This window comes from Ochotona princeps, chromosome 13 (genome assembly GCF_030435755.1).
Source record: "Ochotona princeps isolate mOchPri1 chromosome 13, mOchPri1.hap1, whole genome shotgun sequence".
Lineage (NCBI taxonomy): Eukaryota > Metazoa > Chordata > Mammalia > Lagomorpha > Ochotonidae > Ochotona > Ochotona princeps.
The window spans coordinates 531,697-603,785 of record NC_080844.1 but is presented as its reverse complement, the minus strand read 5'-3'; the positions used below and the strand labels follow the sequence as shown (position 1 = coordinate 603,785).

The 72,089-nt window shown below is 41.1% G+C and overlaps 1 non-coding gene and 1 pseudogene across 1 annotated transcript; one reads left to right on the top strand and one right to left on the bottom strand.

Annotated features, from left to right (window-relative positions):
• Positions 1-9,784: 9,784 nt before the first annotated feature.
• LOC131481812 (U6 spliceosomal RNA) lies at positions 9,785-9,891 on the top strand. Its single transcript, XR_009246581.1, has one exon. It is a non-coding gene; the product is annotated as a U6 spliceosomal RNA (small nuclear RNA).
• Positions 9,892-17,318: 7,427 nt separating this feature from the next.
• Positions 17,319-37,670, bottom strand: LOC131481725 (probable G-protein coupled receptor 27; annotated as a pseudogene).
• Positions 37,671-72,089: the final 34,419 nt, after the last annotated feature.

The window sequence follows — 72,089 nt, the reverse complement described above, 5'->3', positions numbered from 1 at the left end:
GACAACTGGATGCAGACCTCTAGAGAGAGCTTTGCTGATGGCTCAGTTGTGGGCTTCAAATCCAGTCTCCCAGCTCCAACTGGGTTCTACATTCCATAAGTTTGATCCTCTCTGATGACCCTTCTGCATTTCACACAATTAGGGAGGGAGGCCTGGGGCACACTGAGGGACAGGACAGGACCCCAAGGTCAAGGCTACAGGCCCACCGCGCCAGCTAGTGTCAGATTGTGGCCGAACACACCCACCCTTCCCAGCTTCCTCAGGAGGATTCTGCAGCTGTAGGAACTGAGTTCAGAAAAGGCAACAGAGGGACAACGGGACTCTCTCACACCAGCAGAACCAGGAAAGTGTGCATGGCAGCCTGGCACAGGAGAAGACCCCAAGGGATTCTGGATCTTGTGTGCCTGAATGGACAATTTGCACAAATTGTGACTGCATGCAGTGTCCAATCCCAATCACACCAGGTCTGGGTTGGGGTTTTGGCAGGAGGGCAGTGAAGGGCAGGACTCCACCTCAGGTCCCAAGTCACTTTTTCTTGGGTAGTCAAGTCTCTCCATAGCAGGGGCCACTCTCATCTCCCACAGAATCCTACTCCCCTGTTTCTTTCCTTCCCTTGTCCATGATCATGTTAAAGTCTTGAAACTCACAAACTTGTGGTCATCCACAGAGTTGCAATGTATTGAATCCTTGCTGGATTCCGGGACTTTATTTTCTACTGGATTTTTTTTTTTCAGTTTGGTCAACTGGCTTTTTAAAATATCAACTTGAGGGTCCTTGCATAGCATACACTAATCCTCTGGCTGCTGTGGTGGTTTACCATAGGTACCATAGGGATGCTAGTTCAAGTCCTGGTTGCTCCACTTCTGATCCAGCTCCCAACTAATGCTCTGAGAAAGCATCAGAGGATGGCCCAAGGTCTTGGGACTCAGACCCATTTAGAAGACATGAAAGGATTCCCTGGCTCCTGGTTTTGGACTGCCTCAGTTCTGGCCATTGCAGCCATTAGGGTGGAGAATCAGCAAATAGAATCACTCTCTGTCTCTCTCTCTGGAGCTCTGCATTTAAAAAAAAAAAAAACAGACTTGAAGACTACTTGAGAATGGTGTATCTCATTTATCTTACTGATGTTTCCTAGTCTGTCCTTTATTCCTTAATATTTTCTATATGTTTCTCATTAGTTTATAGTTACCCACTTGATTGTATATATAGATCTTCAAGCCATTATTTTTGCTTGATTCTCTAATCAGTTTGTGTTTGCTTTTGTATTGTGCTGGATCAACTCTATACATGAGGATATTATTAATATAGATTTTTAACTCTGTTGCTTCAAAGTTGATCATTAAGCATACATTTGCATTAGACATTAGTTAACCATAATTTTTGGCATCTAATTTATTTAATGGCACATGTAACATAATGTTTAAGCGAGAAACTGTGAAAAGGAATTCCTTTAGTGTGGTGTGTTAGCAATGCGGATTCCTTAGGTTCAATACAACCAAACTTAATTGTAAGATTTGTTCACTGATTATTATTTTCTTTTCAAATTCAGATTCAGATTTTATATTTGAATTTTCTAAAAGACATTCATGTTTCAGTAAATTGAATTCCAAAATGTGTTAACTTTTGTTTTCTATATTAAAATATCTTACTCCTGGGCCCGTCACAGTATCCGAGCAAAGACCTTGCCTTGAATGCATCATGATCCCAAAGGAAGACTGTTCTAATTCTGGAAGCCTCAACTCACTTCCCATCCAGCTCAACTCACTTCCCATCCAGCTGCACATGTTTGCCTTAATCTGAGATGAAAAGATGACAACTTGGAAGACAGTACTTGTATATTGTAATATTAGTGCAATCTCTAACAACCTGTATCCAATGCAATAAGATAACACGATATAATGTATAAACCAACAATTAATGTCAGACTATTTAAGATCTACATCGTAAAACTGTAAAACCCACTATACCCTCAATACGCTATGTTAATCGGTAATGGGGAGGGAGTGCAGGGAAATCTTTCAGGACCATAAAAAGAGTGAGAAAAAAGTACAATATAGCCTATCAAGATCAAATCTGGTAATTCATAGACAACAGACTCAAAGCGGCACTAAACAACAATAAAACTACTATGCCAATGCATGAGGGGGGAATCGGGTGCGATCCTGACAACCTCTTAACAGGAGGTCATGTGCGTGGAGGAGGGGGGCACTCCAGAGTGGAGCAGGTGGTAAGGAGGAAGCTTGGATCCCAACCACGAAGACTCCCAGACCTTCACCACAAACTATTAAGACGAGCAACAAGGACTATATCCCAACTGCCAAGGAGGCCACAGGGAATTGGATGCCCTCGGAGGCTGAGTACTCTGAGGTCACCCACCCCCAACCGGAGCTTCCACAGGGGATGGAAGAAGTCCAAACACTACCGCACAGAAACCAACGTCATCGGAAAGACAACCAGAAGCCCTGAGCGGTCCGCAGAAACAGAAGAACAATAAATGTCCTTCGGGACCAGGGAGGAGAGCTTTCTCTGGTCCGAGCCTGGCTCCACCTCTGGACCCCCGCCCTCCCTCGCAATGACCATCGGAATCACTTCGAAAACCCCTCACAGCAAACAATCATACAAACTAAAAAAAAAAAGAAAAAAAAAAAACTAAAATAAATAGACAAATTGAAAATAGAAAGTAGAGCTTGAAATCTGAAAGGCAAGAGCTGGTGTGGATTGGCTCATGCCTTGCTGGGTGGGACACAAAGATTAGTCACTCCTCACCATGGTGTTGAGGATTTTCCTGCACACTCCCCCCCAAAAAAATGTTCTGCACCTTAATTGTCGACAAATATCTAGTTAGAGTTACAGCCAGTCTAGATTATCCCAAAATCTGCCAAGATCAGCAAAATTATACTTCAACACAACAAATGGCTAAATACTAAAATAAAATAGACACGAGAGAGCTGATTGGTACCCTATAGCCATTTTAAGGTATATAGCAGCCGGTCCGGTCCTGTATATAAACTAAAATTGAGATGTCAATGAGCTAATCATAGGTTGTGGTTAGGACTTTTTTTTTTTTTTTTTTTTAACATACTGGTTACTCAAAACCATGTCAATTCCATAATGTTACAAATTGCTGTTGATGTTATATTGGGACTCTTAATTGACTGGGATGATATTATACCAGCTCTAACTTCAGACCAGAAATGGTCTCCCCAAGAAACAGTTCAACCCATCTGGACAATAAGTAGCTGGACTCCATGCTTGGTATATGTTTGCAAGGAAAGAATCTTGATTGAATTTGAACTGTAATGCTGCATCAAGGTGGAGGAATCCACCAGGGGTGAGGGAAGGGGGAGGAGGGAGGGGATACCCAGAGCCTATGAAACTGTCACATAATGCAAAATATTAATAAAGATTTAAAAAATCATAATAATAAATAAATAAATCTTTGAAAAAATAAAATATCTTCTAAATATTTCAGAAAATTGTCCATGTTGTGAATGTTTATAGATTTTGTGAAAAATTAAGCTGTTTGGATGGCAGAAATATCTTATACATGTGGCATGTCTCCTTTTCTTAATGATTGTTACTAATTTGTATTAATTTTAGCATTTTTAAGATTTATTTATTTATTTTTTGTTGCCAAAGTCAGATATACAGAGAGGAGGAGAGAGAGAGAGGAAGATTTCCCATCTGATGATTCACCTCCCAAGTTACCACTATAACCGGTGCAGTGCCAATCTGAAACAAGGAGCCAGGAACTTCTTCTGGGTCTCCATCGTGGGTGCAGGGTCCCAAGACTTTTGGCCGTAATTGACTGCTTTCCCAGGCCACAAGCAGGAAGCTGGTTGGGCAGTGGTGCTTCTGGGATTAAAACTGGTGCCTATATGGTATCCCAGCGCATTCAAAGTGAGGACTTTAGATGCTATGCCTCCACGCTGGGCACTTAATCTGTTTTAAAAGCTGGTTTCCTTATTTCTATGGAGAAATTTTCCACAGGTGTTTCACTGATGCCTGCGTCTAAACTTACTTCTCCATACTTATTTGTGTGTTTCTGTTTTGTTTTGTTTTGTTTTAAGATTTATTTTGGGGTCTAACGAAGGGCTAGCAGCCCATCTCTCCATCAATGCTGTGTGATCCCATATGGGCAGCAGCTCTAATCCTGGCTGCCCTACTTCCCAACCAGCTTCCTGCTTGTGATTTGGGAAAGCCGTTGAGGACTGCCTAAAGCTTTGGGACCCTGCACCCATGTGGGAGACCTGGAAAAAGTGCCTGGCTCCTGTCTTTCGACTGGTTCAGCTCTGTTCATTGTGGCTGCTTGGTAAATGAATCATCAGATGAAAGATCTTCCTCTTTGTCTCTCCTCCTCTCTCTCTCTATATATATATGATTTAACAACAGAACTTTTAAAAGATATATATTAAAAAAACAGCAAGGAATAGTTCAACAGGTTTCCTCTCCCCTTTAAAGAGAGGAAATCTTTGCCCACACCTGCCACCACTTTTATGATCTTCATCTTGTCCCTGTGTCTTTCTTCTATCTAGTGGTGTGTGTTCTCCCGCTTCACACTGATTCATGCTGCATTTGTTACAGTATGAATGAGAGGATTTTAATTACAAATATTAATAAATGCTACAGTGCTAAATATTGACAGGGATGTAAAATTGGGCATGATAACCTAGTGGCTAAATCCTCACCTTGAACTGACTGGGAACCCATTGGGTACCAGTTTGAGTTGCAGCTGCTCAGCCTCCCATGCACCTCCTTGCTTGGGGCCTGGGATAGCAGTCAAGGACGTCCCAAAGCCTTGAGACCCTGGACCCTCATGGAAGACCCAGAAGAAGCTCATGGCACCTGGCTTCAGATCGGCTCAGCTCCAGCTGTTGTGACCTCTTGGGCAGTGAACCAGCAAATGGAAGATGTTCCTCTCTGTTTTTCTTTCTGTGAACCTCACTTTGCAATAACAACTAAGTAAATCAATATAAAAATACAAAAGGATGTAAGACAACTGAAAACATTACTTATTATTGATTAGGATGAGTAATAGTATCACATAAGACAACTGGGCTGAGCTGCAGAAATAAAGGTGCTAAAGACATCTTTTAAAACTGGCTTCAGTGACCAATTTTGTAAAATGCATTTTTCTTTTTCCTTGAAAGCCAGATTTTACAGAGAGAAGGGCAGACAAATAAGTGTTCCATCTGATGATACACTCCTCAAATGACCACTGTGGTCAGAGCGGAGGCAATCTAAAGCCAGAAGTTTCTTTGAGGTCTCTCATGTGAGTGTATGTACCCAAGCACTTGGGCCATCCTCATCTGATTTCCCAGGCCATGAACAGGGAGTCAAATTGGAAATGAAGGATCCTGGGCACAAAGCAATGCTTATATGTGATACTAGCACCAGAGGTAGAAATTTAGGCCACTACACCATAGAGCTAACACAAAGCAACACTACTTTTTTTTAGATTCTGTTTTTGATAACTACATGGTTAAGATGGATGCAAGCCCACGGAGACCTCTGATTTGGGTGAGGCTCCTCCTCAATATTGTCACAAGTCTCTCATTCTGCTACTTAAGTGTATCATGATGCTTTAAGTATAGACAATGTTGTCAAGTCCAGCATCCTATTGTTAAGATAGATGCAACAGTTTTCATCCAAGCGAGATAGCCTAGTGGCTAAAGTCATCACCTTGAAAATTCTGGGATCCCGTTTGTGCACCAGTTCTAATCCCACAGGCCCCACTTTCCACCCAGCTCCTGCCTGTGGCCTAGGAGAATAGTTGAGGATGGCCCAAAGCTCTGGGACTCTGCACCAGCGTCAGAGACCCAGAAGAAGCTGCTGGCACCTAGCTTTGGATTGGCTCAGCTCCAGCTGTTGCTGCCACTTGAGAAGTGAATCATCGGTCAGAAGAACTTCCTCTCTCTCTCTGTTCCTCTCTGTATAACTGACTTGCAATTAAAAAAGAAATAAATCTTCAAGAAAAAAAGATATATGTAGCAATCTTATTGGGATTCCTTTTATTGTTCAGGATTAGAGATGCATACTGCAATGCATTTGCACCTCCCAATATGCCAGTCTCCATTACATACTTCCATACATCTTCCCTCCATCCACTGTTTGTCTCCCCATAGGGCACAGTGGCCAGAGTCGAGTCAGTTTGAACCAGGTGCCTGAGCTGATTTTGGGTTTCCCACTTGGGTGCAAAGTCCCAAGGCAAAGGCCATCCTCTGTGGCTTTCCCAGGCTGATATCAGGAACCTGGGTGAAAAGTAGTTGGACGATTAGCCAACTGAACCATTTTGCTGGTCCCTGTCTTTCCCTTTGTATGGGAAGATAGGTCAGTTTGAACTAGGACTTCACAGTTACAGCTGTCAATTACCTTCTTAAAAAGTTCTGTCTTCAAGTAGTCACATTGGTGATCTGTACTTCATGACATACAATTTAGGGAGACATACTTCTGCCCATAATTTTTAGAAAGCGCCAAGTGATCTGCCCCAGGGACAATCATCTCTGAAGAGAGTTTGGGTTTTGAAATGAGTATTAGGGGTTCTCCATGTTTCAGTATATTTAAAGATTTATTTTTTTTTAATTGCAAAGCCAGATATACAGATAGGAGGAGAGACAGAGGGAAAGATATTTCATCCAATGATTCACTCCGCAAGTGGTTGCAATGGCAGGCCTGAACCAAACTGAAGCCAGGAGCCCAGATCTTCTTCCAGGTCTCCCAGGCGGGTGCAGGGTCCCAAAGCTTTGGGCCATCCTTGACTGCTTTCCCATGCCACAAGCAGCGAGCTGGATAGGCAGCAGTGCTATCAGAATTAGAACCGGGGCCCAGATGGGATCCCAATGCTTTTAGGGTAAGGACTTTAGCAATTAGGCTACTGTGCCAGACTCAACGTTTCATTTTCTTTCTTTCTTTTCTCTTCTTTCTTTTTCTTAAAAATAATTATTTATTCTTATTGAAAAAGCAGATATACAGAGAGGAGGTGAGACATGAAGATCCACGAAGAAGTTATGTCAGTCAGTGGATTCTGAATAGATTTCTTCGTGCTTGGAATGGCAAAATTGGCAGCAATTCAGAACTGTTGAACTATCCAAACTGCTTGAGCAGGATCCTCATAGCATGCCTCACATTTGGGACCTGGGATGGGTGGCAAGCTGGGAGGGGCTTCTCCCTTTGTTTCTCCCCTGATCCCAGACACAGGTGCAGAAAAGCATGATAAAGAAAAATTTTAAAAACCATCCCCCTAAAATATCAATATTTTAAAATTAAAAAAAATAAAAGCTGATGCTGTAGTGTAGCAAATTAAAACACAACCTGCAATGCTAGCATCTAACATAGGGAACATTTTTTTTTTTAATTTTTAATCATTTCTGGGGAGGGGGAAGGTGAGATCACTGAGCCTGTGGAACTATACCATGAAAAATAAGAAAAATTATAAGATGGAAAAAAAAACAAAAAAAGGAAAGATTTATTTATTATTGTTGGAAAGACAGAAATACAGAGAGAACATGAGACAGGAAGATCTTCACTCTGATGGTTCACTCCCCAAGTGACTGCAATGGTTGGCACTGAGACAATCCAAAGCCAGGAGCCTGAAGCCTGTTCCGGGTCTTCCATGTGGGTGTAGGGTAACAAGGCTTTGGGCCATCCTGCACTGATTTCCCAGACCAGAAGTAAGGAGCTGGATGGGAAGCAGGGCCGTCAGGATTAGAACCGGCGCCCATATGGGAACCTTGCGCATTTAAGGCAAGTAATTTAGCCACTAGGCCATCACTCTCGACCCTCATTTTCAGTATTATCTCAGCATTGATTCAAGCACAGACACACATGCCTGAGTACAAACACACACACACACACACACACACACACACACACACACACTCTATCATGAAAATATTTACTGACTGTATACAGGTAAAATCAATATACTAATTGATAAGGTAGGTTATTAGGAAACATTCACATGATAAAAAGTATAAAGACAAAAATGAATGTGTGGTGCCCAATATTTGTAGCTTCTGAAAGAAAGAGAAGAAATTAAAAATGCAAAAACCATTCATTCCACAACAGTCAACGTGAAGGATGTTTTACTAAGTCCTTGCAAGTTTTAACTCACTGTTACTCCAACTAGTGCTTAGGACTAAGTGACATTTGGAGTGATCCATTTCCAATCAGTAAATCTGCCATGGCTATTGTAGAATTTTCACTCCTGCCCTTTATCTTCTTACAATACAAAACTAAACCCATGGTAAATCATTGTGGGGTTTTCTGCTCTTTGATCAGCACTAATAATGCTTTAATTTTCAGTTTTATTGCAGGTGTTTTTGCCAACACAAGCACTGCTATCACCAGCTGACTGAACATGAGTATGACAATTATAAGATTGAAAAGAAAATGTATATTATAATAACACAAGTCTTACTATCTTCAAAGCCTCCAAAGCACATAAATAATAGTGTGGGTCATTCATGAGACATATTTCATTTAATGTAATTTGTTTTAGCTAATGTGCTCTTGCAATCACAGAGAATGCAAGCACTAATGAGAAACCAGGAAGAAGAAAAAAACAAATTCACTAGTTCACTCCCACAGTGGCCCCAGTGTCTCCAATCCCAGTGTGGCCAGCTCAAAGCCTGTAGCAAAGAACTCCACTGGGACTTCCCATTCAGGGATCAGGAACCCAAATATTGACATGAATCATTGCATTTAGGTGCATTATCCCGAAACTGATCAGAAGCAGAGTGGATGGTAGTGAAATCAGTGCTCTGAACATGAGATGCTAACATTCACTGCTCAACCACGGGGATGCCAGAATGGCTAAGCTTACTGTGTCCCAGTATTGGGTCTGATAAAAACAATTTTTGAAAGATGAAAGATAATTTGTATAAAGTGTCTCAAAATCATCCCTAACACACAGCAGGTGAAGACATGTTTAGTGAAGAAAGTTTAAGATTTCAGTGAGAAAGACTTAGTTAATGTAGGCTTGCTTCTTCTGTCCCCCATCATGACTCAGTCAAGTGGAAATTGCACTCCAAGCAAGTGCAACTGAGAACACAGGTTCCATACTCCTGCTAAGTGACAGCTGGAAATTACATCATCACACTTTCTTCTTCTTCTTTTTTTTTTTTTTTTTTTTTTGGTCAGGCTGGCCTAAGTGATCATATCCACTAGGGTATGCATGATCCAGAGTTAAGTGCAGGCTGGTTGGGCTTTGCTGCAGCATCCTCTAACAGGTGCTGGAACTGTGGCAAGTTCTATCAGGCTAGTCTGCAAAACCACATGGAAAGCCATGACCTGGGAATGAGAGTGGGTCTAGTAGGGATAATGTGATAGTAGGGAACTCTGATGGTCTGCAGCTCCCAGCAGTGACCACGAGTACCAGAGCTAGGGGCAGGACTGGATGGACAGGCAGTGGCACCTTCCAGCAAGGTATGAGCTGGATGACAGAGTTGGTCACGCTTAGCTAGGCGCCAATGCACATTGATGTATATGAGAGCTGATTGGGGTGTGGGATGGACTGAAAAAGTCTATTGCACATACCAGCATGCACAGGAACTGAAGTTTGTGGCTGTCCTGGTGGGGTTGACTAGGGTTTGCTCTCACCAGACTGTAGTTCCTGTTGGTGTGCATGAGGCTCAAGAGTGTGGTGAGAAGCCATGGGCTGTGCCACAGCATCCATGAGCATCCATTGGATTGCATATTTGATGAAGCTCAGGGCAGAACTGACTGTAAATACTAGTGTGTGTGTAGGCTGATGAGGATGATGGCTTGAGTAAGACTCCACACTGTGCTCGCTTCGGCAGCACAGATACTAAAATTGGAACGATACAGAGAAGATTAGCATGGCCCCTGCGCAAGGATGACACGCAAATTCGTGAAGCATTCCATATTTTTAAAAGTAGAGCTTGGAATCTGACAGGAAAGAGCTGGCATGGATTGGCTAATGCCTCGCTGGGTAGGACACGAAGATTAGTCACTCTTCACCATGGTGTTGGGGACTTTCCTGCACACCCCCCACTCAAAAAAAAAATGTTCTGCACCTTAACTGTAGACAAATGTCTTGTTAGAGTTTCAAGCCAGTCTAGATTACCCTAAAATCTGCCAAGATCAGCAAAATTATACTTCAACACAACAAGTGGCTAAATACTAAAATGAAATAGACACGAGACAGCTGAATGGTACCTTATAGCCATTTTAAGGTATATAGCAGCTGGTCCTGTGTACAAACTAAAATTGAAATGTCAATGAGCAAATCATAGGTTGTGGTTAAGAATATGCTTCTTTTTTTTTTTTAACATACTGGTTACTCAAAACCATGTCAATTCCATAATGTTACAAATTGCTGTTGATGTTATATTGGGACTCTTAATTGACTGGGATGATATTATACCAGCTCTAACTTTGGACAAGAAATGGTCTCCCCAAGAAACAGTTCAACCCATCTGGACAATAAGTAGCTGGACTCTATGCTTGGTATATGTTTGCAAGGAAAGAATCTTGATTGAATTTGAACTGTAATACTGCATCAAGGCGGAGGAATCCACCAGAGGGGAGGTGCGTGGGGAGGGGTGGGGGGATTCCCAAAGCCTATGAAACTGTCATATAATGCATAATAATTAATAAAAAAAAGACCCCACACTGTCTGGCACATACAGGAGTAAGGTCTGGGGTCACCTCTGGTGCTCTTTCTATGTGGATCAGCCCAGGACCATTGAACTCAGAGCTCTAAACATGTGAAAATCACAGGAGTTGTGATCTGATCATGGAGTGCTTGCATTAGAACTGTGTCTCCTCGCTTACTGCGGCCTGTGAAGTGGACAACATGCCCAGACACACATGAGGGACAACCAGTTCATTGAGGTCTACAGTGGACATTTAGTGTCTTGGAGGGCAGAACAAATTGGACAGCACTCTCAGCCAAGTTTTGACGAGTGTCTGGGCAAGTGGAGACTCTAAGGTGGATTGTCAGCCAATAGGCTTTGGGACAATTTCTTCAACATCAGAACAACAGAATCAACATCATCTAAGAACTATCAAAACCACTGAAGCAGTACCCTCAGAACATGCTCCATATCAGGGTCCCTGGCCTGAGACTGGATGGTCTTCCCCCATTCCTGGGTACTGCTGCAGTTGGGCTGCTGTGAGTGGCCCTCCACCCTTCTCTCCCCACCTTTTCAAAGATGCAGGAAGAAAAATGGAGATTAGAGGTAATTGTCTCATCCACTTTCCCCCATTCCTTGACCATTCACACCCTAATGGGTGGTCCACCTGGGCATATATCCTTCTCAAATAGGTTAATATCATCAAAAATAATATAAACTTAAAATAGAATAAAGTTAGAATTGAACAGCAAATGGGAGTCATGTATTTCAGTAGTTCAAGAAACACAAGAAGATGTATGAAATCTCAATAGAATTACATTACAATAGTTTCACAAATACAATAGAAGTAGTCTAAGGAAAAATAGACACTCAAGTAAATCAATGCAAGGCTGCTAGGGCTTCAGAGCATCAGACACTCTGCTGACACTTACATGTGCTTTATCAACAGAGCCTTGGGAGTGTGGGAAACTCCTGGTCTTTATAGAAGTTGTGTGAATCTCATCATCATGGAGACTACCACAGTAAACTTCTTACGCTGGACAAAATGCTCAGACACAGAAATTGGTGGCAACCATTCCTGCCACATAGGAGCTGGGGGACATGCTGGCAACCACATGTCTAACCTTACTCAATGTGCTGTAGAAATCATGAGACGAGAACGAGATGGCTACACCAGGTAGCTTTCAAGATGAAAAATTACTCAAATGTATTATACACGCAGTCTTCATTTTTAACAAAATTTACCTGTGAAAGCAGTGCTAAGTGACAAGTTCCCTCCCACTGCAAATAAAGGGCAAAGTGCAAATGATTTGTTTAAAGAGGAAAGTACAGGCCCAGCGGCGTGACCTAGCGGCTAAAGTCCTCGCCTTGAACGCCCCAGGATCCCATATGGGCGCCGGTTCTAATCCTGGCAGCTTCACTTCCCATCCAGCTCCCTGCTTGTGGCCTGGGAAAGCAGTCAAGAACGGCCCAATGCATTGGGACACTGCACCCGCATGGGACACCTGCAAGAGGTTCCAGGTTCCTACTTCAGATCGGCGCAGCACCAGTTGTTGTGGCTCACGTGGGGAGTGAATCATCAGACGGAAGATCTTCCTGTCTGTCTCTCCTCCTCTCTGTATATCTGACTTTGTAATAAAATAAATAAATCTTTAAAAAAAATACATAAAGAGGAAAGTACACGTTTCTATTAGGATGAGATAATTTTTGTTTGGAACATTTGAAAGACTAAATTATAACAAAAAGGAAAAAGAGAAATATCCCATTCAATTGTTTACTGCCCAAATTTCTGGAGCCTGAATTCCTCACTTGTTAGGGAGCAGGGCCACTGGGCCAGGTCTCGCAGTTATGGATCCCAGGGCCTTTTGTCCACGTTCCCACACCAGGATTCATACTGAGGAGACCCAGATTTCTCTGATGTGACTTCATGGGCACTCAAGTTTCTTCTTGATCCTGGTATGAGGTTTTCTGTTTGGCCCTTTTCACTTAGACCTAAGTCTTCCCAAAATATGACTGTTTGAGGCATTCCATGCCAACTCCTGGCATGGTATTTGTATCAGCCTTTGGCTTGCTCCTGGGACAAATTCCACCACAACCACTCTGTTTTACTATTCTGAACAAGCATCCATGTGGGATCCTGGTGCACACAAGGCAAGGACTTGAGACACTGAGTTATTGTGCTAGGTCCAATTTGGTGCCTTGTTTTAAACGATGTATTTATTTTTATTGGAAAGGCAGACATATACAGAAAAGAGACAGAGAAGAAGATCTCCCGCTGACTGATTCACTACCTAGGTGGCTGTAGCAACCACAGCTGCACTGATCTGAAGTCAGGAGCCAGGAGCCTCTTCAGGGTCTCCCACACGGATGCAAGGTATCAAGGCTTTTGGCTGTCCTCAGTTGCTTTCCCAGATCACAAACAGGGCATTAGACAGGAAGGGGAAAAACCTGGTAGAAATTAGCACCCACATGTGATCCTCATACATGCAAGGCAAGGACTTCAGCCACTAGACTCCAGCGATGGATTCAATCTGGACACAAAAGATGATGCACTTGTTCCCATGTCTGATGAATGTCTTCTTGTGAATGCCTGAATGATCATGTAAGTTTCACCACTGAAGTCACCCCAAGGTGAGGTAGCCTAGGGACCACAGACAGGACACACAGCTGCTTAAGCGTTCAGTCCCATTGAGTGTTGGGGTCAATTTCTAGGATCAGCTGCCAACATGAAGGTAAAACATCTGCATGTCACTTGGAATTGGCATCCTCCCTTTTGAGTCTTTCTACTTGAGCTCAAGATACCATGAATTATAGGCAAACCACTCCTTCTGACACATTCATGATCTCCTAACCCAAAGAGTATGTGAGTGTTCTACACTGGCTATGGTTTTACACCAGAAACATTAGAATTGTAGACTTTGTCACAAAAATAACTAAATTAGTCCTTTTAGGAATAGCTGCATTTTGCTAAACTAGGATTATTTTCCTGAGTTACCATTTCATTTTTCTTTTTCAACATCAATTGCCTCCCTTCTCTTTCTCCATGGCTCAATCACCATAGTCTAAATGCTCCTCTGGTGATGGCAACCTGAACATTTCAGGAGCTCAGTCCACCACAGTGTATCTGCCCCACTGCAGCTCCAGGGGTCTCCCAGGAACAGTCTAGAACACTTTCTTCTATGGCATCTCTACAAGAGTATACACTTCCACAGCAGGTGTGGCTGCATAAAACAATTAGGAAAACCTGAGCAATGGTTTTGAAATGTACAGAGAGTTGCCTTCACATTTCATGACGCATTCTTAGACTACCAAACAAGATTTCATGGGGTAAGTACAGTTCTGTGCCCCCTGAAGAAAAGGAGAACATAAATCATGGAGTGTGCTGGCCACACCTGCAATAGCTAGCATTCTTCTACTTCTCTTTCTCTGCTTTTCTCAGCTTCCATTCTCCTCCTCCTCCTTATTCTCTGGCCATATTTTATTCTTCCATTAATTTTCTTCCTTTCTTCTATGTTTCTTATTTTTATTTTCTCAATCACATGGTATAAATATAAATAATTATTCCATGATCACACATATATATCTATGTGTGATGGTTTTCATGTAACTAAGCTGCTGGGCCTTAGACAATGATGTAAAAATTTACAGTATAAATAATGTATGAAAACCAAAATAAATGAGACAAATTGCTTCAGATACTTGAGCACATTAACACAGACTTTGAGCTGGGAAGTGGATATTAAGTTTTAGTCCCAAGTAAGAAATACGATTGTGAAAAGAAGAAAAAAGCATACAATTATGATAGGAGCATCTAGATCTTTAATAAAACAACCTGTTTGTTTATTGGAAGGTACAGGTACAGAAAGAAAGCTCTTCTCTCTGCTGGTTCACTCCACCAAGGGCCACACCAGCCAGGGTGGATCGAGGCCAAATCCAGGAACCAGGATCTCCATCTCTGCCAGCAGCACACCTCCCTGTGCACAATGCTTCCAAAGGTCTTTGAAAAAGACTTCTCATCTTTCCAGAAATCTTCATGCTGTTTTCCATACTAACTGGACTGATTTGTGGTTATCTTTCCTCAAATCCTCACCAACATTTTCATTCTACTCAGTAACTTATGCCTGACATAGAGGAATAAAAAAAACATATGGTTTCTTCCTTAGGAAAAATTAATATGGAAGAAAGCATAAGAACACGTTACTAATATATATAAATAAATGTTAATTAAAATTAATAAAACACAGCCATCTAACATATTAATTAAATCAATTAATAGATTTTAGATTGGAATAACTATGTTAATTCATAATTCATCACTGAATTGATTTTGATCAAATTAATGGCTCTTAGTTGAATTTTTAAATTTGCATGTCAATTAAAATTAATACACAAAGTATAATGTATGCATTTTATTTGATGCATATACACAGGGGCACACACACACACACACACACACATAGTTGTAAATGTTTTCTTTACTAAGTTATTCCCTTAACATAACATCATAGTATTTTTTCCACAGTAAAAATCCTGATATATTTGTATAATGTAAATAGAAATACAGACAAAATCCTCAACAAGGAAGTTGCATCAATGAAAATGAAGCAGTTGAAGCAAAAAAAATACTGCATAGTACTTGCTGATTTGAGTCTTTCAGTTGAAACATCAATCAAATTTACAGTTCTCAGTATTCATTTCGAAAAACCCTCAGGAGAATAAAAAGCACAGCTTAATGTAGCAAAACACTTTAAGGGAACGCTTGGTCTCCCTGAACTGGGGTACCTGCCAAAGCCATTGATCCATACCACAAACAACAGAACAATTTCCAAATTCATTTCAGAAAACAGGATACATCCAGGCTTCTCAAACCACCAGCCATCACCATAAAATTACTGTAACTGTTCATTGCCCAACCATCCCTCTCCTCCAGAAAAGTAAAAAACCTGTATTTAAACTTTCAATTTGGTACTCTGTTCCCAGAGCCCTCCCACTTCCAAGAGCCAACCTCCACGAATGCACAGGTGCCGGAGACCAGCTCCGGCTGAGGTTCGGAACTTCCGAAGGGTGTGTGGCGTCGGCGCAATGAGAGAAAATAGAAAGAGACGGACCACCAGGATTCCTTGATGATAGTGGACCAGGCAATAAAGCCGTCCACTTTATTTATACAGAATCAGTTAAACTGTGGCTCGGGCTTTTTACGTCATGATCAAATGGGTGTTCATAAACATAATTCTGCCATTTGATTCACCTAAGACAAGCTTAATCAGTAACACATTCCTCTTGAATCAGCTAAGAGAGGAATGTGTGCAGAGGCAGGACCCAAAGATCAAAGAAAGAGGGAAAGAATGGATTTCCTCTACCTCTGGAGAGTTAGCACCTTTAATTAGCATAAGATCAATGGAAGAAAAAAGGTCCTAAGCACAGGTTCCCACCACCTGGGGACAGGACACCCTTGATTAGCATATGGTCAATAGGGGAAGAGGATTCTAAGCAAAAGTAACTGCTATGCCTCTGATTAGCATAGGATCAAAAGGGGGAGTTAACACCCCTGATCAGTATATTGCCAATGAAGGCAGCTGTGACAGCAACTGGTAAAAACCTTTTTGCTAAAAGCGAATATCAGCAACATAAACTTTCAAACTTGTAAAGATAATACACGTTAACCCTGCAGGGGTAGACAATGCCTAGATAGATGACTGGAGACTCAGTGGGGAAGTCCGGTGTCCAGCAATGGGAAGCAGGCTGCATTCAGGTGGTCAAAGCAACATCCCACCAGAGCCCTGCCGCAGCCGGGAGTTCCTTGCTGCCCTGCCACAATGGAACAATGCTCTTCACACCTTCCTGTCTTCCACAACCACCACACGGACCCCGGCACACAGGAATACACAGCCTCATGCAATGCTATATTTACCCACACACCACCACTAACCAAGACAGTTTTTACTCTTTTGGAAGCCACAATGGAACAGAATCGCCACTATTCGAGGTGGAGAAGAAACAGAGAGAGCAATTGCCCAGTGGGTTTTCAGCAGTTGGAAGAAATGAACCAAAATGGCCCTTGTCACTCCATGTGTAAAAAAAAAGTTGGCCTTTTCCACTAACTCCCTTGTCTGCTTATCCAAAGCCACAACAACATGAAACACAGACATCCAGCACTTGGCCACAACCAAAAAGGGGCACTTGCCACACAGGCCACACCCACCGAAGGCAAGTCAGAAACCTTCCCCCAACACACACACACCTGCTTCCTTCCCAAGAAATAAGATGACTGCAGCCAATCCCTCACCAGGTTATTCTTCTCCTTTGCAGAAAAAAGAAAGCTTCCAAAGGAAGAAGCTGTCCAAGAATCAAATGAGTGTAGCCTGAACTTAAAAGAAAGGAGAAGAGTAACCAGGCATGGAATAGAAGATGCAAAGAACCAGGACTAGAAGCCAGAGCCTACTGCAGCCCAGAAAGCCTGAAAGCATTCTTTACAAGAAGAGGCTGGAGCTGGGGCAAGACTGGCACCTGGAGCATCCTTTTTAACCCCAACCACACCTCTACCATTATCAATCCACCTGCTTCCCAAAAGACCACAGATCTGTACAATCCTCTTGTTTGTTCATTTTGAGAGTCATTTTGAAGCCATCTTCTTAAATGAAAACTGGGACAGAAGCATTGTCCAGGCCAAAGAGGTTGGCGGAGCTGCAAGTGTGCAGGCAGGCAGGTTCCATGGAGCCCTCACAGCCCAATGCCTTTCAAGTCCCAAGGAAGAGTGGCTTGTTCTTTCTGGGGGCTGTGACAGCAGAGTTACTGGGCACAGAAACAGTCCCTGAGCTCCCTGTTGAACAGGAAGCACAGGATGGGGTTGATGCTGGCCTGCGCAAAGGTAAGCCACAGTGAGTCCTGCTGCTAGCCATGGGGTCCGCAGGTAGCTGACCACAATGTAGGGCCCCAGAGCAGCAGGAAGAACACGATCATTGCATAGAAAATCCTGCTCATGCTTTTCCATCTTGAACTTCTCCAGCATGAGCAGGTGGCCCACCACATCCAGGCCCCACTGCCAGGATGCCCAGGAGCATGGGTGGCGTAGGCCCACAGCCAAAGCCCGCCGTCCAGTTGGTGGCTGCCTAGCCGGTGGCACCAGGCCTGTGGAAGGTCCAGTAATGGCTGAGTGCAGTTACTAGGCCCGCCAACCTCCTATTGTGCCGATCATTGCAGCAATCTTGAATGAAGAAGAGCAGGTGGAGGTAAATGAGGTGTGTGTGTGCCCACTCCTGTGTTCAGCAGCAGCAGGCAGCTGAGTGCACTGGGGTGCCGTCAGGCCACTTCTCCAGGGCACAAGGCATCTCCTTGTCTTCGCCACCGCTGCTGCTGTCCAGCACAGGCACGACGGCTGATTCTAGTGCCAGTGCCCAGGTGGTACAAACCAGCATAATGGCATATGGCCAGTCTGCCAGGTGCTCAGCATAGAAGTGGTAGAGGGTGATGCCCATGCTGAGCTACAAGAAGGAGGCATAGAAGCAGAAGAGCAGGGCCAGGAATGCAAGCAGCCTTCAGCCCAGTGCACCCAGCATGGCCCCAGAGGCGGCATTGGCCCAGTGTGCAGCCAGTACAACTGCTGGAGGCTGGTGAGTGCAAGCAGCCCTTTGGCCAGCACAGGTGGAGCAGCAGGCAGCACAGGACACACTGCAAGCTGACAAGCAGCACGAACAGCACGTGGCCCCCCAGGCTCACCCACAGCAGCAGGCTGGTGTGTTCAAGGGAAGCACTTCCTCTGCTATGCTATCATAATCTACCTGAGTTTATCTCTTGGATCTGGAATTTAGGTTTCACAGTATGAAAGACATCCAGTTTATTTCCTTTTTCATGTTGTTCATGTGGTAAATATAAATTGCTTTTACTTAGAAAATAACATATATTTTCATTATCTCAGATAGTTATTTTGGGCCCTTCCATTACTAGCTAGTGGAAATGCAAGCTTATAACACAGTAGTTATTTGCTGCTGGTAATTTTCCAGCTACTTTGAGTATAACTTGGAGTTATTGTATTTCCACTGTGAGCCGACACTATCCCTATGGGCACATGTATAAAGTTCCTCATTTCTAGCTCTGACTTGAGTCAATTACATAATTGTTAATAGTTGGAAGCTAAGTGTTAAATCAGAATATTCAACTAACGTACTAAATTCCACAGCCAGAGATCAATTTCAGAGCACACACAAGATTTCCATCACGTTCGAATCAAATGCTGTTTCACAAAGTACTGCAGGATGAATAGAGAATTCAGAAGTTTGGTGAACAAACGGAGCATTCCAGACATTCCCAGGTCTCAGTGTCACACAACTGTATTGTCTGAGGGGCTCTGGACAGAAACAGGTTTTCATCAGCTTTCACCTCCACCCTGTATGTGTGCACCTATATCGTGGGGTTTCCCAGACACTAATGCACTGTTTGCAGACTCTGGGGTTGGTTGGCATGGTGGCACAAGTGTGGTACTGGCACTGAAGTCTATGCCACTCTAGGTAGGTCTGATATGATATCCCTCTCTCCGTTCCAGCAGAAGCTGGCCCAAATGCTTGCGACCCTGCCCAAAGCACAAGCAGCCAATGGTGGGTATCTATGTGTATGTTGTAGTCTCCCCATGAGGTGGAGAAATCCCTGCGGTTCCATCCTCCCTCATCCCCCCAACCCTCCCGGCAAGCCTAAGCAAGATCCCAGGCTACCAAGCAGGAGCAGGAGGAACTCTCCCCAAAATCGGCCTGGGTGAAGGCCAGTCGTGTGGTGGTTGAGGGAAGAGAAGAAGAGGGGCTGGCATGGGCTGCTCTAAAAGCAGCCATTGGGTCAATTGAGTTCCTAGCAGCATACCAAGCCATCCACCGCTATCCTGCCAGCCAGTCAGCCAGCCCAAACCACTACACCAGCATCTGCTATGGGTGGTGATTCTCTGCTCACAAGGTCCAGTTCCCTGCTAAAGTAAGCCGAGGAAAGACAGCCTGGAAGCTTGTCTGCTTGTCTGCTTGTCTGCTTGTCACTACAGCTCCAGCAGAAAGGCCAATCCACCAGCCATGCACCCACTTGGATGGCACACTGGTGTGTGTGCATGTGCATGCGTGTACGTGTGCCTGCTTGCCTGACTTCAGGTAATGTTTTTTTTTTTAAAAAAAAAAACACCTTTATTTGCTTTAAAAACATAAGATTTCTTGTACAATAAAGCATAAGCATGTTTCATCTACAAAGTCAGAATATCTTCCTCATGGAACACACAGGAAGAAAGGAAAAACACACACATGGCAAAGTGGTCACAGATTACCTCTAAAATAATTAAGACTTTCTGCCAGAAAAATTAATCTTTTGAAAACAAAAGTATAACAGTAACAAAAAAGCCATATTTCACACCTGGTACTAACAGTAAACATTCATAGTACAAAATCATCTGTTAAAATCAAATTCCTATATATTGAAAGCATTAATATCATCAAAATACCCATCGTACTTAAAGCAATTTACAATCTTATTGCAATCTCAAAATACCAAAGACATTTTTTTTCTCATATCTAGAACATTTTTTAACTATTTTTCTGATTGACATCATTTCATAACAGCCACATCAATCACAGCTTGAATAACAACGGCAACAATGTCAACAACAAATTGTAGCTCCTTGATTAAGTAATGTGCCACTGAGTAGGCAGCACATGCTTAACTAAAAGGAAACACAGAAGTCTCTTAGGAACTACGTTGCCATTGCATACTCCATGGGCACTTGATGAACTCCACTAGAGAAAAGAAATTATTTGGAAGCAAATAAACCGACATAAAAACATCAAAACATCTGAGACACAGCCAAAACAGCCAACAGACGCTCAATAGACTATTGGAGTTACCCTTTCCATGTTGGTTTCCTTATATGAGAGAGAATATATGGTATTTATTCTTTTGTGATTGACTCATTTCGCTGAGCATAATGGTTTCTAGTTGGGACCACCTGGTTTTAAATAGAATAATATCGTTCTTCTTGAAAGCTGAATAATATTCCATTGAGTAGATGTACCACAGTCTTTTTAACCATTCTTCCTTAGACGCACATCTGGTTTGTTTCCATGTCATTGCTATTGTAGTTTGTGCTGCTGTAAATATAGGATTACAGATTCCCATCTCATATGCAGATTTTACTTCTGTTGGGTATATTCCTAGTAGCGGGATTGCTGGGTCATATGGCAGGTTTATTTGCAATTTTCCAAGCACTCTCCATATGGATTTCCAGAATGATTGTACTAGCCTACACTCCCACCAGCAGTGAAGGAGGGTACTTTTCTCCCCACATCCACGCCACAAATTCTGAATGTAGGCCAGTCTCACAGGAGTTAGCTGGTACCTCAAGGTGGTTTTCATTTGTATCTCTCTGATGGCTAGAGAGCCTGAGCATCTTTTCATATGTTTGTTAGCCATTTGAATCTGTTCTTTTCAGAAATGTCTGTTCAATTTCCTTTGCCCATTTTGCTACAGGGTTGGTTTTTTCCCTATCCTTGGATTTCTGAAGCTCTTTGTAGATCCTAGATATTAGTCCCCTGTCACTTGTGTAGAATGCAAAAATTTTCTCCCATTCTGTTGGTTGCTTCTTCACTTTTTTAATTGTTTCCTTTGCTGTACAGAAACTTTTTAGTTTGATATAGTCCCATTTGTTCATTTTGGATTTGATCACTGTTGCTTTAGGCGTCTTTTCTTAAAAGTCTTTCCCTGTTCCTATATCTTGGAGTGTGTTTCCTATGTTTTCCTTTAGTAGTTTAATGGTTTCTGGTTGTAGGTTTAGGTCCTTGAGCCAATTAGAGCTGATTTTTGTATAGTGCGACAGGTGCAGGTCCTGCTTCTTTATTCTGCAAGCTGCTATCCAGTTGTCCCAACAGCTTTTATTGAATAGACCAGGTTTTTTACCTGGATTGTTTTCTGTTTTCTTGTCAAAGATTAGTTGACTATACATGTGTGAATTCCCTTCTGGTGTTTCTATTCTGTTCCACTGATCTTCTTCTCTGTTTCTGTACCAGTACCAGACTGTTTTGATAACCACTGCTCTATAGTATGACTTGAGGTCTGGAAATGTGATTCCTCCGGTTTGATTTCTATTTTTCAAGATAGCTTTAGCTATTCGTGGTCTTTTGTGATTCCAGATGAACTTCTGTATCATCTTTTCTATTTCTAAATCAACAAAATAGACTCCCCACTAACTCGACTAATTAAAAAAAGGAGGGAGAAAATACACATCAATAGTATTAGAAATGAGAATGGAGATATAACAACAGATACCTCAGAAATACAAAGAATCATCAGAAACTATTATACGCAACTATATGTGAACAAATCAGAAAACCTAGAGGAAATGGACAGAATTTTGAACATATACAATCCACCAAAATTGAATCAAGAACAATTAACAATCTAGCCCAATAACATGCACTGAGATTGAATCAACAATTAAAGCCCTCCCAACCAAGGAAAGCCCGGAACCAGATGGCTTCACTGCTGAATTGTACCAAACGTTCAAGGAGGAACTAACCCCAATCTCACACACGCTTTTTCAAACAATAGAAAAAGAGGCAATTCTTCCAAACTCGTTCTATGAGCCTAATCTCACTTTAATACCAAAGCCAGAGAGAGAAACAACAGAAAAAGAGAACTACAGACCAATATCCTTGATGAACATAGATGCAAAGATCTTCAATAAAATACTAGCCAACAGGATCCAACAACACATTAGGCAGATTATTCACCCGGACCAGGTGGGATTCATCCCAAGTATGCAGGGATGGTTCAACATCCGCAAAACAATAAATGTGATACATCACATCAACAAATTGACAAATAAAACCCATATGATCCTCTCAATAGATTCAGAGAAGACATTTGATAAAATCCAACACCACTTCATGTTAAAAACCCTAAACAAGATAGGCATAGAAGAAACATTCTTCAGCATAATCAAAGCAATTTATGATAAACCCAATGCCAGTATCATATTAAATGGGGAAAGACTGGAAGGCTTCCCGCTAAAATCTGGAACTAGACAGGGATGTCCACTCTCACCGCTACTCTTCAATATAATTTTGGAAGTCCTTGAAAGAGCGATTAGGCAGAATAAGCAATTAAAGGAATACAAATTGGAAATGAGGAATTGAAATTATCGCTATTCGCAGATGACATGATTCTCTACATAGGAGAACCAAAAGACTCAGTCAAAAGACTATTGGAACTCATAAGAGACTTTGGCAGCATAGCAGGATACAAAATTAATGAACACAAATCAATGGCACTAGTGTATACAAATAATTCCACCGCTGAGAAAGAAATTGTAAGTGCAGTTCCCTTTAAAATAGAGGAAAGGAATCTTAAATACCTAGGAATTAAGTTAACTAAAGATGTGAAAGACCTCTATGATGAAAACTATAAATCATTTAAAAAACAAATAGAAGAAAACCTTAAAAAATGGAGAACCTTACCATGTTCTTGGATTGGCAGGACCAACATTATCAAAATGGCCATATTACCAAAAGCAATATATAGATTCAACGCAATCCCAATCAAAATCCCAGCAACATTCTTCTCAGAAATAGAAAAGACTTCAGGTAATGTTTTATCGAATAGTCAGCCTCAGGCAGAAGTTAGTGGCTCAGAAGAAAGCTTTATTGACCAGGTAGATGGCGGCGGCAGGAAGGTCAGGCTTTCACATTGCAGCAGCAAGGCAGGCATAGGTAAGGGCATTTAGGAAGCAGAAATGTGGGTGCTGTTGGGTGTATTGGGATGATGGGGTCATACTGCTGGGGACAAGGTGGGTCCTTTCAGTGGCAGCAGCAGGAAGATATGTCTTCTTCAACCACTTCTTGCTCCCTAATGAGGAGCTCCATTTGCCTGGTGTGTGATTCTGCACAGCAGCCGCTTTTCCCTGAAACAAAATGAGCAGTGAGTGCCAGACAGAGTTGTTAGATTCTGATCATTGCGTCCATTCATCCCATCTGTGTCCCGTTAGCTCCTGTTCTGACCCAGCACCTCTTTTTTTCTTTCGTGTGTGTGTGTGTGTGTGTGTGTGTGTGCGCGCGCGCGCTTCCTAAAGCATGGGTAGCTAAATCATTCTTCTCTGGCCCCAGCCACACATTTTACCTGGATTTATTTTCTAGTTAGGGTCACAGCACACCTGAGCATCTTGGTGGTCTAGTGTTGGGCTGATTAGTGCACAGACTGGGTGGGAAGGAGCTGTGGGCAGTATTGTACTGTCTCAGATGGGGCAGCAGAGGCAGGTCATCACTCAATGTTGAACCCAGCTTCCCATGGTGGGAAGCTCTCCAAAGAAATGGGGAAAATATATGTGTAAATCAACCAATGAGTCAGTCAGAAAATTAAATTTAAAGTTTGAACAGTTTTTAGGAAGACTCCCCAAGAACACAGAAAGAAAGCAAAAAGAAGGAGAAAGAACGTAAAGAAAGTAAAAACTTTGAAAAGAAAGATTCCCAACGAAACTTTTGGTCAAATGTAGAAATGGGATGCTGGACTATCTGACTTTGTCTGTACCAGCAATGTTGAGGTACACTTAAAAAAGAGACTGATGGAATTATACTTTCCTAGAAAGGATTATACCACTGTAATAAAATGGGGAAAATATGTCAGAGGTTGGGAGTTTGGGGGGAAATCCCAGCCTATACGAATTTGTAACACATAACACAAATACATGTGTATATATGTGTATACACATATATAAAAAAAAGTGGAGGAGACATGGAAAGGAGGTATAAGAAGAGAGGGGGGAGTTTTAGTAAGATTCCTCAAGAACACAGAAAGAAAGCAAGAAAGTCAGTTAAAATTGAACATCTAAACAATAGAAAAAAAGTTGGAGAGATGGAAAGGAGGGGACAAGGGGGGAAAGGGAATTTTTAGGAAGACTGACAGGACACAGAAACCATACGAGTCAACAGCGACAGCAAATGGCAACAACACACATATCTGCGCATGCCAAATGCCACGGTGCAGCTGGTCGACCACCGCAGAAGCCCGCGAAAGTGGACCAGCAGCAATTTCCTTTTTAAATGATTTATAGTTTTCATCGTAGAGGTATTTCACATATTTAGTTAGCTTAATTCCTAGGTATTTAAGATTCCTTTCCTCTATTTTAAAGGTACTGTATTTACAATTTCTTTCTCATTCATGGAATTATTTGCGTACACTAGTGCCATTGATCTGTTTTCATAAATTTTGTATCCTGCTACTCTGCCAAAGTCTTTTATGAGTTCCAATAGTCTCTTGACGGTGTCTTTTGGTTCTCCTATGAATAAAATCATGTCATTTGCAAATAGTGACAATTTCAATTCCTCATTTCCCATTTGTATTCCTTAAGTTGTTTTTTCTTGTCTAAAAGCTCTGGCAGGGACTTCCAAAATTATATAGAAGAGTAGTGGTGAGAGTGGACATCCCTGTCTAGTTCCAGATTTTAGCAGGAAAGCTTCCAATATTTCTCCATTTATTATGATGCTGGCATTGAGTTTTTCATAAATTGTTTTGATTGTGTTGTAGACTGTTTCTTCTATGCCTATCTTGTTTAGGGTTTTCAGCATGAAGTGGTGTTGAATTTTATCAAATGTCTTCTCTGAATCTATTGAGAGGATCTTATGGTTTCTATTTTTCAATTTGTTGATGTGATGTATCACATTTATTGTTTTGTGGATGTTGAACTATCCCTGCATGCCTGGGATGAATCCCTCCTGATCCGGGTGAATGATCTGCCTGATGTGCTGTTGGATCATGTTGGCTAGTACTTTATGGAGGATCTTTGCATCTATGTTCATCAAGGATATTGGTCTGTAGTCCTCTTTTTCTGTTGTTTCTCTATCTGGCTTAAGGTCATATTAGCTTCATTAGTTTTCCTATTGTTTGAAAAAGCATGTGTAGGATTGGGTTAACTTCTCTTGCAACGTACTATAGAATTCAGCATTGAAGCCATCTGGTCCAGGACTTTTCTTGGTTGGGAGGGCTTTAATTACTGATTCAATCTCAGTGCATGTTAAAGGGCTATTTAGATTGTTAACTGCTTCTTGATTCAATTTTGGTAGAATGTATGTGTCCAAAAACCTATGCATCTCCTTTAGGTGTTCTGATTTGTTCGTATATTCATTCACATTTGTTGCTTGTAAGAGTTCATGGTTATTCTTTGTATTTCTGAGGTATCTGTTGTTATATCTCCTTTCTCATGTCTGATAGTAGTGATGCATATTTTCTTCCTCCTTTATTTGATTAGTTGGGTTAGTGGGGAGTCTATTTTGTTGATTTTCTCAAAGAACCAGCTCTTCGATTGATTGATCTTATGTTTAGTACTCTTGGTCTCTGTTTGGTTTATTTCCTCCCTTATGTTGATAATTCTTTTTCCTACTGATCTTGGGATTGCTTTGTTGTTGCTTTTCTAGCTCCTTTTGTTGTAAGGTTAGCTGATTTACTTGGCGATTTTCTAGTTTCTTGACATAAGCACTGATTAAAATGAACTTGTTGTTTGTACCTAAGGCATCACTATATACCAGGATGATGTTGAAATGATTTCAGGGTTCTCTTGTTTCTCTTGTATCTGCTCTCCTCCATCATGATGGGAAATGGGTCCTAAGACATTCTGTTAATTATTCCCACAGGTTTCTAAATGGCAATGACTACTGATTGTCACACTCTGTTTAAATCCTCCTCTGAGCGAAGGGGTAGGGGGTAGATGGCTCCCTTCTACTTTGCCAAAAATCTGTTTAGCCGAATGTCCTCATTTAAGCATTAAGGGACTGAAGATTCAGCTCTCAAAGCAGAGCATATACAGAGAATCCCATTTAACCATCTTAATGTGGTGGCATAATGAACATATTGTTTGATTAGGTCCATTTTGCTTTTGGGCTTCTGTAGGTGTCATTGAGTGCAAAACTGCTATTTAGATACTTTAGCTTAATTTTTATTTTACTGTTTACATTAGACTTTAGCTCAGTTATGGAGGAGCCCTGGGTGCTACAGTATCTGATCAACGCATGCTCTACTACTTTCTTTTAAACTGCCAGTGGATTAAATTTGTCACTGTATTACTCCAAGTTTATTGTTGAAAAAATAAAAAAGAGAACAGAGAATAGGTCCAGTGTAGGCAGTGGATATAACTGTGCCTCTAAAGCTATATATACATATATGAAATACATGAAATGTGTTCCCCTTTTAAAAATTCCAAAAATTAAAATTTAAAAATTTTATGAAACAGCCAGGTAAATTCTTTGTAGTATGCATCTTTACTTCCAGATGAAAAACAGACTCCCAATGAAACCATTCAGTGTATCTTAAAAACAGAATAGTTGGGGTTCTGTGCAGTGGCCTAGCAGCTCAATTTCTCACCATGATCCCATATGTGTGCCACTTCTAATCCCGGCAGGACCACTTCCCATTCAGCTCCCTGCTTGTGGCTTGGGAATGCAATCAAGGAAGACCCAAAACCTTGGGACCCTGCACCCATGTGGGAGATCTGGAAGAAATTCCTGGCTCCTGGCTTTGGAGCAATACAGCTCCAGCCATTGCATTCACTTGGGGAGTGAATCATCAGAGAGAAGATCTTCCTCTCTGTCTCTTCTGCTCTTTATATATATAACTTTTAAATAAAAAAACAAATCCTCAAAAAATGAGAAAAAATAGAATGTGTAACAACCTGCCAACGTCTGTAGCCACAAATTCAGGATACACTCAATTTGCAGAATTATGGGCATATTTTTTGCTTATGAAGGACTATGTTATTGTAATAACATGGCGTAAAACATTGTAGTGGGAGGGGGTTTGGAAATTTGGTAAGTGAAATCCCAGGAGCTACAGAATTATAATATTTGAAATATAATACAAGGTTAAAAAAGGGAAAAAAAGAATGTAAAAGAAAAGAATATTTAATAAACACCAAATGACTGAGAAATAATGTTCTGTTGGGCCTGGCGGTGTGGCCTAGTGGCTAAAGTCCTAGCCTTGAACGTGCCAGGATCCCATATGGGCGCCGGTTCTAATCCCGGCAGCTCCACTTCCCATCCAGCTCCCTGCTTGTGGCTTGGGAAAGCAGTCGAGGACTGCCCACAGCTTTGGGACCCTGCACCCATGTGGGAGACCTGGAAGAAGTTCCTGGTTCCTGGCTTCGGATTGGCACAGCACCGGCCCATTGCAGCTCACGTGGGGAGTGAATTATTGGACGAAAGATCTTCCTTTCTGTCTTTACTCCTCTCTGTATATCCGGCTTTCCAATAATAATAAATCTTTAAAGAAAATAATGTTTTGGGGAGACTCGCAAGATGGCCGACATAGGAGGAAGACTGTGAGGGAGCTCACAGACAGAGAGGTCTAGAACGCGACAAAAGTGTAAGTGGAGCAGCATAGAGCTACAGGGAGAAGAACGTGAAGTTCCCTGGACAGTGTGGAGCCAAAAAAATCCACACAACTCGGAAGAGCATCCAGGGAAAAACAAAACAAAGGGTAGGGAAGACGACTTTCCGCTCCTGACCTGCTGAGTCACCTTTGAGTGCAGCCGCTGAGAGCCACAGTCGACCCGCAGACCTCAGAACCTGCAGACGCTGTGGCCGTGAGGACCAGCAGTGATCAGGACCCGCTGGCACCTGCCCACCCTAGTCACCAGGACCCGCCAGGACCTGCACCCGCTGCAGACATCAGGACCTGAAGTCATCAGGACCCGCTGGCATCCGCCCACCCTAATCGCCAAGCCCCGCCAGGACCTGCACCTGCCTGCACCCGCTTCAGTCTCCAGGTCCCATTGGGACCCACCAGGACCTGCACGGAAGCAGTAGCCAGGATATGCACCTGCTGCGAGGGTTCCCACCAGAGGAAGAGGCAGACTGCAAGAACCTGAGGTTTGAGTGAGTTGGGTGGGGACAGTGGTAGGTCGGAGGCTCCGGGATTTGGCCCCCAGGGGCATGCACAGAGCCTGAACACCCTTGGTGCTCATCTCCCTGCCCCTCCCCCCCGAGACATAGGGCGAGTGCCTTGAAACTGCCAAACTGTGTCTGGGAGGTGAAACACAGCGGTCCTGTGCACTGAGGAGAAAGGCAAAAGGCACACTGAATACTCCCCCGTGCCTTTGCAGTCTGGCACTCAGCTGGGAGGTGCTATCCCACAGGAATCTGAGCACGCCTCTGGGCTGGGCAGTCCCGTGCTAGCGCTGGGGCAGTCGGTCCCCTGCAAGCGCTGGGGTGGGCGGGCCTGCGCAGGAGGCACTTCCAGAGAGCGCCTGGAACACCTCACGCCCTATAGTCCTGTGCTTGGGAGACGCACCAGGAGGGCACTGCGGACCAGCGTGCAGGAGGCATTCCCAGAGAGCACCTGGAACCTCCACGCCCTGCAGTCCCTGGCACTGGGGACACACAGAGAAAGCACCTAGAATCCTCCGAGCCCTGTGATTCCACGCACAGGGGGCACGCACAGAGAGTGCTTTCACTCCCCCACTCCCTGTGGTAGCATACCTGTAGGGGATGAGCTGAGAGTGCGCTTTGAATCCGCTGGGCCCTGGAAGTGGCGCCCTGAGGTCCAGTGTTCTGGAGACGCACCAAAAGTGCCTTGAAAATTCCCACACTCTGCTACTCCATGCCTGCAGACTCCGATCTCTATAGGATAGTGCTTGGAGACCCCTCAGCACACTGGTGCCTAGGTCTCTCAATAAAGAAACACTAACACAATGGGAAGAAATACCAGAAAAGGTAATGATCCAGATGAGAGAGCCAACACCCTACCAATAAAGGATCAAAAGCCAATGTCTATTTCGGAGATGCGAGATGAAGACATAGAAGATCTACCAGACAAGGAATTCAAAAAAATAATGTTAAAATATGTCAGAGACAATGAGAAGAATTGGGAGGACTTCAAGGAATTCAAGAACCACATAGTCGCAGAAATACAACAAATGAAAAGTAAAATCCTTGACTTGGAGCACAAAATTGAGAGCCTAACCAACAGAACAAATACAGCAGAAGAGAGGATCTCTGAAAAGGAAGACACACAAAACGAACATACCCAGCTCATTAAACAGCTGGAGACAAGTCTGAACAAAGCCAATAAGACCATACAAGAAATGAAAGACAACCTCAGAAAATCGAATATTAGGATTATTGACCTTCCTGAAGGAGCAGAAAAAGAGACAGGAATGCAAATGGTGCTCGACGAAATTATACAGGAAAACTTCCAAAACACGTGGAACATGAACCCAGCCCAAATCCAGGATGGTCAGAAGACTCCCAGCAGATATGACCCAAAGCGATCTTCACCCAAACATATGGTGCTCAAGTTCCACTCCAACGAAGACAAAGAAAGAATCCTGAGACAAGTACGAAGCAGAGAAAAGATCACATACCGGGCAAAACCAATCAGGATCACTGCTGACTTCTCTGAAGAGACCTTACAAGCAAGAAGAGAATGGAAAAAGATCTTCCAAATCCTGAATCAGAACAACTGTCAACCAAGAATATTGTACCCAGCAAAGATCTCATTCGTATTTGAGAAAGAAATTAGATACATTCATAGCAAAGAGAAATTAGAAGAATATGCCAGCACAAAACCAGCTCTACAAAATCTCTTTAGAAATGCACTAAATCCAGAAAAAAAGGAGGTGAATCATAAGCAAAGATGGCAAACAGGAAGGTCTCCCCACTAAAGTCCACACAAGGAAGGGCAATTACACAGATATCAATACCCACAAAAACAAGAATGGCAGGGCAAAATCACAACCTCTCAATTTTAACTCTTAACACAAATGGCCTGAACTCACCAATCAAAAGGCATAGATTAACAGACTGGATTAGCAAACAGCACCCAACTATCTGTTGCCTACAAGAGACACATCTAACCAGAAGAGATTCGAAGAAACTGAAAGAGAAAGGTTGGAAACAGACATTTCATGCCAATGGGCGAGAAAAAAAGGCTGGGGTAGCTATCTTAATTTCAGATGATGTGGACTTCAATCTGACACACATCAAAAAGGACAGGGAAGGACATTATATATTGGTGAAGGGACTGATCAATCAGGAAGTAATTACCATTGTGAACATATATGCACCAAATTCAAACGCACCTAGCTACGTGAAGCAATTACTTACAGACTTAAGGGGAGACATAGATATGCACACAATAATAGTGGGAGATCTTAACACCCCACTAACAACAATACACAGATCAACAAAACAAAAACTCAACAAAGAAACAACAGAGCTCATACAAACAATAGAACAACTGGACATGATAGATATTTATAGAATTTTTTATCCTAAGGCCACAGATTATACATTTTTTTTCAGCAGTGCATGGCACCTTCTCCAGGATCGACCACATGATAGGACACAAAACAAACCTAAATAACTTCAAAAAGATAGGAATCATACCATGTACCCTCTCAGACCACCAAGGAATGAAACTGGAAATCAGCAATTCAAAATGCCCCAGGAAATACAGAAACTCTTGGAGGCTGAACAATATGCTATTAAACGAACAATGGATCAGAGAAGAAATTAAAGATGAGATCAAAAAATTTATGGAAACCAGTGAAAACTCTGACACAACATTCCAAAATTTGTGGGACACTGCCAAAGCAGTGCTACGGGGTAAACTCATCGCAATTGGAGCTCATGTCAAGGACCAAGAGAGTAGCTAAATGCAGGAACTAAACACACACCTCCAGGAATTGGAAAAACAACAGCAGAAGAGCCCCACACACAATAGGAAGCAAGAAATCATCAAAACAAGGGAAGAAATCAATCAGATAGAATTAAAAAAAAAGATACACAAAATCAATGAATCAAAAAGCTGGTTTCTTGAGAAGATAAATAAGATAGACACCCCACTGGCCCAACTGACAAAGAAAAAATAAGTGAAGGCAAGATTTAACAGCATCAAAGATGAAAAAGGCAACATAACAACAGACACCACATCCATTAAGGACATAATTAGAAATTACTACAAAGCACTGTACTCCAACAAATCAGAAGACCACCAAGAAATGGAAAAGTTCTTAGACTTCTACCACCTGCCAAAACTTAGCCCAGAGGCAACAAACAACCTGAACAAAACCATAACTGAAGCAGAGATTGAATCAGTGATTCAAGAGCTCCCAACAAAGAAAAGTCCAGGCCCAGACGGATTCACTACAGAATTCTACAAAACATTCCGAACAGAACTGACCCCAATCCTCTACAAACTCTTCAAAACAATAGAAAAAGAGGCAACCCTTCCAAACTCATTCTATGAAGCCAACATTACCTTAATCCCAAAACCTGAGAGAGAACTAACAGAAAAGGAAAACTACAGACCTATCTCTCTGATGAACATTGATGCTAAGATTCTCAACAAAATCCTAGCCAACAGAATTCAAAAACACATCAGACAGATCATTCATCCAGATCAAGTAGGATTCATCCCTGGAATGCAGGATGGTTCAACATCCGGAAATCCATAAATGTGATACAGCACATCCAAAAACTGAAAAACAAGAATCACATGATAGTATCAATAGATGCAGAAAAAACTTTTGACAAAATCCAACACCACTTCCTACTAAAAACCCTAACCAAGGTAGGCATAGATGGAAAAATCCACACCATAATTAAAGCCATATATCAAAAACACAACGCCAGCATCATACTGAATGGAGAAAAACTGGAACCCTTCCAACTGAGATCTGGAACAAGACAGGGATGTCCACTTTCTCCACTACTATTCAACATAGTCCTAGAGGTACTCGCTGAGGCCATAAGACAAGAAAAAGACATCAGGGGAATCCAAACGGGAAACGAAGAAGTCAAGCTCTCCCTATACGCAGATGATATGATTCTTTATGTAGAAGAGCCAAGAGACTCAATACAGAGACTGCTAGAACTTGTGCGAGAGTTCGGTAGAGTGGCAGGGTACAAAATTAATGAACAAAAATCAACAGCCATAGTGTATGCGAACAGCCCCAAGATGGAAAAAGATTTAACCAGCAAGATACCATTCAAAATAACAGAGAAAAGTATGAAATATCTGGGAATAAATCTAACCAAAAATGTAGGAGACTTATTTGAAGAAAACTACAAACTACTTAAAAAAGAAATTGAACGAGACCTCAAAAGATGGAGTAACATCCCATGCTCCTGGATAGGTAAAATCAATATCATTAAAATGTTTATACTGCCAAAAGCAATATATACATTCATCGCAATCCAAATCAAATTGCCCAAAACATTCTTCATGAAGAGCTGGCATGGATTGGCTCATGCCTTGCTGGGTGGGACACAAAGATTGGTCACTCCTCACCATGGTGTTGAGGATTTCCCTGCACACCGCCCCCCCAAAAAAAAAATGTTCTGCACCTTAAATGTCGACAAATATCTTGTTAGAGTTACAAGCCAGTCTGGATTATCCCAAAATCTGCCAAGATCAACAAAATTATACTTCAACACAACAAATGGCTAAATACTAAAATGAAATAGACATGAGACAGCTGAATGGTACCCTGTGGCCTTTTCGGGGTATATAGCAGCCGGTCTGGTCCTGTATATAAACTAAAATTGAGATGTCAATGAGCTAATCATAGGTTATGGTTAGGACTTGTATTTTTGTTATTTTGTTCTTTGTTTTTTGTTTTTTGTTTTGTTTTGTTTTGTTTTGTTTTTATTGTTTTTTTTTTCTTTATCATACTGGTTACTCAAAACCATGTCAATTCCATAATATTGCAAATTGCTGTTGATGTTATATTGGGACTCTTAATTGACTGTGATGATATTATACCAGCTCTGACTTCGGACCAGAAATGATCTCCCCAAGAAACTGTTCAACCCATCAGGACAATAAGTAGCTGGACTCCATGCTTAATATATGTTTGCAAGGAAAGAATCTTGATTGAATTTGAACTGTAATGCTGCATCAAGGTGGAGGAATCCACCAGGGGGGAGGGGAGGGGGAGGGGGATTCCCAAAGCCTATGAAACTGTCATATAATGCTAAATATTAATTAAAAAAAAAACATTCTTCATGGAAGTGGAAACAATGATCCAAAGGTTCATCTGGAAACAGAAAAAACCACGGATAGCTAGAACCATCTTGAAGAACAGGAAGTTAGCAGGGGGAATCACAGTCCCGGACCTCTGGACATACTATAGGGCACTGGTTATCAAAACAGCGTGGTAGTGGCACAAAGATAGAGAGGAAGATCAATGGAGCAGCATAGAAACACCAGACGGGAACCCACACAGATACAGCCAAATAATCTTTGACAAAAAGACAAACGACAACCCAGGCAAATGGGAAGGTCTGTTCAATAAATGCTGTTGGGACAACTGGTTAATAGCCTGCAGAAACAAAAAGATAGATCCACATCTCTCACCATACACTAAGATCAGATCTAAATGGGTAATAGATCCAAACCTACACCCAGAAACCTTCAAACTATTGGAAAAAAATGTTGGAAACACACTGCAGCACTTAGGGGTAGGCCCTCACTTCCTAAAAAAGACTCCAAAAGCAGTAGAAATTGAGACCAAAATAAACAATTGGGACCTCATCAAACTAAGAAGCTTCTGTACAGCTAGAGAAACAATCAACAAAGTAAAAAGGCAACCCACAGAATGGGAGAAGATCTCGCACACGACATAGGTGATAGAGGGCTAATCTCCAGAATATACAAAGAGCTACAAAACAACCAAAATGTCAAAACAAACAAGCCACTCAAGAAATGGGCACGGGAAATGGGCAAACACTTCACAAAGGAACAAACCCAAATGGCAAATAAACATATGAAAAAATGCTCAAGTTCCCTGGCAATAAGGGAAATTCAAATTAAAACATCAATGAGGTACCACCTAATGCCAGTAAGACTGGCTCACATGAATAAAAGCACCAACAACACTTGTTGGCGAGGTTGTGGGGAAAAGGGATCCCTACTCCACTGCTGGTGGGGCTGCAGGCTGGTACAGCCTCTATGGAAATCAATATGGAGAAAATTCAAACAACTCAAAATCAACATACCGCATGATCCGGCAATAGCACTCCTAGGAATATATCCAGAACAATTGTTTTATGAGAAACCAACATGCACTTCTATGTTCATAGCAGCACAATCAGTAATTGCAAAAACATGGAAGCAACCAAAATGCCCATCAACAGAGGATTGGATAAGAAAGTTATGGTTCATCTACTCCATGGAATACTACTCAGCTATTAAAAAAAACAAAATGCAGTTCTTTGTGGCCAAATGGGCCCAACTGGAAACCATAATGCTAAGGGAAATGAACCAATCCCAAAAGGTTAAATACCACATGTTTGCCTTAATTTAAGATGATATGATGTTATGTATAACATGTTATGTTATGAATGTTATATGTTGTGTATAAACTAAAATTGAAATGTAAGTGAGGTGGTCACAGAAGGTGGCTGGGAACTCGCATTTACTTTTAACATATTGGTTACTCATTACTATGTCAATTAATTCCATAATGATGTAAATTTTTGCTGATGGTATGTTGGAGCTTTTAATTGACTGGGATGATACTCTGCTGGCTCTGTCTTCAGACCAGAAAGGGTATACCTAAGAAGCTGTTGAACTTGACTGGACAATAAGATGCTGGACTCTATGTTTGGTGTACGCTTGCAATGGGGGAATCTCAACTGAACTTGAGCTGTGGCTATGCAACAAGGTGGAGGAATCCATTATGGTGGGAGGGTTTGGGGAGGGGTGGGGAGAACCCAAGTACCTATGAAACGGTGTCACATAATACAATGTAATTAATGAATTAAAAATAATAAATAATAATAAAAAAGAAAATAATGTTTCATAGATGAATTCAGGAAGTTAGTGAAAATTTCTCTTACCAATGTGTTTGTCTAATTTTGTGGCATATTAAATTATCTATTTACTTTTATTGAAAGTTAAGTACACAGACAGAGAGTAAGAAAGGAAGATCTTCACTAGTTGATTAACTCCCCAAGAGACCTCAAAGACCCAAGCTGAAGTGAACTGAAGTAAGGAACCAAGAGTTTCTTTCAGGTCTTCCATGTGGGTAAAGGGTCCCAGGATTTTGATCCATTCTCAACTGCCCTCTCAGGCCACAAACAGGGATCCGAATTGGAAGCAGGGCCTCCAGGGTTAGAACCGGCACCCATAGCCCATATGGGATGCTGGTAAGTACAAGGTTAGGATTTTAGCTGCAGGGCCTGGTCTCCCAAGTTTTAACTCCACAGCTTAGCTTGTTTTTCAGGGGGTAACAGGATGCACAATCTTTTTTTTAAAAAACACCTTTATTTGCTTTAAAAACATAAGACTTCTTGTACAATAAAGTATAAGCATGTTTCATCTACAGAGTCAGAATATCTTCCTCATGGAACACGCAGGAAGAAAGGAAAAACACACACATGGCAAAGTGTCACAGATTACCTCTAAAATAATTAAGACTTTCAGCCAGAAAAATTAATCTTTTGAAAACAAAAGTATAACAGTAACAAAAAGCCATATTTCACACCTGGTACTAACAGTAAACATTCATAGTACAAAATTATCTGTTAAAATCAAATTCCTATATATTGAAAGTATTAATATCATCAAAATACCCATCATACTTAAAGCAATTTACAAGCTTATTGCAATCTCAAAATACCAAAGACATTTTTTTTCTCATATCTAGAACATTTTTTTAAACTATTTTTTCAGATTGACATCATTTCATAACACCACATCAATCACAGCATGAATAACAATAGCAACAATGTCAACAACAAATTGTAGCACCTTGATTAAATAATGTGCCACTGAATAGGCAGCACATGCTTAACTAAAAGGAAACACAGAAGTCTCTTAAGAACTATGTTGCCATCGCATACTCCATGGACACTTGATGAACTCCACTAGAGAAAAGAAATTATTTGGAAGCAAACAAACCAACAATCTTAGCCTGATACATTTAGGTCCTGGCTTAATCGCAAGTTCCTGCTTCCCGTTGATCAAGATGCCGCTGGTGGTCTTAGCAGCTGCTTGAACATTGGAAAAATACTGGAAGGAACCAGAGAGTATAAAAGGCAGGCTAGACTTCAATAAAGTGGCATTCTATTTGCATGAATGGCCCAGTGTGTTGTCTTCTTTGTAACCCTAGTCCCTGCGCTCGAGGCGGGGTATATAGTGACGTGCGTGTGGCAGACAGATGGAAGTTTCACCAAGATCGAGTAAAAGAGGATTCAACAAAGGGTCATCCCGGGAGGCTGGCCAACTGAATAAGGTAAGTGAGACGTATTGTAAGCCTTTCACACACAGGTAGGAGAGGGAGTTTTATTTTGAATTATAGTTAGGTCTTAGATTTATTTTGAAGTATAGTTAGGTCTTGGTCTTTAATTTATCCTGCGAAAAGGATGATAAAATGGGTTTGGCCTTCTCCCAGGATAAATTGGTAACCGAGCTTGAAGATCTACTACATCAAATGGGAATGCTGTTGGTCAGAACAGGCTTACCAGAGAATTAAGCAATTTAAGCAAGGTTTACTTAAAAAAAAAAAAAAAAATTCTGCAGAGTGTCTTGATCCTGCTCCCCCTCTGATAAACTAAAGGATAGACTAAATAAAGGAACGTAGGTCAAAGTTCCCATACCCTGAAGAGACCCCAGATGAACCCCCAAAATCTCCATTGAGCTCAACTAGATGATGGCACTTGCCGCTGCGATCTGGAGTGGCCGGCAGCTTTAAGGCACCCTCTTCATATTCCCCCACCTGAAGCTATGCCTTCTGCCCCTGTTTTGTGCAACCCTGGTCTTAATTCAGACCGTGTTTTTGACTGTGTAGAGAAGGCTAGAGTTCATTTGGCCCAAGAGACCGCCTTCCTTAGTGTGGTTCTCCAACAGAAACGCGATCATTCAAAATTACTTAAGGAATTGAAAAAAATTGGACTCGGAACACCAGAGAATGACTCATTTTGGTAATGATTTTGCCAAAGGCGCTAAACCAAGATAGACTTTATGTGCTTTTCCTGTCACCTGCAGCAAAGTCAGGGCTGCCATAGGCCCTGATGCAGCTGCATGGACAATCCCTCTGGAGTAGCCAATGATGCCAATTTCATTCATCATGAGGAGGAGGATGCAGCTTCTCACAAGGAGGACTCAGATGAGGAGCCCCCTAAACAGTCAGATTCTGAGGGAGAGGAGCCCACGGATGCGATGTCAGAACAAAAGTATCACCGCTGAATTTGAACACTTAAGGGAACTTAAAGAGGCGGTTAACAACTATGGCGCCACAGCACCTTACACCCTTGCACTCTTAGAGAATCTTGGAAAGCGCTGATTGACCTGCACTGATTGGTATTTTTGGCCTGAACTACCTTAAGTAGAGATGATTTTGTTCTGTGAAAACTGACTATGTCGAGAATTGTAGGGAAACCGCCCAGCGTAATGCAGAGCAAGCCTCCAGCTAAAACCTGTTATTGTAAACAGTCTGGCCATTTTTCCCGTGAGTGTCCCTCTCCCAGAGCAGTTAAACCCCCATCTAATGGCCTCTGCCAGCATGGTAGGAGAGGCAAACATTGGGCTGCTGAGTGCCGCTCTAAAACAGATGTCCCGGGCAATCCCTTCTCAATCAAGCAGAGCAACTTCCAAGGTGGCCAGCCCCAGGCCCTTCAGCAGGGATGGACCTTCCCCGTCCAGCCCCCAGTGTCTCTGGACTTAACCACACCCAGTAACCCTCAGAACCTAAATTTCTCTAGATCTGCCTCATAGCCCTAACCCCTAGCTAAGAGGGGCAAGGTAAGTAAAAAGCGATTTAACATTATTAAAAAAAAATGGAAACTTGTTGTGCAACTTGATTTAGTAGGTATATATAAAAGCAATCTGGTATAGAGTGGTCCAAATCCGCTGTTAAATTAACCTAAATCATGAAATGAACGTATGTACTTGTTTTAGAAAATATCTCCAGGTTAAAGTATGTTGAAGAAGAAATTGGAAGTCGCAAAAGGTTTAAGAGTTATGTGTCTCTGTTCTGATGTGTTTAGTGATTATGCATATGTTTGTTTAGTCACTATTGTTGGTATTCTATTATTTTTGTCCAGACAAAAATGAGATTTTGTTTTAATACTCTTTCTTCAGTTCTATCTTTCTCTTGAATTGTTAAATTGTGGTTCTTGTTCTATATTGGGTGCATGTGTGACTGACTGACAGACGAGATGGGGTGGACCGTGACTTACCCTCTTCCTCCTGGTAAATAATTTTAGAGAGGTCTAACAAATTTAACAGTTCATATGACGTTTTCTTGCTTTTTGATCTTCAGCTTACAGTGTTGTCTTGGCAATGATTAGGTCTAGCATACAATATTTGTTAACATGTTCAGTTAAATGCTAAAGGTAATTTTTGTTAAACTCATTGAGACCTCTAAATTCTTCAGAGTTCTAAACCAAGATTCATGACTTTGAGGGTTCTAGTAGGATCCCTAGACCATTCAAACATTGAGACAAAATTTGAATAATGCAATTATCATTCAAAATAATTTGCATTATAATCTCATATTATAAAATATGCTAAATTTGTTGCATTATATATGCTATTAACTAGATGAGTGTTTATGCTCATTGGTTGAAATGTTTCCTAATCATGAAATTGGCCCTGATTGTTAATTACTTGTGTTCTTACATACAAGGAGGTATGTGAGATTTTGCCTTACAGGAAAACAATAAATTCTTTTAAATTGTATAGTGAAATTGGTTATGATGTGTACAATTTCTGAATTTTGCCTTAAGACAGTGGAGTTGTTTTTTGGTTTTTTTTTTAACATACTGGTTACGCAAAACCATGTCAATTCCATAATGTTACAAATGCTGTTAATGTTATATTGGGACTCTTAATTGACTGGGATGATATTCTACCAGCTCTAACTTTGGACCAGAAATGGTCTCCCCAAGAAACTGTTCAACCCATCTGGACAATAAGTAGCTGGACTCTATGCTTGGTATATGTTTGCAACGAAAGAATCTTGATTGAATTTGAACTGTAATACTGCACCAAGGTGGAGGAATCCACCAGGGGGGAGGGGCGTAGGGAGGGGTGGGGGGATTCCCAGAGCCTATGAAACTGTCACATAATGCATAATAACAATAAAAAAAAAAAGACAGTGGAGTTGGAGTCTAATTCCTTATGAGAAACAACAGTGTTTTAACATCACTTTTTGAGTTGTTTTTATCTTATTGATTGTTAACTAACTTCAGGGAATTACTAAGTGGTCTCCCAAGACAACAACCAAATTGAAGTTTTTTTAACTGTCTTCAATAAAACAGAAGATAAGAAGATGCTCGTGGCCTACCAGCCTTAAAACAAGGGAGGGGCATGCTTGGAGTCTGCCCTTCGAAGAATTTGGGACTTTGGCCTTGTCCCTGTTGTGGTAGTTCTTACCTGCCTTTATTTGAGGGTTGTGGATTCCCAAGCCAGCTATAGGAGGGTTGTCTGGAGGAACTTCTCTTTCCTGGTTTTGAGGAGGGTTTTTGTTGAGGTGTGTTTCTATGAAGTGGGAGAAATGGTTGAGGATTGCTTAGTGCTATTGTATTTGAAGTTTTTTAAAGTGTGCATACATAAAGATACTGGTGGATGTCTAAGAGTGAAAATATATGTATCTCTAATTTTAAAAACTTTTAAAAGAATTGAAGCTTTGAGCTTTAGATGGTCTCTGTTTAATTGGTGACTTTATCAAATGTCTATCCAGCTTCTGTAAGCTCTATTCTTGTCCCAACCTTTGAATTTGTTGGAATTCTTGGAAAGTTGTGGGATGATTTTGCGCACTAGTTCCTTTGTTTAATTCTCATGATCTAAGAGAGCTGTGTTTTCGGGAATATTTTCTGATGTGTATTTACTTTAAAATGTTTGGGTGATCATTTATAAATGATAAAAATTTTTGATATGTTACTGTTCAAATCAGTTTGACTAAATGGATGGATATTATAATGAGGAATCTTTGATTTTTTAAGGCCTCTTGGCATATTTAACAGGCTTAACTCTTCTGGTTTTGAGATGGGCCTTTGGCGGCCTCAAAGTCAGAAAAATGTGTTTCAAAGATTGTATCTTTCAGTTGGTAAAGTTAATTGTAGGACAGACAACTAATTAGACCTGTGAAAAAAAATGGGGGGCGGTTGCAGAAAAGATAGTGAGAAACCTTGCCAGTGGAGAGCCAGGACTAGATGCAATCCTGCCAGGAAGGCTCCAGGAATAGTTGATATGAAAATTTACAGGGAAAGAATTTAGTCCTCAGGTTTGCGTAACAGATCAAAAAGAGGTGCTTTCTCCCCAGGCAGGAGAACAACAACTAATAGACCTAGGAAAGGCATCTGCTAGAGGAACAAACTGTTTATTGGTATACTCCCTCTTATTGTTGAATCCCTAAGTGACCATCTGGTTGTGGTGTCATCAGTCATAATGGGTAGGCCCCAGGTCTAAAAAGTACAAGAGTGAGTAAAATCCTACAGTTGGCATTGCAGTGCTAAACATAGACACTTTATTTTCTAGGGTTCCAGCAGACCTGTAGTAACCATTAAAGCTAAAATTTAATAGTAAACTATAGGTATGGCTTATTCCTTTTATCAAGAGCAAAATGTAATTCTAAAAAATTGGTAACTTTAAAACACTTAAGAGAATTCTCAAGTAGCTCTTACAAAAGCTGTTTTGTTTTATAATATGTGTTACCTGACACACATGTACATGTTTATGTGGCAAGCTATGTAATCCATCTTAATTGGCTTATAGATGAAATTATTCATAAATGTGAATTGCTAAGCTAAATCATATTGAAAATAATGTATGATATCCCCAGACCCAGGGGGCAATGGAGACCCCAGGTTAGCAGCCATGGGGTCCACCTCAGAGCCGGGCTAAGGCCTGAGCTCCACCCTGCTACAGTTAGGCGGGAGCAGGGTACCTCGGGTGAGTTCCGATTTTAGGGTGGGAGCAGATTGAAACTTTGGCAAGGTTGCGGTATGCGGGGGTGCCCCTATTCGATGCAATTCGGCCGCAGAATGGAGCCAAACCCTGCGGGCGCGTTCTCGGTGCCCAGACCCAGGGGGCAACAGAGACCCCAGGTTAGCAGCCATGGGGTCCACCTCAGAGCCGGGCTAAGGCCTGAGCTCTACCCTGCTCCAGTTAGGCGGGAGCAGGGTACCTCGGGTGAGTTCCATTTTTAGGGTGGGGGCAGATTGAAACCTTGGCAACTCTGGTAAGATACAGACCCTCCAGGTTAACGCAAGAAGTACGATAGGAAACAGCCCAGACTAGGCCATGGAAAATTTCCCACAGGCATGCATTTGGCACGGGACAGGGGCGGACCAGGCTGGGTCAGTGCATGTCATCCACTGGCTAATCCAGGCACCAGAACAGAGTGTGGGTTGGGCCGAGTTTGGTCGCGACAAAACCAGAGTACAATGTGGAATGCCAAGGCGAGGTTGCCGGTACTAGATTTGACTGCAGCGCCCACCCAGCACACGTGAGAACCAGGAAGGGCAGAACCAGATGGGGATTTAGGGGCTGGTTCCCTCGCTGGACAGCTACCCCTACTGGAGAGAGTGGGCTGGGTTGGGGACAGACCACACTAAGCAGGGCTACAACACCTGAGTGCTGCATGGGAACTAGACCAGGGAAAAGCCAGGTTGAACAAATTATGCCCTGCTGGGGCAAGCATAAATTAGGATGGATGAGGGTTGTAAGGACTTAGACGCAACACCAACTGGCAGATGATGGCTCTGGGGGACAATTCTGTTAACTCAAATTGCGGAACCACCCGAAGAGTGCATAAATCAGGACAGAGAGAGATCCAGGACGGAAACAATGGGTTCCCCCCTCCTGGATCACTACTCTCGTGGGAGGACATGATAACATGGAAGGGGCCTGGGGTGGTTAGACAGAGAAGAACTCAACAACATCTGTGGGGGCTGGATGGCTGAGTTGGTGGGTTAGAACTAAGCTTTAAAACCCAGGGACAAATACAAGAGCTAAACGGGATGTGGGACAGACTGGACTAGTCTGCTATGCACACAGGTAAACCAGGATAGGGGATGGGCCTAGTGGGGATCATTGTAGGTCACCCCGACTAGGCTGCAGCCCCCATTGGCTGATGCAAGTGCCAAGTGCGTGCTGGGCAGAACCTACCTGGTCTGCAACACCCACTGGTTCCAGTGCAACTCAAGTCAGAAAACAGATCCAGTCCAAGAACTGCAACTACAAGCTGATTGAGGCAATGAACAGCTGGACTCAGAACCCTAGCCAAGAAAAGACAGAGGACAGAGAGCATCAATCAACCATCTCAGATATATGTTGGCAGCGAAAAATGGGCAAATGAAGACTCTATGATGGACAGTGTCAACCAGTGAACTCTGCAATGACCTCATCGAGCTGGGAGTGGGAGACTGGGGTGGGGGGCGTCCACTGTGGGGGAGGGGCATGGGGAGGAGTGGGGGGAATCCCAGAGCCTATGAAACTGCCACATAATGCAAAATAATTAAAAAAAAGAATTTGTAAAAAAAAATAAATAAAAAAAATTTTAAAAATTAAAAAAAATTAAAAAAAAAAAAAAGAAAATAATGTATGATGCACAACTAAGCTCTGGGAAAGGCATGTCTGTGTCTGTTTTCTCAGGACCTACAAAGTCTGTTCAGCTGAATATTTCTGAATGTATTCAAATGGACTTACTACCCAGGACTTCAACAAAGAGAAACCTTTCAAGTGCCAGGATGTACATCAAACACCTGATGACTTCTGCCTTCTATCAGGAACCACTAGATGAACCCCCTACTGCTGTTGTTACCCAATGGCGCCCCCTCTTAGCAGGAAGTAGTTAAGAGCGGATAATGACACCCCTTTTTCCTAAAAACTATTGGGGTCCATTTCTCTGAAAATGTAGAAGCCAGATGGGATGATATACAGTTAGGGTCTCTGGTTCCTGGTGAAACTGTTTTGCATACATGTAAAATCTTAGCTCTATGGGAGTCTTAAATGTTAGTATTTTCAATAATACTTGCACATTGTTAAGTATGTCTTTTTGTATCACCAGCCAGCTTGCCACCAGCATCATTAAGATCAATGAGACCTGGGTGTCTCTCATGTCAGGGAAAGTTATTCTAAATGGCATTAGACTAGCAGCATGGATATTTAAGGAATGGAGCGGAGTCGTGGCCATGATTGCAGTACTGTTGCTTTTTCTCTGCTGCATATGCAGGCAACAAGCCTGGGAGGGGGTTGTCATTAGGCAAAGCCATGATGGCCTCGGCTGTGAAAAACCCTAGTGCTCAAGTCTGGTTGAGCATGATGTGTGATGGACAGCCAGAGACAGGTAAGATCTGGCAAAGCTGATGACCAACCTAAGACAGGGATTCCGCGTACCCCGGGTGGGGCTCCCCATGATGGGTAAGGTGGCAACTGACTGCTGAACAACCTAAGACAGGTGTCCATTAAAAAACAAAAAAAGGGGATATGCAGGGCCCAATCTCACAAGGGTTAACTCCATGGCTTAGCTTGTTTTTCAGGTGGTAACAGGATGCACAATCTTAGCCTGATACATTTAGGTCCTGGCTTAACCGCAAGTTCCTGCTTCCCTGCTTCCCATTGATCAAGATGCCCCTGGTGGTCTTAGCAGCTGCTTGAACATTGGAAAAATACTGGAAGGAACCAGAGAGTATAAAAGGCAGGCTAGACTTCAATAAAGTGGCATTCTCTTTGCACGAATGGCCCAGTGTGTTGTCTTTGTAACCCTAGTCCCTGAGCTCGAGGCGGGGTATATAGTGAAGCGGGCATGGCTGACATTAGCTATGAGGTTATGGCATTGGGTTTTTCTTTATAACTTATACATACCAAATCTCCTAGCACTGTGTAAATCCTCCATTTTTTCCTATTTCTGTTTTCATGTAAAATATTTATTTTTTTCCTCATGGATTCCTTGCTTTGATTTTGGTTTTAATTTTTATTTATAATTTGTCTTGATCATTGACTCCTCCCCTCATATTTGTCATCTGGATTCACAGTATATTTCTTTCTGTGTTTGACTTATCTCATCCACTATAGCATTTCCTAGATACATCATTTGTTCAATGACAAACTTCCTTTTGTTTAAAGCTTCACAATTTCCTAGTGTTTTGTTATTCATTCAACTTTAAAGGACTTGAGTTCACCTTCTAATGTTGTAAATAAAGTTCCAGTAAATGTAAAGCTACTTTTAAAATGCCCTAGGATATATACCTGGAGATGAATTTAATGTATTATGTACAGTGATGTAGGAGTAGGTTTGGAATGCAATCTGAGAATATTCTAGCCAGTTTGTGTGATGGATGCTTATTTCCAGAAGTTGACAGTCCTTTGTTGAAGAGTCTTAGAGGCAGAACTTCATATTGGATGATGGTGTTTGTGGATTTCTATCCTTGGACTTAGTGATGGCCATCTTTGGGCATGAGTTGTTCTCACAGCAGCATTCTATTATATGACAGGATGACCTCATATGGTTTGCTTCAGTGCATGACCACATACATTTCCAGTTCCCTGCCATGTTTCAATACAACCAGAGAAATATCTTTTGGGAGTAATGTGGAGATGTTCTGAAAACCAAGAAAGAAAAGTATGGGCAAATTACTTAGGAAAAGACTAAAATACATGCAAATTCCTTAGGCAGATATTAGTGTATAATGGTTCACAGTAATTTGTCATTACTCCCTAAGCATAGTATGCTCACTAAATAATTTGGCACAAAATTCTGTTGTCCTATTATGTACCAGATATTCTTGTAGGTGTTAGGTACAGAGCAGTAAAAGAAACAGACACAAATCAATGCTTTTCGTTGTTGACTGAGCAGTTTTACCTCTGTTATCCTTTCTTAAACTTTCCGTCCCAGTCTTCTCTTCCAATATGATTAATGATGTTTATTTTGTTGAGACATTTTAAGCAATTTCATTTCCAACTCTGATCTCTGAAATTTTCTTGTCTGGTAGATCTCCTTAAGCAGTAGTGCAGAAATTTTCATACATTAATGTTTCTTTTAGTGATAATGTGAAATGGCAAAGCTGTGAGGATATTCTCAGCCATCCTCAAAAGCCTTCATTGTACATTTACTAAAGACATGATAATTAAATAATTGGTTTCCAAAGGATGCTACACAGTATAGGGTAGTAATTTGGAATTGTAAAATGTTGATTGCAGGACACAGCATTTCAGTTAAACTCAACGCATACATTTTGGTTACTAATTGCATGTGATCACACTGAATAATGTATTATGGATTTCTATTTTGCATAGAGAAGAGCTTTTTAGTGGTGATGGCATCATTTTGGCCAATTGTTAAAATCCTGACTTTCTGCATTAAAATACCAATGTTAGAGAGTCTGGTGTATGATTCTGATTTCTGCTTCCGGTTAACATAATCCCTGGAAGGTAGCAGCTACAGCATCATGTAGTTCATTTCTTGCTACCCATGGAAGCCATGTGGATGAATTTCCTTGATCACAGCATCATGCAAACTCAGACTGAGCCATCAGTCTTCTGTGCCAGGAAACAAGTTCATTGAAACTCTACCTTTCTCCATGCACTTCTGCTTCTCAATGAATGTGTTCATTTACACACTCAGACATGAAAAATGTATTTCAACAAAAAATGTGCATTGAGTAGTGAGGATATATTAATCAGTTTGACTGACTAAATATAATGAACGACAGCAACAGCTCTACACCGTGAGCCTGAAAAGGCAAACCTAGTATATTTAGTTTTGCAGAAGCCTCCATTTCAAAAAGCAGCATTCATATGTGACTGGGAAGGTAGGTTCTCACACAGCTCCAATTGGTAACAGTATAACAATGAGTTAAAGATGATACATGAAAGGCTTAGTAGAAGGTAATCAAGAGACTGTCAGTGTGCAGGTGAAGATACGCATGTGAAGAAGATTGGCATCACCACTTTAGAATCAGGAGGTGTTGGATTTATGAAGGGGATCAAAGATGTAGCTGTTACACTCATGTAAGATTCAATCTTTGGCAAGTAAGAAAGTGAGGTGGCTGCTGGGTATAGCTGGTAGGCTAATTCTTTACTTCTATGTGTGAAACAAAGTGACTGTCAGTTAAGCTTGCAGAGAAGGCTGAGGGTGATGTGGCACAAGACAGGATAGTGGGTGTGGCATCCTTAATAGGCCATTTGAACTTTATCCTCTGTGCTGTTGACATGGAATCTATACTTTCTGTCCCAGGGAACTGCGTTACCCTGGAGAGGAGGAAATGCAGTCTGCATTCTGCTACCAATGCATATGCCCTGGGTCGGGGATGTTTCTTATTGGATAAACATATCTCTTCTTATGGAGGTGTGGGAGAGGGGACCATTTCCCTCATTTACAGGTGCTTATTTTTCCCTGATATTCATACAAGGAGAATCAGTTGGGATGTCATCATGAGTCCCCTGGACTGTGGGGCTCTCTTGAGAAACCAGCTGTGGCCTGAACTTGTCCTGAAGTTAAGTTTATTGTTTTCCTCTTGTCTGTTAACAAGGACTGAGAACAGACAACCTGTTCAGGCAGGCCTGCCTCAGAGAAATGAGTCCACAGGTGAGAAGAGTGTCACCCAGATGCTTTCCACTGATGTCTCCCAGAGACCAGGAAAGTTCACCTTTTCCCTCAAGCGCATATTCTTCTAAAGATGACAGGCCAAATTTGTGTTGTTCCTACAAGAGAAATGAGAATAATTGGCCTGGAAGAAGATGAGTTGGTATCCCCTCACTATAAACACACCTTGAGGATTTATTTCACTATGGAGTCCCATCAGAGGCTTAACTGGGTGAGTGTCTCTGTGGCTTCTAGGATAAAGCAGTCTATCTTTCAGTGAAGCATTCAGAAAAATTTCAAATCATGCTATGAATCTTAGATTAATGAATCCTGTAACTTCATAAATTACAGAAGCACATGGGTGTATAGGTTTGCAGGATCATAGTTTTATATTTTTGCTGACTTGAATTGCAACTGCACATGCTATCATTTATTGCAATGCTTTTAAATTTAACTTCTTCATTGATTTCAATTTTCTCTAATAAAATGTAACACATCTGAACTGACTCAGTACATTTTGGTGATATTGTATAACAATGGCAAAGTTCGTTTATCTTCTACTCAGTGTTCTTGAACAGGGAACTTGGAGCAGAGGGCTCATTTTTTACCTTTTTCTAAACTCAGTACTTGAAAGGTTGCTCTGGCTATAGCCTTCCTGTTTTAGTGGTTTATAGGTTGGCATGTGTGAAACCTTAAAAGTGCACTTTCACTTCTCTTTCTTGTATCTACAGCATTCTGTTGGTATTAACAATCCTATGCAGCACTTTCTTTGTTTGAAAATTCACAAATTATGATTTTCTATTAACTTATCTTGCTGCATTTTTTGTCTCCTACTTCACACTGAATTTTTGCTACCTCTGTTTTTGTTTTCTATCTCTCAATGGTTCTGTAAACATGATTTGCACAATTTGCATATTCTCATGATTAATGATGCATTTTTCATTTTTCTGCATTATGCAACATTTCCAAACAGCTGATGCATTGCAGATAATCAATGCTGTTAGATCTCTATTCTCTTTATTCATGCAAATTTTGTCCATTTTATTAAGAAAAGTATCCTTGATTTGAACCTATTATAGTGGAAATAATTTTTATTGGTTGATTCTGCCAGCTGGCTCGATTTTGTTAATCAGCACTATCAACCTACTCACACATATTTGTTCATCAAAAGTTCTTGTTACGTTTTAGTGTTGTAAATGCTGTCGTATGTCTTCAAATGCTTCTCCCTATAAATATGATAAAACTTATGAGAGCATCAGGCAAAAATCGCTGTGGTGGATGACGAAAATGCTGATATCCTTATCTGCTTACCATTTTATTATTAAGTTGTTTTACTGCATGACTCACAATATATGAATATTGCAATACAGTTACATATTTATGTATAATGATTCCAATAGATTATTTCTTCCTTAAGTGTATTACAAAATGAGTTGTTTATGATCATTCAGATGTGTAAACAGTCAATCATTTAGTGAGTTCAAAGGTGATACACAATTCTTTTTGCTTTACTAGATTAAGCTCTGGAGAATGTTCATCATCCACTTAATCAACAAAGCATTGATTCCTACATTACCACATAGCATGCCATATGGTTGTGAAAAGGTTTTCTATTTCTGCGGTTTATTTCTGAATTTGAGTCACTTTACATATTTGTATTTGTGTGTGTGTGTGTATGTGTATACACACAGAGAGAGGCTAGCAGCAATTCCTCCGTAAGTCCCAGGAGCAGTTTATATGGAGATGAATGAACTGGAAATCCCTTGGTTCACAGGTTTAGTTAAAGGATGTGCTAGAGCATTGGGAGACCTTGCTGTTGAAACGCAAATCGCTCAAGCTCCCTCCTGGATTCTAAGGGACAAACTTCTTTTAAAAGTCTGATGCTGTTAATAAACTTTTGCTATTGACCATCAGTCAGTAGTCCATGAGTGTCATTGTCAGGCTCTGTGTACCAAGTCCATCGCTGCAGGAAAGCAAACATATCTGTATCTCTCTCTATGTATGTGTGTGTATATATACATATATATATATATATATATATATATATATGTGTGTGTGTAATATACACATGCATTTATGTATGCATATATAGTATTATATGCACAAATATATATACCAAACATATATATACACACACATATATTATATATATATATATATATACATATATATATATATATATACACACATGTATGTGTGTATTTACAGAGAAACTATTCCAAAATATTTGGGAAATCACATTAAAATTGAATTTTTTTTTGAAGAATTATTTTGAATTGCCTAAACAGAGGCTTCTTTAAAAGCTTCAAAAATGATATATACTGACAAATTTTCATATTCTATAGAATAAGTAATGCAGACGTTTTACTATCAGTAAACATTAGGAGTTTATTGAAGTAGTGGGTACAATAAAAGATGATTTTGCATGAGTTTAATCTAAACAGAAAGATTTATGGTGATATGAGGACTGTGTTTTGTTTCATAGGTAGTTGAAATATCTTCAAATAGGCTCACATGAAAAAAAATCCAGTAATGTTATCGCTGAAAAATGTGTATTTTTTCCAAGCTGGCATTGGCATCTTAGCCAACACCTCCCTTCTTCTCTTCCACATCTTCACAATCCAACAAATTCATAGACTTAGACCAACAGACATGATCACTTGTCAGCTGGCTTTTGTGCATATAGTGATGCTACTTATGGCTCCAGATATTTCATCTGCAGACATATTCCAATCCCTGGTATTTCAAAATGAATTAAATTGTAAACTTATGCTCTATGTGAGTAGAGTGTCTAGGGGTCTCTCCATCTCCACCACCTGTCTCCTGAGCATTGTTCAGGTCATCACCATCAGTCCCAGCTCCTTCTACTTGTCAACATTTAAACATAAACTCACAAAACATGTTGCCATTGCTTTCTTCTGTATTTGTTGCTTCAACCTGTGTTCCAATAGCAACATGATCATCTACACTGTAGCTCATTCTAACAGGACCAATCTACTCAATGTCAGTAAGTACTGCTCAATCGCCTCAATTAATTCCATTGTCAGGGCACTATATCGCATGCTTAACTTGTCCCAGAATGTCTTCTTTGTAGGAATGATGCTGCTCTCCAGCATGTACATGGTGATTTTCTTATGTAGCCATCAGAGGAAATCTGAGTACCTTCGCAGCAAAAGCATTTCCCCAAGAACCTCCCCAGCAAAAAGGGCCACCTGTACTGTCCTATTGATTGTGAGCTTGTTTGTGACTATGTACTGTGTCGATATTATCATCACATCCTTCTTATACACATTGTGGAAATATGAGCCAGCCATACCGCATTTCCATAGTCTTGTGGGAAACATGTATGCCACTGTCAGTCCTTTGGTGTTTATTAGCTCTGATAAAAGAATAGTTGAGATTCTGAAAAAAGTGATCAATATATGCCAAACATTTCAAGAGTTGATAAATTAAGTCAAAAAGGTAAAATATATCATTTGGGAAATATTCAAGCATCCATAATTTTCAATGTGATAGATTATGAATAATTTTACAAGTATATCTTCTATTTTCACTTTGTCACAGCTAAAATCTACATGCCTGTCTTTTTCCCAAGTTTTTCACATATTGACATTTCTTCCTCTTATATTTTTGCATAGAGTAATATATTTTCTGCGTGTGCTCATGAAAAGCTCTTTATAACACCTAAATCTTAAATCTTGACTTACAAATAAATCAAAATTTACCTTTGCTTGATGAATGCCTAGCAACCACATGTCCAATTCTAGCTTTAACTACACTGTATCTGTTAAGATAATTATTATCTCTACTTTGACCTTGTATAAGCTCACTGAAATGTTTTTAGATTCTTATGTGTTTTTCACAAAGATTTCTTCCTCCTTGATGGTACACAGTATAGACATTATTTGAGTATTTTTCTCAAATTTCCAATTATTGGGCTTGAGTGATAAACTAGTTGCTAAAGTGCTGGCCTTGCATGCACCTGGGAGAATGTATGTCTCAGTTGCCCCACTTCCCATCCAGTTTCCTGCATGTAGCCTGAGAAAGCTCCTGAGGACAGCTCAAAGTCTTTGGACTCAGCACCTACATGACAGACCCAAAAGAATCTCCAGGCTCTTGGCTTTGGATCAGCTCAGCTCAGGACATTGCCTCCAACTGGGGAGAGAATCAGCAAAGATTTTCCTCTTTTCTCATCTCTTCTCTATTTATCTGACATTCCAACACAATTAAGTAAATATTAAAAAACTTATTAACCCTGTAAACTCCTGAATTTATAGATTTGTATCTTGTGGTCTGTTTTGGAAACTTATATAATATAAATGATTATAATACTATTGTTAATTTCTTTGTAGAAATATAATTTCTAATGTATTTTAAGTACCATTGAATTCAATATATTTACCCTGACTGTGCTTAAAATCAGTCTATTTAAAAATGAATTTATTTGAGCTAAGTATGGTAGCATAGTGACTAAATTCCTTGTCTTGTTTGCAAAATAATCCGGTAAGCACTTCAGTTTTAATCCCAGCAGCCCAATTCCCATCCAGCTCCTGCTTGTGGCCTAGGAAAGCAGCTGAAGACAGCCTAAAGCATTGGGATCCTGCACCTATGTGGGAGACCTGGTGGAGGCTCCTATCTCCTGTCCTTGGATCAGCTCAGCACCGGTCATTGCAGCTACTTGGGGAGTGAAGCACCAGATGGAAGATCTTGCTTTCTGACTCTCCAGCTCCCTATATATTTGACTTTCCAATAAAACTAACATAAATCTTTAAAAATGATTTTACTCATATAAGGTTAGCAAACTGAGTTTGTTCTCAAGAGCATCACGTGTTGTATATTGAATATATTCACTTAATTTCAGTGTTCTACTTTTAAATATGCATTTGATGCATATGATTTCATGTTATTTTATGACGGTTTTCTATATACATTTTATTGACTTACATTTTTTAAATACCACTCTCAACTGAGAAGTTTTTGTGATGTGGAATGTTATTTTGTTAGCTTATTTAATGTGTAAAAAATAATATATTGATTCTCATATGATTTCAATGTCGGCTTTTAATTTCACATCTTATACGAGTTTATTTCATGTTACACTGTAGTAGTAAGCTCATACTTGTGGGGTTATTCATATAAATTCAGGGTCTTATCTTCAAACATCATTTATCTTCATTAGCATTGCCATGAATTAACAACTTGATCTTCTTTGATTATCGAGTACGAAGAGGCAAATAAAATGCCTGGAAATGAATTCAGGAAAATGTTCATGAAATTAATGCACAGAAACACATTGCTGAGATTATTAAGTCCACATATTATGTGGATAGAAAATTTTGTTGAGACAGATATATGGAATATGTATCAAACTGAAATATTATGAATAATGAATTCAATAAGTGCAAAGTACATTGGCTATCCTTAAATATTCACTTGATGAGACATTAGAAAAATACTTTTCTTGCAGGACAAAACCTTGGAAATAACTCAGAGAAAAAAAATACAGAATGTAAAAATAATGTTCTGTATTCATATGACAATATCAAGTGACCAAATGCAGATATCCTGATGTCCTGATGTTGTGGACAGACAGAGTGAAATAGAAGGCCTGTTTAGTGAAGTATGAGTAGAATATAACCCTAAGGTGGAGAAGGAAAATACTTTCAGGAATAGGAGGTACATGGCCAACTAACTGGTACTACCAAGATCATTCTTTATCATAATGTATTATAAGCAAATAATCTACAATAAACATAAAGATTATAAAATATGCATGATAGAACTGTGAGGTTGTATTTAGAGTATTTTCAATTAGACTGAAAGCTGATTTGTCATGAGAAACCCTACAGTTTGGCAGAGAATAGGGAGACATAGTCCTGGTCCTGAAATAACTCTGAAATACACAATGCTGTGTTCAGCAAACCTTTCATCTGCAAATGAAGGTGAAATGAGGACCTATGAACAAAAATAAATTGAAGGAACTTACCAGCAAAATCTACTATAATGAAAGTGCTTAAAAAAATAATACAGAGAAAAATCAAGAATAATAATATAATGAAAGAAAGGAAAGGCAGATAATTTCCTGGTAAACGTAAATGAAAAGTAAACTATACATGCTACAAAAACTTGTTCTAAAAGATGAAGGGCAGTCTATAATGATTAAGGCATCAACTCAACAGAGAAGTGTATAATATTCTTCAACATAGTCCAACACTATATGAAACCCAGGTCCATGATCACATTGATCAGAGAAAGTTTGAAAGCATTTGCACCTGAATCTGGAACCAGCTAAGAGTGCCATGTTCACTGCTGCTGATTGAATGTTGTACTTTATGTATTATAGGAAGTGATTTGATAAGAAGAAATCAGAGGGATACAAATTGGTGAATATCTCCCTGTTTGCACTTGACAATGATCTCTATAGTAGACATAAAGGGTATACACGGAGGCTACTGTACTCTTAAGTGAGTTTGATAGTTACAGTGCAGCAAATACACAAAATCCAATCACTTTTACATATAAAAACAAAGCTTGACTATGAACTTGTAGGGTGAGTCTCATTTACACATCCTAAAGTGAAATTTAAAGACCTTGAAATACTTCAATAAGGATGGCCAAGATATCTACAAAGAAAACTTACAAAACCTTAAGGAAAAATAAATCATAGTAGAAAAGGGATAGCATTTCGTGTTTATAGATTAGTATAATCTATTCAATCCAAATGTCCCCACTACCTATTGCAGTTTACAGCGTGATTGTAAGACCATCAGTGTATCTGTGACATTTTTCTCAGATTTAGAAAATACGCGTGGCATAGTGCTGTAGTAGGCTATTCCTTAACCTGCTAGTGCTGGCATCTCAGAGGGGTGCTGGTTTGTATGCAATCACTGCAATTCTGAATCACACTTTTCTTTGTGGAATGGAAAAGCAGTGGAGGATAGCCCTATCAGGAAAAACCTCCTGGCTGATAATTTTGGATGAAGGCAACTCTGGTTCTTGTGGGCATTTGGAGAGTACTTCAGTAGATGAATGGCCCCCTCTCCTATGTTTGTAAAAAAATCCGTTCAACTAAAAATATATCTTAAAAATGATTCTGAAATTCATGTGGAAACACATGAGATCCTGAAATAGCTATAGCATTATTAGCAGAAACAGAGCTGGAAGCACCACATTTTCAGGCTTCAAAATTTACTCCATGTCATTTAAATTAAAGCAGTCTGTCAAAGACTGCCTGTAAAAGAACCTAAAATGAAAATGCAATTAAAACAGCAACAATTGGATCTATACTACAAAAGGAATTGTAAAAAAATACAGAGAAACAAAAAAATCAAATTGAAAAATTTTCCAATTTTGCAACCAATGGAATATTAATATTCAGAATGTATGAAGAGCTTAAGATGCTCAATAACAGCAAAGCAAAGAATCGACTTACAATTGGGTAAAGACCACAGCAGGCAACTTTGGAAGCATGAAATGCAGATGCCCAACAAACATCGTCAGAACTGTTAGTTTTAGCTTATGCCTATAAATCATTGAAAATGTGTTCTTGCGTTCTTTGAAATTTTTATAAAATCTTATGGTTAGGTGAAAATTAAGCCTGTGAGAAAAGATTGTATCAAAATTAAGTGCTGATTTTTAAGACAAGGAGAAAAGGTATGCTTATTCGGTTGAAATCAAAGAAATTGTGCGAGTTAGAGGAGTGTGACTGTCTCCTTTATTGTTTATATGAAATGCATAGAATCTGTTCTATTGGTATGAGTCAATGTTATACATACAATCATTTTTATTGCATTTTTATATTTTAGTGGAACTCTGGTGCTATCACTTTTTAATTGTGGTATATCAGGCAAGTTCACCTTGTGGAAATAAAGTGGATTAAAATTATGTCTTTGCTGCCATGTACAATGAGGCTGGCTGGACAGCTCTACCCAAGGGAAGGGGAACTCATCAGATGCTTGGGTGGAGCAACCAGGCCTTTCTTACCCCATATGCCCAGTGAGGTTGGACAGGCAACTTGACCCCCATTCTGTGTGGAGGACACATGGACTGATATCCAAGTGAGGAAGGACTACTGAAGGAATCTAGCTGGAAAAGCCACAATACTTACAGATAAAGGAGGGGACTGAGACCAAGTGGTTGTGAGGGAGGAATGAGAGGACCTTTAAGGGTCAGACCAAAGCTCCAGCACATGTGGGACACTTGAGCTAAGATATTTAGTATTTCCACCACTGAGCACCACCCAATGGTGCACACAAAAGCTAGCTCTGGGTGCCTACCTGGCTGGGCTAGATCATAGTACACACCGGTGAGAGTCTCAGCACTGTGGAACTGCAATCTCTGCCAGCACACGTAAGATCTGTGACTGTGAATAGGCTTGGTTGTGAAACAAATGCGACTCCATGACAGGGTCGGGTTTCCTACTCATGACAGCATGCACTGGAACAAAGGCAATCATCTGGGTAGACAAGGCTTCAGTCTCCTTTGGTGTGAAATGTGGACTGGATCTGGGGAGCCCCGGATTGGGCTGGGCTCCAGTACCCATTGGTACTCATAAGAGCCAGGGAGGATATAGAAATGGCTAGACTAGGTGCTACTTCTCACTGGACCACATGAGGCTATTTCTGGGCATTGACCAGGTGTGGCTGAGCTTTAGCACCCAGCAGTTAGAACCAGAATGAGTGTGGGCTGGTTGGGCAAGGGCATTAATCCTGCCAGAGAAAGAGTTGGACAAAGTGAACTGGGCATGCTCCACGGATGTATGTGAGATTCGCCACTAAGAGGAGATCTGATAAAGGAACCAGTCCCTGCAGAGGATTGCAAGAACCACAGCAAGATGTATGCCAGACCAGGCAAAATTACATGACACACCAGACCCACATGTGGTTCACTTCAGGGGGCTGGGCCAGTTCATAACATCTGCTGGCAGATCTGAAAACCAGATGGGGCTGGTTGGGCTACAACACCAGCCAGATCACATTAGGGATGCCAAGGTAAGGCAAGCCATGCCAGTGTGGACAATGTGGGTGCTGGATCCATTGGCATCTGGGATTGGGTGTCCAGCATGGCCTGGGTCTTTCGTTCTGCAAGTGTGGTGGGTGCTCATTTGGAAGTCCTAGGGGTGAGGGGTCTGACAGAGCCTTTGCCCCTCATTCAGGTCCTTGCTCCCACCTACAGGTTGTGTGCCAAGCCTATGAGCCCCAGAAGTACCCCAGGAGTACAGTACTACCGAGGTTACATGGCCTATAATCTTGTGCCCACTATATGGTCCATGAACCCAGGGGACAGGGCAACCCACATGGCCCAGGTCCTTGTACCTACCTGCACAGTGGATGCCATTCTGTGAGCCCCATGGGAGGGGGATGGTATAGGGTTTAAGTTAGTCTGGACAGGGTCCTTGGACCCGCCTGTGCATTGGGTACTAGGTCCATGATCCCTTGAGTTGGGATTCCTTTAAGGGCCAGGTCAGGTGGCTCAGATTGCCAATGGCATGGGGGGAAGCTCACTGGCTGCCCAGGGAAACTTGGTGTATGAGCTTGCAGGAGTTTGGTGATGGAACAGGTTGGGCATGCTATATCCTGGTGTCTCACATCTATGATTGGTCATCTGACCATGAATTTCATGGTTCAGAGCTTGGCCTTCTTGGTGGAAAAGACAGAGCAGTGGACAGCTGGCCCAGAAAATATGGTGGTCCAATTTGGAGATCATCTGTTACCATGGCAGAAGAAGGAAGACAGAGCAGATTGTATTGCTACCCTAGCCAGGCAATGATGAGAGAAATGTGGATGAATGGAGACTTTGAGTTTGACTTTCTCAACTAATGGATACTGGAAGTGGTTCCTCCTTGAACTGGTGAGATTGATGGCATTTCAAAATTATCAAGGTCACTTGGGCAAAGCCCCCAGATCATGCGCCATATTGGGTATCCTAAGTTGATATTGGGTGGTTGTTCCCCATCAATGGGTGCTGGTGTGGTTGGGGGCTGTGATTGGCTTCTCCCCTTGTGATCTCCCTTCCCCAAATGCAGGAATTTAGGATGGAGGATTTGAAAAGAATGGCATATCTTTAGAGCTTAGGTTTAAACTTTTGTCAAAGTCAATGTTGGACCTGGGAAGTTTAGGTTAAGATTTATATGCAAATAACTCAATGAAGGAAATAGAAAACAAGAAGCTTCCCTGAGCTGTGCAGCTTGTAACTTAGATCAGTTAAGAGACACAAAAGCTCATCTTTCCTTGTAGGAGAGGAGGAGAAAGGTGAAGTTTGAGTGGCAAAACAAACAAATAAAAGGTACAGAAACAATGAAAGGATTAGCATTAGCGATAAGCTATAAACCCACCACACAGGACAGTTACATATAAATGTAATTTCAAGGTTTCCAAGGAATCACATCATATCTAGTGTTAGCAGTTTGGAATTTTAAAAAAACCTTTAGAAAAATGTATAGAATTTTAAACCATTATCACTTAAGCAGTCACATTTCCAGTGATCTCTTTGGCAGTTGGAGCATATTCCTGCATATCCTTCTGGTAATCTTTGATGAAATGTCTACTGCTTCTGCAGCAAAATTCCTTGGGAAGTCCCTGAGGGGCTTGGTGTGGCCAGGATTACAAACCCCATCCTATTCTCCTGCTCTGCTATGGAATCCCTTCTTGTTCTGTGAAAAAAAGATCATGGGACCACCGTTAAGAGTTTATCAGGGTGCTCCCAGATGTCACTACATGTCCCTATAGCTATTTCATTAAGTTCAAGGCAGTCAAGAATCTTTCAGTTACAAATCACTTTTTTGTTACAGAGTTAGCATCTAAACATACTTAAAATCTTCCTAAAACATTTTGTAAAGATCTGCTTTTTTTTATTAATTATTATGCATTATGTGACAGTTTCATAGGCTCTGGGAATCCCCCCCCCCTCCCCACGCCCCTTCCCCCTGGTGGATTCCTCCACCTTGCTGCAGTATTACAGTTCAAATTCAATCAAGATTCCCTCCTTGCAAACATACACCAAACATAGAGTCCAGCTACCCATTGTCCAGATGGGTTGAACAGTTTCTTGGGGAGACCATCCCTGGTCCAAAGTTAGAGCTGGTAGAATATCATCCCAGTCAATTAAGAGTCCCAATATAACATTAACAGCAATTTGTAACATTATGGAATTGACATGGTTTTGCATAACCAGTATGTTAAAAAAAAAAACAAAAAACAAGTTCTTAACCACAACCTAGGATTAGCTCATTGACATTTCAATTTTAGTTTGTATACAGGACCGGCTGCTAATATACCTTAAAATGGCTATAAGGTACCATTCAGCTGTCTTGTGTCTATTTCATTTTAGTATTTAGCCATTTGTTGTGTTCATATATAATTTTGCTGATCTTGGCAGATTTTAGGATAATCTAGACTGACTTGTAACTCTAACAAGACATTGTTCAACAATTAAGGTGCTGAACATTTTTTTGGGGGGGGTGTGAGGGAAAGTCCCCAGCACCACGGTGAAGAGTGACTAATCTTTGTGGCCCACCCAGCGAGGCATGAGCCAATCCATGCCAGCTCTTTCCTTTCAGAATCCAAGCTCTACTTTTTGTTGTTTGTCTATTTATTTTAGGTTTTTTTAGTTTGTATGATTGTTTGTTTGCTGTGAGGGGTTTTCGAAGTGATCCCGATGGTCATTGCAAGGGAGGGTGGGGGTCCAGAGGTGGAGCCAGGCTCGGACCAGAGAAAGCTCTCCTCCCTGGTCCTGAATGACGTTTATTGTTCTTCTGTTTCTGCAGACCGCTCAGGGCTTCTGGTTGTCTTTCCGATGACGTTGGTTTCTGTACGGTAGTGTTTGGACTTCTTCCATCCCCTGTGGAAGCTCCGGTTGGGGGTGGGTGACCTCAGAGTACTCGGCCTCTGAGGGCATCCAATTCCCTGTGGCCTCCTTGGCAGTTGGGATATAGTCCTTGTTGCTCATATTAATAGTTTGTGGTGAAGGTCTGGGAGTCTTCATGGTTGGGATCCAAGCTTCCTCTTACCACCTGCTCCACCTTGGAGTGCCCTCCTGCTCCACGCACATGACCTCCTGTTAAGAGGTTGTCAGGATCGCACCCGATTCCTCCCTCATGCATTGGTATAGTAGTTTTGCTATTGTTTAGTGCCGCTTTGAATCTGTTGTCTATGAATTACCAGATTTGATCTTGATAGGCTATATTGTACTTATTCCTCACTCTTTTTATGGTCCTGAAAGGCTTCCCTGCACCCCCCCATTACGGATTAACATAGCGTATTGAGGGTATAGTAGGTTTTACAGTTTTTAGATGTAGATCTTAAGTATTCTGACATTAATTGTTGGTTTATAGATTATATCACGTTATCTTACTGTATTGGATACAGGTTATTAGAGATTGCACTAATATTACAATATACAGGTACTATCTTTCAGGTTGTCATCTTTTCATCTCAAATTAAGGCAAACATGTGGTATTTAACCTTTTGGGATTGGTTCATTTCTCTTAGCATGATGGATTCCAGTCGGGCCCATTTGTCCACAAAGAACTGCATTTCGTTTTTTTTTTTTTTAATAGCTGAGTAGTATTCCATAGAGTAGATGAACCATAGCTTCCTTATCCAGTCTTCTGTTGATGGGCATTTTGGTTGCTTCCATGTTTTTGCGATTGTAGATTGTGCTGCTGTGAACATAGGTGTGCATGTTGGTTTCTTGTGTAGGAGATCTTTTGGATATATCCCTAGGAGTGCTATTGCTGGATCATATGGAATGTTGATTTTCAGTTGTTTGAGTATTCGCCAAACTGATTCCCATAGAGGTTGTACAAGTCTGCAGTCCCACCAGCAGTGGAGAAGGGTTCCCTTTTCCCCACATCCTCGTCAACAAGTGTTGGTGGTATTATGAATGTGTGCCATCCTTATTGGAGGTACCTCAAGGTTGTCTTCATTTGGATTTCCCTTATTGCCAGGGAACTTGAGCATTTTTTCATATGCTTGTCTGCCATTTGGGTTTGTTCTTTTGTGAAATGTCTGCCTATTTCCCATGCCCATTTCTTGAGTGGCTTGTTTGTTTTGACATTTTGGTTGTTTTGTAGCTGTTTGTATATTCTGGAAATTAGCCCTCTGTCACCTATGCCGTGCGCAAAGATCTTCTCCCATTCTGTGGGTTGCTTTTTTACTTTGTTGATTGTTTCTCTTGCTGTACAGAAGCTTCTTAGTTTGATGAGGTCCCAATTGTTTATTTTGGTCTTGATTTCTACTGCTTTTGGAGTCTTTTTTAGGAAGTGAGGGCCTACTCCTAAGTGTTGCAGTGTGTTTCCAACATTTTCTTCCAAAAGTTTGAAGGTTTCTGGCTGTAGGTTTAGGTCTTTTATCCATTTAGATTTGATCTTAGTGTATGGTGAGAGATGTGGGTCTATCTTTTTGTTTCTGCAGGCTATTAACCAGTTGTCCCAACAGCATTTATTGAACAGACCTTCCCATTTGCTTGGATTGTAGTCTGTCTTTTTGTCAAAGATTAATTGACTGTATCTATGTGGGTTCCTGTCTGGTGTTTCTATTCTGCTCCATTGATCTTCCTCTCTATCTTTGTGCCAGTACCAGGCTGTTTTGATAACCACTGCCGTATAGTATGTCCATAGATCCAGTACTGTGATTCCCCCTGTTAAGTGCCTGTTCTTCAGAGTGGTTCTGGCTATTCGTGGTTTTTTGTGTTTCCAAATGAACATTTGGATCATTGTTTCCAGTTACATGAAGAATGTTTTGGCAATTTGATTGGGATTGATTTGAATGCCTATGTCGCCTTTGGCAATATAGACATTTTAATGATATTCATTTTACCTATCCAGGAGCATGTGATGTTGCTCCATCTTTTGAGGTCTTCTTCAATTTCTTTTTTAAGTAGTTTGTAGTTTTCTTCAAATATGTCTCCTACATTTTTGGTTAGATTTATTCCCAGATATTTCATACTTTTCTCTGTTAATTTAAATGGTATTTTGCTGGTTAGATCTTTTTCCATCTTGGGGCTGTTTGCATACACTATGGCTGTTGATTTTTGTTCATTAATTTTGTACCCTGCTACTCCACCGAACTCTCGTATAAGTTCTAGGAGTCTCTGTGTTGAGCCTCTTGGCTCTTCTATATAACGAATCATGTCGTCTGCGAAAAGTGAAAGTTTGACTTCTTCATTTCCAATTTGGATTCCTTTGATTTATTTTTCTTGTCTTATGGCCTCAGCAAGTACCTCCAGGACTATATTGAATATCAGTGGAGAAAGTGGACATCCCTGTCTTGTTCCAGATCTCAGTTGGAATAGATCCAGTTTTTCTCCATTCAGTATAATACTGGCGTTGGGTTTTTCATATATTGCTTTGATTATGTTGTGGATTTTTCCATCTATGCCTACCTTGGTTAGGGTTTTAAGTAGCAAGTGGTGTTGGATTTTGTCAAAAGCTTTTTCTGCGTTTATTAATGCTATCATGTGATTCTTGTTTTTCAGTTTTTGGATGTGGTGTATCACATTTATGGATTTCCTTATGTTGAACCACCCCTGCATTCCAGGGATGAATCCTACTTGATCAGGATGGATGATCTGTCTGATGTGTTTTTGAATTCTATTGGCTAGAATTTTGTTGAGTATCTTAGCATCAATGTTCATCAGAGAGATAGGTCTGTAGTTTTCTTTCTCTGTAGGATCTCTGTCCGGTTTTGGGATTAAGGTAATGTTGGCTTCATAGAATGAGTTTGGAAGGGTCGCTTCCTTTTCTATTGTTTTGAAGAGTTTGTAGAGGATTGGGGTTAGTTGTGTTCGGAATGTTTTGTAGAATTCTGTAGTGAAGCCGTCTGGACCTGGGCTTTTCTTTGTTGGGAGGTCTTTAATCACTGATTCAATCTCTGCTTCAGTTATGGGCTTGTTCAGGTCGTTTGTTGCCTCTGGGCTAAGTTTTGGCAGGTGGTAGAAGTCTAAGAACTTTTCCATTTCCTGGTGGTCTTCTGATTTGTTGGAGTATAGTGCTTTGTAGTAATTTCTAATTATGTTCTTAATGGTTGCAGTGTCTGTTGTTATGTTGCCTTTTTCATCTTTGATGCTGTTAATTCTTGCTTTCTCTTGTTTTTTCTTTGTCAGTCGGGCCAGTTGGGTATCTATTTTGTTTATCTTTTCAAAAAGCCAAGTTTTGGATTCATTGATTTTGTGTATAGTTTTTTTTGTTTCTATCTGATTAATTTCCTCCCTTGTTTTGATTATTTCTTGCTTCCTGTTGTATGTGGGGCTCTTCTGCTGCTGTTTTTCCAATTCCTGGAGGTGTGTGTTTAGTTCCTGTATTTGACGCCTCTCTTGGGCCTTGACATGGGCTCCAATTGCGATGAATTTACCCCGCAGCACTGCTTTGGCCGTGTCCCATAAGATTTGGAATGTTGTGTCAGAGTTTTCATTGGTTTCCAAAAATTTTTTGATCTCATTTTTAATTTCTTCTCTGATCCATTGTTCGTTTAATAGCATATTGTTCAGCCTCCAAGAGTTTCTGCATTTCCTTGGGCATTTTGAATTGCTGATTTCCAGTTTCATTCCATGGTGGTCTGAGAGGGTACATGGTATGATTCCTATCTATTTGAAGTTATTTAGGTTTGCTTTGTGTCCTATCATGTGGTCAATCCTGGAGAAGGTGCCATGTAGTGCTGAAAAAAATGTGTAATCTGTGGCCATGGGGTAAAAAGTTCTATAAATGTCTTCCATGTCCAGTTGTTCTAATGTTTGTATGAGCTCTGTTGTTTCTTTGTTGAGTTTTTGTTTTGTTGATCTGTCTGTTGTTGTTAGCGGGGTGTTAAGGTCTCCCACTATTATTGTGTGCATATCAATGTCTCCTCTTAAGTCTGTAAGTAGTTGCTTCACGTAGCTAGGCACGTTGGAATTTGGTGCATATATATTCACAATGGTGATTACTTCCTGATGTATCAGTCCCTTCACCAATAAATAGCGACCTTCCCTGTCTTTTTTGATGTCTGTCAGCTTGAAGTCTATATCATCTGAAATTAGAATAGCTACCCCAGCCTTTTTTTCTCGTCCATTGGCATGAAATATCTTTTTCCATCCCTTTACTTTCAGTTTCTTAGAGGCTTTTCTGGTTAGATGTGTCTCTTGTAGGCAAGAGATTGATGGGTTCTGTTTCAGGATCCAGTCTGTTAATCTGTGTCTTTTGATTGGTGAGTTTAGGCCATTTGTGTTTAGAGATAATATTGAGAGAAATTGATTTTGAGCTGCCATGAGTGTGTGTAAGTGTGCAAGTGTGTATTTGCGACTATTAGAGTCTCTGCCTTGTTGACTGTCCTCTTATGGATATTAATGGGGAGGTCTTCCCATTTGCCATCTTTGATTTTGGTTTTCATTTTATCTCTCTGTGTTTAGCACCTTCCTGAGGAGGTTGTCTAGGGCCAGTTTCGTGCTAGTGTATTCTTCTAGTTTCTCTTTGTTGTTGAAATATTTAATTTCATTCTCAAATATAAATGAGAGTTTTGCCGGGTACATTATTCTCGGTTGGCAGCTGTTTTGTTTCAGGATTTGAAAGGTTTTACCCCACTTTCTTCTTGCCTGGAGTGTTTCTTCTGAGAGATCTGCTGTGATTCTGATTTGCCTTCCTCTGAAAATAATCTTGTCCTTTTTTCTTACTTGTCTTAGAATTGTTTTTTTGTATTTGCTTGAAGGCAGTTTGAGGACCACATGTCTGGGTGAGGATCGCTTTGGGTCGACTCTATTGGGGGTTCTCTGACCTTCCTGGATTTGGGCTGGATTTATATTTCCGGTGTTCTGGAAGTTCTCCTGTATTATTTCATTGAAGACCTGTTGCAAGCCTATCTCCTTTTTCACTCCCTCTGGAAGGCCTATTATTCTAATATTTGATTTTTTTGAGGTTGTCTTTCATTTCCTGTATGGACCCATTGGCTTTCTCCAGATTTGTCTCCAACTGTTTGATGAACTGCTGCCTTTCATTCTGAATGTCTTCCAGTTCTGATATTCTGTCCTCTGCTATGTTCATTCTGTTGGTTAGGCTTTCAATTTTGTGTTCTATATCAAGGATTCCCTTTTTGACTTGATTTATTTCTGCAATGATATGGTTTTCGAATACCTTGGACTCTTCCCAGCGCTTCTCACTGTCTCTGATGAATCTCATCACTAGTTTCTTAAATTCCTTCTCTGGTAATTCCTCTATGTCATCATCTTGCATCTCATGTATTAAGATTAGTTTTTGGTTGTTTTGGGGGGAAATGCTTGATCTTTCTTCTGGGTCATTACCTTTTCTGATATTTCTCCTCATTGTGTTGTTGTTTCTTGCCATTTTGGGATTTTAGCCTCTGACTTGCTTGTCCGGAGCCGTTGCCCTCGGTGCTGTAGCTTATAGGAAGTGTTACCCGGCAACTGCTGTATGGAGTGTTGGCCTAAGTATAGCTAAGCACAGCAGGGGGTTCCAGCTGCTTGTTGTTCGGAGTTTGCGGACCACAGCCCCGAGCTGGGTCAGGAGACTCTATGTCCCAGCCCTAGTGCCAGGCCTTCCCCCTGCAGCTCCCACTCAAAGTCGTTGCCTCACTGGAAGCCACACTGCTCCACGCCTCCGTCTGAGTTCGTTGACTCTGCTGAGCTGTGTTTTGCCTCTTGGGCTCAGAGCCTCTGGACCACCTCAGGACACAGGTCTACAGAGCTGGTCCCGCCTCTTGGGCTTGGGACAAGGGCCTTGTTTAGCTGGGGCCTCTGTGCCACCTCAGGCCACAGGTCCACAGAGTCTCTTCTTGCCTCTTGGGTTCGAGGCGGGGGCTGGGGCCGTGGCCGCGTGTAGCTGGGACCTCTGCGCCACCTCAGGCCACAGGTCTAGAGAGCCTGTCCCACCTCTTGGGCTGGGGGCGGGAGCCACGTGTGCCTGGGGCCTCTGGGCCACCTCAGGCCACAGGTCCGCTGGGAGAACTTGCCCAGTGGTCCTGCAGAACCGGCTTTGCTTCGGGGCCTCCTGCTGAGCTGAGCACAGCAGGGGATCTATTCAAGTTCACAGTCCTGCCCTGCCCCCTTTACAAGGCTGTTCTTTCTCTTTTTTTTTTTTTTTTTTTTTTTTTTTTTGCACTTTCTCAAAGGTGTTCTGCCGTTGGGAGCAGAGCCGTGGGAGTCATGCAGCTGTGCTCCCACCAGCCTGCACCTCTGTCCAGGGAGGCTATGCCGAGTGTTGCCCCACTCCTAATGCTCATAAAGATCTGCTTTTATTGGAAAGTCATACATACATAGCAGAGGAGAGACAGAGAGGAAAATTTTCTATGAGTTGTTTCACTCCCCAAGTGGCTGCAATTGCTGGAGCTGCACTGATCCGAAGCCAGCAATCAGGAGTCTCTTTAAAGTCTCCCACATGGGTGCAGGATTCCAAGGCTTTGGGCCATCCTAGACTGCTTTCCCAGGCCACAAGCAAAGAGCTGGTTGGGAAACACAACCACCAGGTATTAGAGCTGGGACCAATACAGGATCCCCACATGTATAAGGCAAGAAATTACCTGCTAGGCTACCATGCTGGGTCCAAAAATTTTCCTAAAATATTTTAAAGTTGGGGATTTTTCTGGGTTCTTATATGTCAGGAATTATTTAATTCAGGAGGTCAGGGAAGTCATTGGGCCTTATTCACCAACCCGTTGATATAACCTCCTACATGTCACCCACTGTTGGGACAGGCTAGCCACCTCATATTCGTTTGTATGCTTGGGTCAGGATCTAGGGATGTCCTGTTGGAGGGGTATCTTCTGGAAGAGGGCATCCAGGCCTTGACTTTGTGGGCAGGCACCCACACAGGTTGTTTCTGGAAAAACATAAGCAAACCCTCTTCCCATGGTTAGCAAAGGGTGGAGGAGGCCCCTCCACACTTGAGTGGCTGGGTCCCTCCACAGAACTAAAGGCATTTGTGTTGCACCAGCAAGGGGCCTCCAGCCCAGCTGGTGGCTCAATGGAGGACAAAATCTGAAGAGAATTTAGGCTGAATACAGCCAAATTAATGCATTCACATGAGGTAGTATACCCCCCATCCTCTACATTTGAAGCTCATTTTAAAAGTTTTGGTGTTTTTTTCTTAACTGTGTCCTGACCTTGAGATAGTAGTGGAGGCCTGAGCACATTTAACAATTATTTTTGAGCGTTTTAAGGGATAACTGTCAAAAATTACATAAGCCAAAGAAATTTGTCAAAAATTACATTAAGGGATAACTGTCAAAATTATATTAAGGGATAACTGTCAACAATATATTAAGGGATAACTGTCAAATTGCATAAAATTGTCAAAAATCACATAAGTAAAAGAAATCTGTATCAATTTAGCAATCCTAGTTCATCCCAGATGAAATAATCAGTTTTAGTAACAGTTTAAAATCTTTAGGCACCATAAAATTACAATCAATTAATTAGAATTACTTTCTATACTTCGTAACAAAAATTCACAATGTTTCTTCAGATTGTTTACTAATGTAGGTAGAACAAGATACAAAAATTATAGGTTATGAAAGAAAGTTGAAACAAATCTAAAACAGTGGTGCCTGGAATGATAAAACCCATTAACTGACTAAAAGGTAACTGTTTACTTCATAGGGTATTTTTATTATTATTATTATTATTAATTATTTTGCATTATGTTACAGTTTCATAGGCTCTGGGAATCCCTCCCCACCTCCCCCTGGTGGCTTCCTCCACCTTGATGCAGTATTACAGTTCAAATTCAATCAAGATTCTTTCCTTGTAAACATATACCAAGTATAAAGTCCAGCTATTTATTGTCCAGATGGGTTGAACAGTCTCTTGGGGAGACCATTTCTGGTCCGTTGTTAGAGCTGGCAGAATATCATCCCATTCAACCAAGAGTCCCGACATGACATCAACAGCAATTTGTAACATTATGGAATTGACATGGTTTTGCATAATCAGTATGTTAAAAAAAAAAAACAAAAAACAAGTTCTTAACCACAACCTAGGATTAGCTCATTGACATTTCAATTTTAGTTTGTATACAGGACCGGCTGCTAATATACCTTAAAATGGCTATAAGGTACCATTCAGCTGTCTCGTGTCTATTTCATTTTAGTATTTAGCCATTTGTTGTGTTGAAGTATAATTTTGCTGATCTTGACAGATTTTAGGGTAATCTAGACTGACTTGTAACTCTAACAAGACATTTGTCAACAATTAAGGTGCTGAACATTTTTTTGTTTGTTTGTTTTTGCGGGGGTGTGCAGGGAAAGTCCCCAACACCATGGCGAGGAGTGACTAATCATTGTGGCTCACCCAGCGAGGCATGAGCCAATCCACGCCAGCTCTTTCCTTTCAGATTCCAAGCTCTACTTTTTGTTGTTTGTCTATTTATTTTAGGTTTTTTAGTTTGTATGATTGTTTGTTTGCTATGAGGGGTTTTCGAAGCGATCCCGATGGTCATCGTGAGAGAGGGTGGGGGTCCAGAGGTGGAGCCAGGTTCAGACCAGAGAAAGCTCTCCTCCCTAGTCCCGAATGACGTTTATTGTTCTTCTGTTTCTGCAGACCGCTCAGGGCTTCTGGTTGTCTTTCCAATGACGTTGGCCTCTGCACGGTAGTGTTTGGACTTCTTCCATCCCCTGTGGAAGCTCCGGTTGAGGATGGGTGACCTCAGAGTACTCAGCCTCCGAGGGCATCCAATTCCCTGTGGCCTCCTTGGCAGTTGGGATGTAGTCCTTGTTGCTCATATTAATAGTTTGTGGTGAAGATCTGGGAGTCTTCATGGTTGGGATCCAAGCTTCCTCTTACCACCTGCTCCACCCTGGAGTGCCCTCCTGCTCCACGCACATGACCTCCTGTTAAGAGGTTGTCAGGACCGCAGCCAGTTCCTCCCTCATGCATTGGTATAGTAGTTTTGCTATTGTTTAGTGCCGCTTTGAGTCTGTTGTCTATGAATTACCAGATTTGATCTTGATAGGCTATATTGTACTTATTCCTCACTCTTTTTATGGTCCTGAAAGGCTTCCCTGCACCCCCCCATCACGGATTAACATAGCGTATTGAGGGTATAGTAGGTTTTACACTTTTTCAATGTAGATCTTAAGTATTTTGACATTAATTGTTGGTTTATAGTTTACATTGCATTATCTTATTACATTGGATACAGGTTGTTATAGATTGAACTATTATTAAAATATAACGGTACTATCTTCCAAGTTGTCATCTTATCATCTCAGATTAAGGCAAACATGTGGTATTTAACCTTTTGGGATTGGTTCATTTCTCTTAGCATGATGGATTCCAGTCGGGCCCATTTGTCCACAAAGAACTGCATTTCATTTTTTTTTTTTTTAATAGCTGAGTAGTATTCCATAGAGTAGATGAACCATAGCTTCCTTATCCAGTCTTCTGTTGATGGGCATTTTGGCTGCTTCCATGTTTTTGCGATTGTAGATTGTGCTGCTGTGAACATAGGTGTGCATGTTGGTTTCTTGTGTAGGAGATCTTTTGGATATGTCCCTAGGAGTGCTATTGCTGGATCATATGGAATGTTGATTTTCAGTTGTTTGAGTATTCGCCATACTGATTCCCATAGAGGTTGTACAAGTCTGCAGTCCCACCAGCAGTGGAGAAGGGTTCCCTTTTCCCCACATCCTCGCCAGCAAATATTGGTGGTATTATGTATGTGCGCCATCCTTACTGGAGTTAGGTGGTACCTCAAGGTTGTCTTCATTTGGATTTCCCTTATTGCCAGGGAACTTGAGCATTTTTTCATATGCTTGTCTGCCATTTGGGTTTGTTCTTTTGTGAAATGTCTGCCCATTTCCCATGCCCATTTCTTGAGCAGTTTGTTCTTGTTTTTTGGTTTCTCTGGAGTTCTTTGTATATTCTGGAAATCAGCCCTCTATCTCCTATGTCATGTGCAAAGATCTTCTCCCATTCTGTAGGTTGTTTTTTTACTTTGTTGATTGTTTCCCTTGCTGTACAGAAGCTTCTTAGTTTGATGAGGTCCCAATTGTTTATTTTGGTCTCGATTTCTACTGCTTTTGGAGTCTTTTTTAGGAAGTGAGGGCCTATCCTAAGTGTTGCAGTGTGTTTCCAACACTTTCTTCCAAAAGTTTGAAGGTTTCTGGCTGTAGGTTTAGATCTGTTATCCATTTAGATTTGATCTTAGTGTATGGTGAGAGAGGTGGATCTATCATTTTGTTTCTGCAGGCTATCAACCAGTTGTCCCAGCAGCATTTATTAAATAGACATTCCCATTTGCTTGGATTGTTGTCTGTCTTTTTGTCATAGATTAATTGACTGTATCTGTGTGAGTTTCCATCTGTTGTTTCTATTCTGTTGCACTGATCTTCCTCTCTATCTTTGTGCCAGTACCAGGCTGTTTTGATAACCACTGCCGTATAGTATGTCCATAGATCCAGTACTGTGATTCCCCCTGTTAAGTGCCTGTTCTTCAGAGTGGTTCTGGCTATTCGTGGTTTTTTGTGTTTCCAGATGAATCTGTGTATCATTTTTTCCAGTTCGATGAAGAATGCTGTGGGTAATTTGATTGGGATTGCATTGAATGTATATATTACTTTTGGTAGTATAGACATTTTGATGATATTAATTTTGCCTATCCAGGAGCATGGGATGTTGTTCCATGTTTTGAGGTCTTGTTCTATCTGTTTTTTGAGTGTCTTGTAATTTTCTTCATAAAGCTCTTCTACACTTTTGGTTAAATTTATTCCCAGATATTTCATGCTTTTCTCTGTTATTTTGAACGGCAGCTTGTTGGTTAGATCTTCTTCCATCTTGTGGCCGTTTGCATACACTATGACTGTTTATTTTTGTTCATTTGTCTTGTATCTTGCCACTCTGCCAAATTCTTGTATAAGTTCTAGGAGTCTTTGTATTGAGTTTTTGGTTCTTCTATGTAAAGAATCATGTCGTCTGCGAATAGTGAAAGCTTGACTTCTTCATTTCCAATTTGGATTCCTTTGATTTCTTTGTCTTGTCTTATGGCTTCTGCAAGTACCTCTAGGACTATATTGAATAGCAGTGGTGATAGTGGGCAGCCTTGTCTTGTTCCAGATCTCAGTGGGAAGGAATCCAGTTTTTCTCCATTTAGTATGGTGCTGGCGTTGGGTTTTTCATATATTGCTTTGATTATATTGTGGATTGTTCCCTCTATCCCCACCCTGGTTGGGGTTTTTAACATGAAGTGGTGTTGAATTTTGTTGAAGGCTTTTTCTGCATCTATTGATACTATTATATGGTTTTTGTTTTTCAGGTTTTGGATGTGATGTATCACATTTATGGATTTCCTTATGTTGAACCATCCCTGCATTCCCTGGATGAAACCTGCTTGGTCTGGATGGATGATCTGTCTGATTTTTTTTGTATTCTATTGGCTAGGATTTTGTTGAGAATCTTAGCGTCAACATTCATGAGGGAGATCGGTCTGTAGTTTTCCTTCTGTGTTAATTCTCTGTTCGGTTTGGGGATTAAGGTGATCCTAGCTTCATAGAATGAGTTTGGAAGAGTTGCTTCCTTTTCTATTGTTTTGAAGAGCTTGTAAAGGATTGGGGTTAGCTCTGGTTGGAGTGTTTTGTAGAATTCTGCGGTAAAACCATCTGGGCCTGGGCTTTTCTTTGTTGGGAGCTCTTTAATCACTGATTCTATTTCTGATTCGATAATGGGTTTATTCAGGTCTTCTGTTGCTTCTGGGGAGAGTTTTGGTAAGTGGTAGGAGTCTAGGAATTTTTCCATTTCCAGGTGGTTATCGGATTTGTTGGCGTATAGTACTTTGTAATAATTTCTAATTATTTCCTTAATGGTAGTAGTGTCTGTTGTTATGTTGCCTTTTTCATCTTTGATGCTGCTAATTCTTGCTTTGTCTTGTTTTTTCTTTGTCAGTCGGGCCAGTGGGGTATCTATTTTGTTTATCCTCTCAAAGAACCAGCTTTTTGATTCATTTATTTTCTGAATAGTTTTTTTAATTTCTTTCTGATTTAGTTCTTGTCTTGTTTTGATAATTTCTTGTTTCCTCTTGTTTGTGGGGTCCTTCTGCTGTTGCTTTTCAATTCCTGGAGGTGTGTGCTTAATTCCTGCATTTGTTGCCTTTCTTGGGCTTTGACGTGTGCGCTAATTGTAATAAACTTACCACGTAACACTGCTTTGGCAGTGTCCCATAAGTTTTGGACGTTTGTATCTGAGTTTTCGTTGGTTTCCATAAATTTTTTGATCTCATCTTTAATTTCTTCTCTGACCCATTGTTCGTTTAATAGCATATTGTTCAGCCTCCAGGAGTTTACGTGTTTCCTGGGACATTTTGAGTTGTTGATTTCCAGTTTTACTCCATGATGGTCTGAGAAGGTACATGGTATGATTCTGATATTTTTGTAGTTAGTTAAACTTGCTTTGTGTCCTATTATGTGGTCTATCCTGGAGAAGGTGCCATGCACTGCTGAGAAGAAGGTGTAGTCTGTGGCCTTAGGATGAAATATTCTATAGATGTCTACTAGGTCCAGTTGTTCTATTGTTTGTGTGAGTTCTGTGGCTTCTCTGTTGAGCTTTTGCTGCGGTGACCTATCTATTGGTGTTAGTGGGTATTCAGATCTCCCAGAATTAGCGTATGTTCATCTATGTCTCCCTTTAAGTCCAAAAGTAGTTGTTTCACGTAGCTGGGTGTGTCTGGGCTAGGAGCGTAAATGTTAAGAATGGCGATTGGTTCTTGTTGGATCTTCCTTTTCAAGAAGATGTAGGGCCCTTCCCTGTCCTTTTTGACGTTCGTTACTTTGAAGTCCATATCATCTGAGAATAGGATTGCCACGCCAGCCTTTTTTTCTCGTCCGTTGGCATGGAATATTTGTTTTCACCATTTCACTTTCAGTTGCTTGAGGTTCCTTCTGGTTAGATGTGTTTCTTGCAAGCAGCATATAGTTGGGTCCTGATTTTTAACCCAGTCTGCTAATCTGTGCCTTTTGAGTGATGAATTTAAGCCATTTGTGTTGAGT